This window comes from Podarcis muralis, chromosome 3 (genome assembly GCF_964188315.1).
Source record: "Podarcis muralis chromosome 3, rPodMur119.hap1.1, whole genome shotgun sequence".
Taxonomy (NCBI): domain Eukaryota; kingdom Metazoa; phylum Chordata; class Lepidosauria; order Squamata; family Lacertidae; genus Podarcis; species Podarcis muralis.
The window spans coordinates 117,968,961-118,041,049 of NC_135657.1; positions in this window are offsets into that span (position 1 = coordinate 117,968,961).

Sequence of the window (72,089 nt, forward strand, 5' to 3'; positions counted from 1 at the left end):
GGGTTGGGGCTCCTGTAGTCTCCTGAATTCCCCACACTGTATGTTGCTGCCACTTACCAAGAGAGTGAAAGGGGCCAAGCGGGGGGGGGGGCGGGCTCCACACAGTGTGGGAGCAGCGGCAGGCTCCTCGCTGTGGAAGCCAGAAGGAGCCATGTGACAACACAGCAAGACTATAGCAACTTGGAGCGGGGCTTTCATAGCATCATAGAATTGAAGAGTTGGAAGGGACCCCGAGGGTCATCCAAACCCCTAAAATGCAGGAATATGTGGCTGCCCCTGTTCTGTGGAACAGCATGCCTGTTGAGATATGACAGTGGCCCACTATCTGCACTTTTTGGAAACAAGTGGAGGCATTTTTGTTTCAAGAGGGTTTTTCAGGTTGGTGCAAAGGCCCTTGCCTGTTTATTCTGTATTGCTTTAAAACTGGTAACTGGAGAACCCCCCAGGGGCAGAAGACTCAGAGCCCAGGGATTGGTAATGGATTGATGACGAGTGGTCAGGGGGAGAAGAGGGAGCAGAGGCAACAGGGGTTGGTGAGCAGGGAGAGGCGATGGAAGAGAGGAAGGGCATCAGGAGGCAGAGTGGAGGCAGGCTTCTGAAGAAGCCAGGGAGTCTCCCCCTCCTGCTGTGACCAGCTCATAACATTTTTCATAATACAGTGGTACCTTGGTTTACGAACTTAATCCGTTCCGGAAGTCCATTCTTAAACCAAAACTGTTCTTAAACCGAGGCGCGCTTTCCCTAATGAGGCCTCCTGCCGCCGGTGCCCTTCCACCGTTCAGATTCCGTTCTTAGACCAAGGTAAAGTTCGCAAACCAGGACACTATTTCCAGTTTTGCAGAGTTTGTAAACCAAATCATTCTTAAACCAGGCTGTTCTTAAACCGAGGTACAGCTGTATGCTGAACACACATCTCTCTACCCTAGCCTTTGACACGCCCCCCCCTCTCTTTTCTTATGATTATTTTAATTGATTTTAATATTGTATTTTTTAATCTTGTTTCTTAACCTTGCATTTTTATACTGCTGTAGCCCACCCTGGGACCTTATGGCCCTAATGGGCAGGTAAGAATACAACAACAACAACCAGTTTATTGTAACGGGTGGCTCCTTTTTAGACTACCCCCCCACCCAAAGAATAGCTTTCACATTGACAACTAAACATTACAAAAGTTCAGCATAAACTATTTACACGTGTGTGGAGGCACTATACTCTAGGGAATTAGTTTCATGTCCCCAAACAAAGAAATGTAATAATAGGCCTACATTATTTGGTACATTTAATTGGTTTGTAGCCTAGCTGGAATTAACTATCCCTTGCTGTCATTAAGAAACGTGAGAGTAAAAAGTGGGTCACATACTCGGCTTTAACTGCTCATAAATAATTTCCTTTGAAACACTGTCCTTATAAACTCTGCCTTTAAACACTTAAGTCTGCCGCAGCTATTAACAGCAGGTGGGGAAAGGCGCTACTTTTACAAGGTTCAGAGGCAGGAATAGCAATCATTTGTACAGGATACTTTTTCAGCATGACAATGAAAGGTAACTAAATAAGACACAACATTATCAGTCCAATGAAATCAGGCATTCTTCTGTAAACAAACATTACATAAATGTTCTATGCCACAATTCCATAGCTTTATATGCCGTGTGTGTGTGTGTGTGTGTGTGTGCAATGCAAGCTGTAAATGAAGCTTACTTTTTAAAAGAGAGCAGGGATGGATTTTAGGTGGAGAGGCTGTCAGAGAAATTGAAGGAGAGATGAACACAAGGTCCAGATCCGGCAATATCTTCTTCCTAGTCTTCTCTCTATGTATGGTTGGGGTCCAGAGGTTCAGGACCATACAGAACTCAGAGCCAGAATTGGACAGGATCTCCGTATCAGAGGAGGTCACACAACATACAAAGGGAATCAGAGACTCCTGAGGGAAGCCCCATATCACCCTCCTAGAATACACCAAACCCAAAGACCCTGCAGATTTATTTATTATACTTCTACAATGCCTACCAACCAAGTTGTTTGGATGGTTTAGAAAAATAAATGAAAAACAGAAATACAGACTCAACAAAACAAAACACAGAGACCAGCATACACCCAAATGTTGCATGAAACCAGACCAGCATAAAATCAGGATTTATTTATTTTTAAGCAGCAAAGGAGAACAGGAGAACAGCTTTTAGTGCTCAGCTCTAAAAATGTACTGTAATTAAAAGGGCTGGGATAATAAAAATGCCTTTAACTGGCATTGAAAAGACCATAATGTAGGCAACAGGGAAGCGTCTCTGGGGAGGGCATTCCATAACTCAGTGCCACCACCAAGAAGACCCTCTAATAGGGGCTTAACACCTCCTGAATGGATTCACCTCCGCCCTGTGGCAAACACCCCAGGATCTGAAGAGCACAGTGAGTCTGCACCAAAGTTTAAACCAACCACTGCAGTCCACACTCAACAGGACAAGACATTCCATTTCAGAACTGGACTTGTGAGGAGGCATCCCTACTAAGTGTCACCAAAGCCCCTGTAGTGAACTGGAAAGGTGAGCTTGATTGACTAGGATTGACTGGTCAGCTGTGTATTTCAGGAGCAGGGGAGGAATTTGTCTAGGCTGCTTTTTGCATTGGATTGACCTGACCTGATTTCCCCAAACTTGCTTGCAGACCAGACTGCAACACAGTATGATTATGCACATCTCTGAATTTTGCGATGCAGTTTTGGTGCATGAAAAGTCTGCGTAAATTTTATAAATTTTAAATTTATTGTTGTACATTGTTTTAATTGTTTGTTTTCCTTCTGTGACTGTACCCCCAAGTGTGTTTTATAAGCTGGTCTCCAGCCGTAATAAATTATCTATCTATCTATAAAATATATATCATACATAAAAGTAGCATATGAAATGGATAGTTGTAGATTCCCCATGATGATGGTTATAATGGGGAAAATCAAAGCTTTATTTTATATACCGAATGGCTCAGAATCTATAACACAGACTGAAGCAGAGAGAGCACAGATCCATTTTTTCTTTTTCGGAAAAATAATAATACAGATACCAGGTGAAACTTGAGGCCTGTGCACACCCCTCTTGGTTACTTTCATCAGTGTAGCCCATGCCAGCAGCCTGTTAGGTACGTTGTCAGACATTCCAAAAGGATGTTTTAATAAGAAATATATAGGTTGAGCACATCACCCTTTTCAACAGACAAAAGACAATTTTCCAAAAAAGCTGCCTCAGCTGTACTTAACATCATGGGCTGGCATGTCTTTCAGCAAAAAGAAGCTGAACAGCCAGACACAGCCATGAGCCTCATGCAGGGAGTAGTCAATTTGTCCAGTAATGTTCATCTTGCACTCTTAACAGTTTTATTTGTTGATCATTTCAGATGTTAATGGTTAATGGGCCCCATTGGTATTGGGATATTTATGTCTGATAGCACAGCACAATTTACATTAATAAGACTCATTAATTTTCAGATGGTTCCTACCACTCAAAAGGGGAAAGTGTGAGACACAAGCCTTTGTAACGTGATTCCTCTTGCCTGGTGCGTCATAGACCCACTAAGTACATTTCTACACAACAATCAATGCCCTCTTCCTGTTGTTATTGATTATTTGTTTCCTTGCCAAAAGGCGGACCATTTTCCCTTGGAAGAAAGAACTTCTTTCCACACATTATGATTTTTCTTCTTCCTGAGCTCCATTTGTCATTTTGCAAGAAAAACCACTGGAAGACTTTTTAGTTTTATGCTTCTATTTCCTACATCCTCTTTGTCTCTGATTGTGGCGATCAGAGAAAGTGGGATGTGAAAATTATGTCCAGCATTAAAAGGGAGAGCTATAAGAGAAACAACAGTCCTTCTTTTGAACATGATACAAATGACTCAGCCCTTCAGTCATGTCCAATTTTTATAACAGGAAATAGAAAACTAATTACTGGCTATTTTGGTCTTTCTAAATCTCTTCTTTTTTATTGGTAGGACAATGAACAGTTACTCTATATAGGAAGAGAGGCCTCAAAGCAAATAATTTATTGGGTCTGATTTCCATAATGGCCTTTCAGGCCACAGACTGGTGGGCGCTGACTGCTAACACAGCTGTCCTGACCTGGCATCAAAATATTTTTTTGCTTTTCTCTACAAATCTAGTTCAGCGTTTTATTCCTTTATGTCCATTGATGAAACTGGAACTGAATTTATATGCATAAATCAAATGGGCGAGCACTGCTAAATTAACAGAAAGTACTAAACTAATAATATACGGCAAGGATTTAAGAATACTGGAGAGTTTTGTACAAATTTATTTTGGGAATAAATTAAAACTAATCCCTGAGCTAGATATATCTAAAGCAAAACAAAATCTCTAAATGGCTCAGTTTTGGTTTCTTATATGAAATTGCCTATTGGTGGATGGATCTCTGCATTCCCCCCCCCCCCTGTCTGCAATCTGAATTAGTTTTAGACTGAAATCAAAGTATGCCAAGCCATACTTTGAAAGGAGGTGGGTATTTCTAGCCATGCTTAATTTATAGAATGAGATGCATTTGGACTCCTAGCCAGTCGTGTACTGAGGATGATTCCAAAGTAGGGTTGGAGGATCTGTCTGTTTTGGTTCCCACTGTTTCTCATTTTTCCAGTCTTAAATTCAGTTCTCCACATTTCCCACCAATTTTTGCTTTATTTTTTAAAAAAATGAAATGAAAAAGAAAAAGAAAATCCACCAGCATTTAAGCGTGAATTTCTCCTAATAAACATATTTTATGTGCATTTTTATAAATGTACACGTTTTTGCAAGCAATTTCTATAATAAAATGCATTTAGTAAGCTACTTTCATGAATGATTTCATTTCTAGGCAAACTGTCCTCTAATATATGCCTGTTTATAAACATTGTTTGGTTGGAGAACTCCATCAAAAAATTCAGATAACCATGAATTTTGAAGGATAGTTTGTGTTTCAGTCCACTTATCATTTCAGAAAGTACATTCAGAAAACGGATAGATTCTACTTTAAATGTGCATGGAATTGAATTTCTCCTCCATCCTTACCTGGAAGTCACACTATTGACCCCGAAGACCCTCCTCTTAAGTTATTGACATGCAGACCATGGATGGGAAAACTTTCAGAGTGAGGAGTGCCAAAAGAGTACCAAAAGAAAGGTGTTGGGGTGTGTTTGGCACAATCCAGTATTGAGTAAGGCCCTGTTACACATCCTAAACTCACACTCACAATCTGTCACACGCAAAGCTATTTTCCATGGAAACAGAGGCATATATTTGATTTTTAGTAATTCCACTCAAGTTTCAACATTATGTGCAAAAATGCACATAAAATATGTTTATTAGGAGAAATTCACGCTAAAGTGCTGATGGATTTTCTTTTTCCTTCTCATTTCTCCATAGACTTTTATGAAGTTTGTCTTTTTTAAAAAACAGCTCTTCAGCACCCTTTATCTGTCCTGACTGTGCAAAAGGCAAAAAGAAATCAATAATGTCAGCAGAAGAATGCAAACAAGATCAGCGCACAGCTGAACTGAAAGCTCTACCTTACAGCTATTCAAAACCTCAAACTTCAAAATGCAACTGTATCCTGAAAACAGCATGTATACAACCGGAAAATGCATTGACACTTTGGGCATATTAGTAAGAAATAGAAGCCTACTTCTAGGCTAAGACATTTTCCTTCAGATTTAGTCAAGAAAAGGACAGTCACAATTCTCTGATACAATTTGTATTTTGGGTATTTGGTGAGAGGAAACTCTACTAATTCAAATCATATAATACTGATTATCAGTCATAGATATTAACCCACCATATCATAAATAAGGCGCAATGCAAGAAATAATTTGCTCGATTTGAATTTGTCCTCCCAAGTATTTTGCCACTATCACAATTTGGGAATGTGAGGCCCTATCAAAATATGGCAGGAAGTAGTCCTATCCATATGACAGCAGACATTTGTCATGTATGTTCTAGCTGAGATTCCTGCATTTCAGGGGGTTGGACTAATTGGCCCTTGGGACCCCTTCCAGTTCCAGAATTCTATTATTCTTTAGTGGACTGATAAGAGATAACTTGATCTGTAGCAGGTAAAATGGGCTGTGGCCTGGGAAGGCGTGAATGATGTCAAAGCCTGGATTACAAATAAGCCTTCACCTTCTGCTGCGGTTTCCCTCTTTCCCTTCCTCCTCCTTCACAGCTATTTATATTGTGTTGCTGTCAACTGGGTTATTGCAATTCTTGTACTACCAGGACTCTTCCTTTGTCATCTTCAGAATGTTTTTGGCTCATGGGCAGATTGGCAGAGACAAAGGCAGGAGAACGTAAGAAGAGCCTGGCTGCTGGATCAGGCCAAAGGCCCATCTAGCCTGGCATCCTGTTCCCATGGTGGCCAACCAGATGCTGGCTGTAGAAAACAAAACACCTTTATAGCATCATCTCTGGATCAGGAAAAACTTGTTTAAATGTGGGGGGAAGCTTGTCACTTGAATGACAATGTCAGGTGGACAATGTGATGCACTGAGTCCTCTTTAAATTGCTGGGTGTACATATCCTTGGGGAGCAGAATCAGGGCTGGATTATGACCATTAGAGGCCCTAATCACTTAAAAGATTTGGGTGCCCCTATCCATATCAGCGGGTGGCGCTGTGGGTAAAACCTCAGCGCCTAGGACTTGCTGATCGTCAGGTCGCCGGTTCGAATCCCCGCGGCGGGGTGCGCTCCCGTTGCTCGGTCCCAGGGCCTGCCAACCTAGCAGTTCGAAAGCACCTCCGGGTGCAAGTAGATAAATAGGGACCGCTTACTAGCGGGAAGGTAAACGGCGTTCCGTGTGCTGCGCTGGCTCGCCAGATGCAGCTTGTCACGCTGGCCACGTGACCCGGAAGTGTCTTCGGACAGCGCTGGCTCCCGGCCTCTAGAGTAAGATGAGCGCACAACCCTAGAGCCTGTCAAGACTGGCCCATAAGGGCAGGGGTACCTTTACCTTTACCTTTTTATCCATATCTAATGCAAATAGAGACAATTAAAAACTGTAAAATATTATCTTCTACAATTATTTTATAAAGTTCATCATGACAGAATCTTTCTTTACATGTTTTGTTGCACTGAACTTATGACATATATATTGTGGGAGCCTTTGTTTTTGTGGAACCTGGTTCAGTTGCACCATATGGCCCATGGTCAATCTGACAATCGAAAATTTCTGTGGTGCCTCCCTTCTCTTGATGCCCTAAGCACATGCTTATTTTGCTTAATGGTTATTCCAGCCCTGAGCAGAATGCAGAGGGAACCATTGCCTGCATCTAACTCTTGGTCTCTGGTGTCATTAAAAGAAATGAAAATGAAAAAAAGGACTTTTTTCAGAGTAAGGCGGGAAAGGGTTTGAGCACTGTGCTGACTTTTTACTTCAAATGCAAATGCAAGGCTGGAATTACTGAAACAGAGAGCCATTTACAGTAATTCTCTCAACACTGTATGCATTTATTTTAGACATATGCATCATTTTAACCAGAGTTAGCACCAAATTCACCTAAAATAAAATTCCATGATGAATTTAAAGGTTCTCAAAACTACCTATGAATGTTGAAATAAGTAAGGAGTTTGGATAAGACTAGCAGAGTTTTCAGACAGGATAGGTGAGTGCTACCATAGTTGCTAGTAAATTTCTTAAGAAGTGATATCCAAGGACAATTTTGGAGATTCCTGCTTGGGCAGACATCTGCGAAATCTCCAGAAAAGCAAGAGTGTTTTGACAAGAAGAGCAAGATGTCTCTAAAGGGATCAGCGTTTAGCAATGCTACCTAGGGAACCTACTGCTACTTTCTTTACCAGGCCCCTGACTTGCATCGGCATATGGAGGTGAACACAGCCCAGCTAAGACGGAACCCCAACTATCTCTGCAAAAGCCAGCAGATTTGCAAAGCCTTCATTTTTAGCAAAAGTGCTGCTGTCAGTAAGCCTGACTTACTAAAGGAAAGCGGGAGGGAGCGTGCCCAGCAGTAAAATTATAGCAGATGCTATAATTGTATGTGATTGAATTACAAAGGGAGGGGAGGACTCTATAGCATTTTTTTTCTGAAGTGGGAAATGAATTACACAACAGACCTTGCAATTGAAAAGTCAAGTGGATGTACACACACACACACACACACACACAGGCACTCACACACAGACACAAAGTCAGCTATCAAGTCTAAACTAGGCATGATGGCAAGTATCCAGAAAAAAAGGTATGCCTGGTGCCAAACTTGTGTAAGAATAATGATTTAATAATCAGCCCCATTGCTTTAACGGCCCTTTTTTTTTATAAACCACTTTCCCCTTTATTGTAACTAATCTCATTAAATAGGGTTCATTGTTTCTCTCTCACTGTCAGACAACAGGCTCTTTCAAGAAGAACTGTGCCATGGATTGGATTGCTCAACAGGATTTGAAAGAAGCAATAGCAACATCCTGATAAAAGGTTGGATTGAATATCTTTTGCCATTGGAGGGGAAACGGAGGGCTTCCCATGTTTGTCATTTTGTGTGCCATTTGGGGCTGCCTCTCAGTAAACCTTCTGTGAAATCTTATGAGAGTCTGAGATTTTTGGAAGGTGAGTAACAGAAGTGATTGATGTGAATGTGTGTGATGATATAAACTTTGTGGCAGAATGACAAAAGGGTAGCTCAGTCACCAGGGCTAATGTGAGGAAGGATGTGGTGACGGCAGAGGCCAGCAGGTAAACTGCCTAACAGCCAGATCCGGTGTTCCTTGTATTCAGTGGGAAGGCTGTAGCAGACTATTCAGGGTAGGGGCTAATGTGGTGATATTTTTTTTTTTTGGTATAGTCATTGGTTATACGAAGCTTTTTGACACATCACAGATTATGAATACCTGAAATTCAGCTTCCTTCACTGCTTTGTGGCCTCAGTACCCCTTAAGGTTACCAGGCCCTAATGTTGCTGTGACGGTGTTGCTACAAGAGACAGAATTGCTAAATCAGCCTCTTCCACCCTGGGCCCTTCATCTGTTCTGAGCATTGCCTGTCATGACTTGAGGCTGAAGGGGGGCTGTGGCATGGAGGGCACCACATTGGGGAAGACTGTCTTATTTTCAGGAATTAGCAATCCTATGCCACTTTAGAATCCTGGCCAGCAACCTCCAGTCCTCTAAACCTTTGATTTGCCCTGTTTCTAATACTGCAGAGCCCTTCCTTAGGCCAGCTCCCATGTGCCATTTTGACAAAGACTTCTTATCTTTCCACTATGTCTGGTTTTAATCTGAGACAATGTGACAACTTTTCTTTCCCTCACAGCAGTTGGACTGCAGTCTGTTGAGTTCCTTCGGCCACTGAGCATTCTGTACTACCTCACCACTACAGGCTCAGTATAGAAGTGGCTCACCTAATGGGGGACGAACCACAATACTACCTTCTCAGCATCGGTGTTGCTGCTGCTTAGTAGATGGGGAGCGGTGAGGTGATGGGAAGGTTAGGGTTGTGTGGGTGCACCATCAGAAGTGATGGATTGGTTCTGCTGATGTACCCTTACACCTGAGATATGTCGGATACAATATGGATAGAAATACTTGATTGATAGCCTCTGTAGGTTGATTTTGAAATGTAATGTGAACTTTGATGCTGTTTTGAGAAAAAACAGATATTGAAACTGTGGTTCATCAGTCAGTGGAAAACTTCAGAAATATGGATTGATCTTGACAAATCATGTTATCATGGCTCCATCTTGGCCAAAAGGAGATTTTGCAACCATGTTAGAATGGTAATTGAAATCTGTCCTTTCTTGAGTCTTCATCAATACTTCTGGCCTCTTATATTCATATACAGTGGTACCTCGGGTTAAGAACTTAATTCGTTCTGGAGGTCCGTTCTTAGCCTGAAACTGTTCTTAACCTGAAGCACCACTTTAGCTAATGGGGCCTCCTGCTGCTGTGCCGCTGCCGCACAATTTCTGTTCTCATCCTGAAGCAAAGTTCTTAACTCGAGGTACTATTTCTGGGTTAGTGGAGTCTGTAACCTGAAGTGTCTGCAATCTGAGGTACCACTGTAGAAATAAATGCCTATATAATGTAGGGTTGCCATGCGTCCAGAATTTCCTGGACAGAATACTGTAGTCAGAAGCAGTTCCCAGGTGGAATTTGCTAAAAATGTCTGGGAACAAACCATGTTGGCACTGTCGTGTTTGGCGATTTTCCTCAAAAATTTCTTTTCCCTCCCTGCAAATAATAACTTTTATTTTAGAGCTTCTTAAATCAGCACAGGTTGTTTGAATCAAGTATATTAGATGGGTTTGGATTATTTGATTGAAATGTTTCATGGGCCACCCGAGTCCCAGGCCCCAATCCAGGCTTACAAGCAATATGATAAGTTTCTTGCCATACTCCACACCATCCAAAGCCAATTCAAGTAAAAGCTATTATCTTACACATGATGTCACTACTGTGCCATAAAGGTATATTGCAAATATATTAGGAACTATACCATGAATACTTTCGGAATTACACTAACAACATATAGCCTTCTCCTATGTCAGTGGTATTGTAAGTAAGAAGAATGTGAGTTTATATAATCATAGCACAAGCTATTTCGAAGTATTGCTGAGCTGTTGTGGACTCACATATCCAAGGTTGGGTTTGTAGTAACCATTGGGTGTGATCTACATTATTGTTACAAGAGGTCAATGGTTTTCAAACTGTGGGTCTCTTGGGAGTTGATCAGGAGTTCCTCAGTGAGAAGATGACAATATTCCTTCAAAAGCAGCTTGTCCATGAATACTATTTTTTCCCCAACAATGCCAACTGCAAGGCAATAATGTGGTCCAAGAGGTCTGGCCACCATTCTCCACAAACTGGCTATCTGCTCTGGGGCAGCCTTCCAGATGTTTTGGACTACAACTCCCATCAGATCCAGCCAGCACAGCTGGAGCTGATGGAAGATGTTGTTCAAAATGGCTGGAGTTTGGCAGGGGCTGCTGCAGAATATGCTGCAGAACACTGAACAATACACAAGTGTTCCTTGGCAGACTGCTCAATGTGGAAAGGGTTCCCAGAAGGTAGAAAACTGAAAGATCGCACAGTGTATATAACAATCAGTGGAGGTATTTGGGCTTTCAAATTTCAGCAGCGCCCTGTGCGACACCAAAATTTGGCGTGTGCGCTCTCGCTCTCTGACACACACACACACACCTCTCACCTTCCATTCTAAGTCATTGTTGTGACATCCCTCGTGGTGCCCTCTTGGCTCAGTGCTTAGTGCGGGTGAACTGGTCGTGCTCCCTTAAATCTGTCTCTGTAGCAATAAAGCACCACCCTCCTTGATATTTGTCACTTCCCTTTGGAATCCAAGTGGTCTGATTCTGAAAGCTACTGAAAGGTGAGAAAGGAAGAACCACAGATAAATGGAGAAAACAGAGTGAATCGCAGATGAAGCTCTTGTAACAACAGGAAAAAACCACAGACTTTAAGCGGCTTAAAAATAACTGTCTTGTTACATCACAAGAGCTTTATCCTTTCAGGTATTAAACCAAAGGGCAACAAGGGATCAGCTCTTTTTATATCCGCAAATATCTTAAAATTCAGCTTAATGGATCAAAAGGAAACATGCAACAAATCCTATTTCGAGGGTGCAAATTCTTTCCAGAATGACTAAAACTCTAGAACCTGTTTTAAAATATTTATTTGAATATGTGCTTCCTCATCTTTGTCCAATCTGTTTTCACGACTGCAACGGGCTGGGCAGAGTATTTGGGTTTGTTTTAAATGTGCTGCCTACTTTTAATATTTGGGGTTGTTTTAAAATTTAAGGTTTTAAGCGCCACCCAATCCTTATCCCTGCTCCTGCCAAGCTATGCCCCCCAGTAAAAGCAGGATTCCTCCCTACCTTGGTGGCCATTCTGCAGCCAAATACCAAGTTCAGCACTGCCCCTGCTCCAGAGATTTTTTGCATGGATGAGGGTACAGGCCCAGGATTTTTCTAATAACTTTTTTTTTTAATGTCATTGAGCCTACAGTATTATGATTTCTAGCCATGGTGAAAAAAGTTGGAAACATAGGCGAATGTTCATACGTTATTAATTATTTTGGTACACTGCTATAATAAACCACTCTTGATTATTGTACTCTTCTGGGCATATGAACAATGCCAGAATGTCAGTTTTACATTAAAAGGATGCAGTTTGTGAACACTAAGTACTGAAATAAAATGTGTGTTTAATTAAGACTTTAATCTTTCCTGAGCTCAATTAAAAAATAAAAAGGTTGGGGGGGAATTGCATCCCTATAGGGGCCGATAATACTTTCCTAAAATGATTCCTATTCTTATGATGTTTATTAGTAAACATCCGTTTGGGTGAGTAATTAACTAGAATGTTTGGAGATTATTTTACTTCTGCTAATTGTGCTCTCAAGTCTAGATGATCATTAAACCAACAATGCAATCTATTTATTCTGCTGAGCCAAGAAATTAAACGGGCTTCTTATTCCATCAATACTGAGATAAACAGGACAAGAGTACCACTCAAGCTTAAGGTTAGTACTTAACATTTGTCTGAATTTTCCTCAACGGTCTGTCTGTTTGTTGGCCTAAGGATATAAAGTAATAGACACAATTCTAGGAAGGAAATGAAGGCTTATGTTGAGTCCACTTTGCAAATTCTGTAGCATAGTTCTTGGCATCTTTTATCATTCCCACTCTCCCTCTGATGTCTCTTCTCTTCACTTTCTGGGGGCATGATCCACCCTGTCATTGAAGCATATGCAGTGGTACCTTGGTTCTCGAACAGCCTAGTTCACGAACAATTTAGAACCCGAACGTCACAAACCTGGAAGTGAGCGTTCCGATTCTCGAAATTTTTTTTGGAAGTCGAATGTGTCCTGAGCTTCCATTTTTATTGCTGTGCTTCTGTTTTTAGAGAGATTGCACTGATAGGGCTGGTGAGGAGAAGCGTCCAGGCAGCGCTTTGCAGCCCGGCCGCTTTGGTGAGAGAGTTTTAGAATGTTTTGGTTTTGAAACAGACTTCTGGAATGGATTAAGTTCGAGAACCGAGGTACCACTGTCATAGGGTCAGCATCCCTCAAATGAAAATAGGGACATTCTTTCAAGTAGATAAATAGGTACCGCTCTGGCAGGAAGGTAAACGGCATTTCCGTGCACTGCTCTGGTTCACCAGAAGCAGCTTAGTCATGCTGGCCACATGACCCGGAAGCTGTATGCCGGCTCCCTTGGCCAATAAAGCGAGATGAGCGCCGCAACCCCAGAGTCAGTCACGACTGGACCTAATGGTCAGGGGTCTCTTTACCTTTACCTATGGGGTTGCGGCACTCATCTCACTTCAGGCCGCTATATACGCATATACACATAAACATACGCTATATACATATATACGTCTGCCACCTTGGGCCAATTACAACCTCTCCAGCTAACATTCCTCACAGAATTGTGGTAAAGAAAAAGTGTGTGAGGGAAAGGATCATGTACAACACCTTCAACAAATAAATGGAATGAAATAAAATTTTAGCTGGAAGCTAACTTGAGTCCCTGTCAGGAAAAAGTTCAGGATATAGCAATGACAACCATGAAAACTGAGAATGATCAGGAACATATCAAGAGAGTAAATTCTATTGAACGCAGTGGGTCTTACCTGTGAGTGAGAATGCTTAGGATTGAGGTGTAAAGGCTGCAGTCTTTACTCAGTTACCCGGGAGTAAGCTCCATTGAATACAATGGGACTTGCTTCTGAGTAGACATGTAAAGGCTTGCAGTGTAAGGCTCAATTTACAATAAAGGAATAAACACTCCACGTGTTTCCTAAAAAATTGCTGGCTGCTGAACTATTGCATTTAAAGAATAGGAAAGGCTTCATATGTCAGCTTCACCATTTCCTTCTTTTGGTGCAAGTCCACACACACACACACACACACACACACACACACAAACGTACAGAGCAAAGGCTCCTGTTTCCAAAAACAACAGGAGGGAGAGCTCTGATCTTGGCACTGCTTTTAATTGTTCTCTGAGATGTGGAGGGGAAGAAAAAGGAAAAAGAAGAAGATAAAGGGTATTCCCTTTCCTACACACCCAAACACCCCAAGGCATGACGCTGCAACTCCTTCGCTGCTCACTGGGCTGCTGTACATCTTCTTTGGCGATCACTCATAGCCGAATAAGTCTGTCTTCCATAAACACGGTTTTAACTATGAGTCCATAAGTGACTGTGGAGGCCAATTCTTGATCCACACGTCCTTCCACAGTGGGGACATTGGTTTCCGGGCAGGAGTTGATCACGGTGTGGATTTGCCAAGTGGGCCTTCCTCCTGGCACGTTTCTTCCTTGCGTCCTGAGTTTGAGTGTCTTCAAAGCCCAAAGCCACCTTTGGTCAAGGCTGTTCTCCAACTGGAGCACTCGCAGGCTAGTGTTTCCCAGTTGTCAGTGTTTATACTACATTTTTTAAGATTTGCCTTGAGACAGTCTTTAAACCTCTTTTGTTGACCACCAGCATTACACTTTCCATTTTTAAGTTTGGAGTAGAGTAGTTGCTTTGGAAGACAATCACCAGGCATCCACACAACATGACCAGTCCAACAAGTTGATGTTGAAGAATCATTGCTTTGACACTGGTGATATTTGCTTCTTCCAGTACAAAGATATTAGTTCGCCTGTCTTCCCAAGGGATGTGTAAAATTTTTCAGAGACACCGTTGATGGAATCTTTCGAGGAGTTGGAGATGGCGTTTATAAGTGGTTCATGTTTCACAAGCATATAGTAAGGCTAGTAGTACAATAGCTTCATAATCAAGCATTATGTTTTCCCTGCAAATGTCCCGGTCCTCAAACACTCTGCACTTCAATCAGGAGAAAGCTGCACTTGCAGAGCTCAGGCAGTGCTGCATTTCAGCATCAATGTTGGCCCTCATGGAAAGATAACTGCCTAGGTAGGAGAAGTGATCAACATTTTCCAACGTTACACCATTGAGTTGGATTTGTGGCACTGCAGAGGGGTTATTTTGTACTTGTTGGTGCAGCACTTTGGTTTTTTGACGTTGAGTGATAGGCCAAGCTTTTCATAAGCTTCTGCAAAGATATTTAGGATGGTTTGGAGGTCATCCTCTGAGTGTGCTCACAATATGTTGACATTTTCCCTGAAGAAATGCCAGGTGCCCAAGATGAGCAGCTAAATCTCTCCCCTCCTCGACTCAACAGGGACTGTCGGCTGGCTCAGCTTTTTAGACTGATGCCCTGCTCCTAAACACACTTATGCAGAAAGAAGTAATAATAAGGAACCAAGGCTTACCCAGCTTTGAGGTGCCCTGCTGGGCTCTGGCAGGATCCTAGAGGCCTCCCACCTCCTCCTCAAAGCTGGGCAACCACTAGGTTTTGGGAAGGAGGCCAGAGGACTCTAGGAGCCTGTCAGAGCACACATGCCTCCTTCCCAAAGCCTACTGGGCTACCTTCAACCAATCTGGGACTCTGCAGGAAAACGTAAGAAGCCAGGATGCCTTATGAGGTTTGGGGGATGTCCCGGCATTTTCAGGACAGTTGGAGACTATGGCATACAACTCAACAAAATTCTATAGCTCCCTACAAAAACACATAACCACAAGCTCAGTTCACACACACCTGAAGTGTCACAGCCAGGACCAACCCAAAACATTTTGGCACCTAAGGCGAAGCAAAAAATGGCACCTCGCCCCTCCAGGGAAGATGCCAGAGGGAAGACCTACTATCGGGAACAGGGGGAAATAAAGGTCTACAATGGGAACAAGCGGGTGAATGAAGATCTACATCAGGAACGAGGTAGGGAATCAAAGCAACATTACCTGGTAGCTGAATTGGGAATCATCCCTAGGGGTGAGAGGAGACCGGCAGCACCTCCTATTTGCCAAGAGGCCACTTTAGAGGTGGCATACGGGGGCTGCCAAGAGGCGGCACATCCAGCCTCCCAAGAATGCACCATAGCTGTTCCTGATACTGTGGCAGCAATGGGCAATGCATTCCTTGGAGGCCAGATCTGGTGCCGCTGTGGATTCCACCACCTGAGGTGGTTGGCTCACCTTGCCTCATGGGTGGACCAGCCCAGGACACAGCCATGATTGAAAATAGGAGGACTATGCCAACTACCCTCCTCCCGGGCATCTTCTTGCCCAGGTACAAGCTATTCAAACCCAGAGCTTGGCTGGGTCATGTACCCAAGAACTTAGTTCTTCTAGTTTCACAAAACTCCTCTTCCAGAAAATTGCCTCACTAATTTCCACTGATCTAATGGATCTCCATATTTCTTTCCTCCAAACATTATGTTCCTTGGTATTCTTCCATTTTTGAGTGTTTTCTACTCTATTACCATCCTTTGAGCAGACTGCTAACCCTTCGTGATTTTAATTCACATGACTACTTCAAGATAATAAAGATCTTTTTTTATGACCAATATTTATGTCCCACTTTGCTAGCTAAGATTTTCAAGGCAGCTAAACAGCAATCCAATAAAAATACAATAAGAATCATGATTTCAAAATTAGAGCATTAAAATTAATAGTCCTACTTACTTAAACAAAATAAGAATAAAATAGCAGCAATCTGATTTCAAATTGCAATTTTAAAATCAGTACCTTAAAAAGCCCATTGCAATAAAAATGGGCTTTCTGCCCATTTAAAGCACACCAGCAGTGGGGGTTACCAGACTTTGCTCAGATGTTCCAGCTTCCAAGTACCATAGTTTAAACAGCACCACCGTGAACTCGTCCCAGAAACAAATTTGATAGCCAGTGTAGTAGATAAAAAAAATCAAGGTAATATGGTTTGTAGTTTCCAGTTAGATCTGGCAGCAACTTTTCAACCAACTGTCATTTATATTCAAGGTCAACTCCACACAGAGAGTACTTTTCAATAATCTAATAGCAGTTATAATACTCTAATCAATAAGTGACCATAATGAAATATATGAAATATCGAATGAACCAGCAAATACAACTATAAAACCAGCAAACACCTTACCTCTGCAGCAAGTTAGAATTCCTATAGACAAAACGTATGAAACCTTGTAATTGCTGGAAAGGTAACCCACAAGATTGTGTGATAAAGAACTAGTAGAAGACTTTTTGCAATTGGGTGAGACTTACTTTCTTAAGTTTCAAACAACAACCTGCATGACTCCTTATCTAAATTATGTGTTAGTTTAATATGCCTATGTAAAATTGTTATTGTATAAGCATCACTCTGCATTCTTGTGATGGGGGCAGAAGATTTTTGTTTTTTGTTTATCAAGGTTGATAAAAATGTTTTGTGTGTATTGCTTAGAGTTGTAAAACTGCACATGTTTAGAGCATTTGTTGCTTGTTGTTGGGCAGCTCGTAGCCCCAGCTGGAGAGCTGGTGAGGAGGAGGAGGAGAGGCTCTGATGCGCAGGTTCTGAGGGGTGGGGCAGAGGGCAGGGCCACCCAAGGCAGAAAGAAAAGGGGAGCAGAGCAGAGCACAAGGAACCTTCACTTTTTTAATTAAAAATGCTTTGTGCGTCCATGTCTCATCTTGCCCCTTTCTAAAATTTATTTATTGGTATATGTTTTTATTTTTCTAAAATAAAATAAAATAAAATAAAATCAGGATTAAGGGGTTTTCTCAAGATGGTGGAGGATGAGTGTGCTGTGTCCTGTTGGTGGGGACACAGTGGTGGAGGCACTCACCTGTCTTCTGATAGGAAATGCTCTGCGAAGGAGGAGTACAAAAATGTGAGGGTCAAGGAGGGTCAGTTTTGGGGAGTGAGAAATACTGGAGGGTATGCAAAATGTGTTGAGCAATTTACCATTTTGTCAAACGTTTCCACATTTTTTCAGTACCATTTGGAGGTTTGTCTCCCCTCCACCCGGTAGTAATACTGCATGAATTGTATCCTAAAGTTCACCAAGAAAATCTGGGTTCCACCAGCTTCAAAGCTTGGTACCTATCCCTATCAGTTGTCACATGAAATCTGTCTGTTCTGTGGAACTTCTCCCCTCCCTTCAAATCAGCATAATGGATAACAAACAACAGAGAAAGAGGAAAAATGCAAAGGAGAGGCCAGCAGGGAGATGCTGACAGCAGGAAGAGCGGTGGCAGTAACTATTAGAACATAGAAAGGTGATTTCATTCACATATGTCAAAGAGAATTCAGATACTTCTGACAATGAGCAGGCCGCAGAAAGTTCAACTGCTGTATTCCACCTGTTAGGAGATGAGTTTCAGTTTATGTGTCAGCATTTACATTTTCATCACAAGAGAATTTTTAATTTAAGTGCTATCCAACTTTGTCCTGACTTTAAAGAAACAGATGTGCTGGGTCCCAGTCTTAAACAGAAGACCAGTTTGTGTGTGTGTGTGTGTGTGTGTGTGTGTGCACGCGCCATTGTTTTTAATGAATGTATTTTTAAAAGGTATATCCCACTTTTTCTTAACAAAGAGCCTAACATCAAACATTTTAAAGAAGCATTTATTAATTAAACAATACAATAAAAGAAAACAGCAAAAATATTAAAAACCATTAGTGACTAAAAGGTCTCAACCCAGCCATTAACCTCTCCCAAAGGTTTAACAGACTCAGATCAAGCAATGGAGTTAAACAGGGGCACTTCAAAGCAAAGGCATCATAACTAGCAAGACGCTGCAATTCCTACTTTCCCACTCGCTGCATCCATCCCCTAGAATTCATCTAGTGGCTGAAGCAATTGTGAAAACAATTGGTTATCTTGCATTGCTGTGGGGGGTGGGGTGAGGAGGAGACTTCCGGTGCTCACCTTGGACAGCAGCTCTTTCCAAATAGTATAATTATCTCTTCGTTTGAGTCAAGTCCATACCCAATACCTTGTGCATGGTTTGTTTTGTGCCTGTAAACTTCTCTTTTGCCAGTTGTGTCACATATGAAAGCAGGACAGTGGTGAGCAACTAGGGAAGGGGCATTTTCAGTGTGCTTACATGATGACTCTTTTAGGTGCCGTCAATCTCTGTTGCTGGTTTTATTCCGTGCTGGGTTTTAGTTTCCTATGGTATTTTACATTTTTACTTTTTACTTGTGAGCCACCCAGAGGACTCTTGTCATTAGGTGATATATAAATATTGGAAATGAACGAGTAAAAATAATTTATCTGTCGGAGAAAGGCCTCTGATGTTGATCGTAATGCATGGGAGAGAACAAATGGGTAGAAGCCTGCATGGGGACCAGGCGGGATGATCATATTTATTGCTGAGTGTTTTGTATACACAGGATGTATTTGGGGAGCAGGGTTGCTGCAAGAACTATCTTAGTGACTGAGGGGGTGGGTGAGGATGGGAGAGGGAGCCATCAGAGGGTAGACATTTTTCTCTGGGCTTTAATCTGAAGGATATTATGACCTCTCCTCTTTTAACGGGGAGGAGCTTGTAGTCTTGCCTTTTTTGTTAACTTTGTTTTTAGTCTTTTAGCTGAATCACCAGGTTCTTGGGTTTATATTGTTGCCTTCAATTGGGTGTTAATGTAAAACACTTTGAGTTACCTTTGTGAGAAAAATTAGTCACAAATAAAAGTTCATAACAATAAAATAAAAATACATTTTGGGAAGAAATAGTGAGGAGGTCTTTTCGGAGCTGCACCCCTGGTTATGGGATGCTCTCCCAGAGAATCTTAACTTAAGGTTACCAGATGTCACCAGATTTACAAATCTGTCCCCATACAAAATCCATTAAAGTTGAAAAGTTTCCCCAGATTCATTGAAAAAAATCTGGTAACCTTGTCTTAACTGGATCAACATGAAGATCTCTCTAGCACCAAATGAAGACCTCTTTGCTCTTTCAAGGTTTTGCTTAATTATGCTTTGGTTGCATTTTAAACAGGGCTCAAATTTGCTTTTCCCCCTTTGCTGGTTTTGGGCTTTTTATTGATTATATTCAGGTGTGTGTTTCTTCTGGTTTTCTGTTGTGTTTTACGTTGTTTGCATCAGTATTGTTTTAATACTATTGAATTGTGTTGTTTTATTTATCTTTTTTTATAAATATTTTTATTGGTTTTTAACATACAAAATTATAAAACATACCACACAATTTGTCACAAATACATTCTTAGTGCACTTCCATAAGCACCTCTAATAATCCTCCGTCTTAGAATCATAGAATCAGCATAGAGTTGGAAGAGACCACAAGGGCCATCGAGTCCAACCCCCTGCCAAGCAGGAAACACCATCAGAGCACTCCTGACATATGGTTGTCAAGCCTCTGCTTAAAGACCTCTTAATCACTTCTTATGCATTTCCTAACTTAATATTGCCTTTACATCTCTTAACATATCATCTCTCCTTCTCCAGTTTTACAATATTTCTAATATTATTCCTCACAGAACTTCTTGCAAACCTACAAATGTTGTCTGGTCATCACAAATACTTTTCAAATAATCCGTAAATTTACTCCAGTCTTTAGTAAATTTCTGGTCCCACCGGTTTTGGATCCTTCCCGTTAGTTTGTCAAGTTCCGCATAGTCCATTAATTTCATCCTCCATTCTTCCATCGTTGGTAATTCTTCTTGCCTCCATTTTTGGGCCAATAGTATTCTTGTTGCTGTTACTGCATATAGAAAAAGCTTGCATTCCTTTCTATTTATTTCATTTCCAACAATACCCAAGAGAAATGCTTCTGGTTTCTTTTTAAATGTATATTTCAACATTTTTTTCAACTCGTTATATATCATCTCCCAGAAACATTTCACCTTTTTACATTCCCACCACATGTGATAAAATGTTCCCTCTTGTTTTATTTATCTTATGCTGCTTACACTATTTTTTGTGCTGGTACTGCTTCTATATTGATTTAAGTTGGTTGTTGATGGTATTTTTATTTTGTTGATTTTATCATATAAATCCTGTGTGTAAAACAACAGTTTTTGGACCAGTATCATGTTACTTTTGAAGAGTGACCCCAGACATTACAGTATTTTTTTTTAAGCAAAACACACAGAGACACAATGAGAAGCCAAGAGGAAAGAGTTAATATTTCTCTTCTTGAGCTGCTAGACCTCTGTTTAGGATTATCCCCTGGCTGTTGTGCTTTTAAAAAATGCTGAGGCAATAAACAGACAACTGAACAGCATTCTATGCTGTTCAATCCTAACAGAGTAAAGGGATTTTATTTGAACGATTGGTCAGTCCTATCAGAGATCAGCTCCTTGTGGACCTGTTCTAATACTGTAGCTTGGGAAATTGTTTAGGGGAGTTGTTACTGTAATGGATATCATCATCATCATCATCATCATCATCTTTATTTTAGGTCTTCTTATGACATGTGGAAATTATTTGGTTGTGTACTTTTTGCTGTTTTATTTATTGTTTATGACTATTTTTGTTATGTTTGTAATTATGTGGTATTTAATTTGTTGTAACCCACCTTGAGCATATTTAGTATGTTGTAACCCACCTTGGAAAGGCGGCATACAAATAAAATGACTGATTGATTGAATTATCTGAGCTCTGCCTTCTGCTCAGAGACTGCTGAACCCTCTAGACCTTTAAAGATAAGTCTTTGCAAGATTTTGTGCAGCAGCTTCTGGGTTGAGCTCCCCTGAACACGGCATTTCTAGGAAGTACTTGACAGATCATTTTTCATCAATAGGAAAATTTAACACCCTCTCCTTAATTCCCCGCCCCCAATTTCTTGCAATTAAAAAAATTTTAATTTCTTTTTTTAAAATGCAGGAAAAAGACTGCACTCCACATATGTGACTGACTGTCAATATGTCAACTCTGTCAATATGTCTGCATATTTTGGGCCACTGAAAAAATACAAAGGAAAGACAGTATAAAGAATTTGCAAACAAAACAGACTTACTCTCTGCTAGGCAAAGTAACTTGCATGTGCACAGTGGCACTTGTTTCCCTGAGGTAATTTGGCAATAGTCCTGGAATAATTGGTAGGCTTTATGTCATGGGAAAGTCTTCAATCCAGAGTGGCAAAAAGCCTTGATCTCTGTATGCTCCAAGCTAAGAATAATTTACTAGCACAAACATGGTAGGCTTGTGGTTCTGGCATTTGGAGGGACTACTATGCAGTCAAGCTTATAATATGTGTTGGCCATTGCCCCAGTCCGTTGGACATGATTGAGCAAATTTCTCCTTTTGTCTCTTTGTGTGTTCAGATCCAGAGACCTCCCTCCTAAATAAAGACACATTTGACTCAAATTTTAGTTTTAGTTTTTGGCAGAATTTAGGCCACAACTTAATTGATTACAGAAAAGTGAGTGGTTGCATAGGCTCAGGTTCGACTAGCTCCCTGCACCCTTGCAGGTAGCGCTGACCCAGAGCTCTATCATAGGTCAGCCAAGGGTGAACACCTGAGGAAGGTGAAAAGCCAGGGAACAGATTCTGTTCACTCCCCAGATGCCCCCCTGGACTCAGGCACGGGCACAACCCCTTTTCGGGGGTTGACCAAACCGAGCTGAGTCCCTGGATTCCTTTACCGGAATACCCTTCACATAGGGATGGTGAAACCGTTCTCCCATCCCTATCACATGAACCAGTGCCTATCCGCAACCTTACAAGTTGTAACGATTTGCTACCCGGCAGGCGCAACCCAAATGGCAACAGCCAATCAGCCAAGTGGGGAAAATTCCTGCCATGCTCCTGTCTCAATGACAGACGACACACGACGGCATAGCAAAGTCAATCGCAAAATGCCCTAAAATTAGGGAGAGGTGGGCGGGTGTTCCGATGCACGAGCTGAAAGAGGAAGCTCTGGGTCATGTGATTAGGTATATATAGGTCCCTCGGTCCATTTAGACTGCAACCCCATTGGCCAGATTGAAACCCAGCATCGAGGGACCTACCAATCGGGCGTTGTGGCTATCCAAAGGACCCACCCACAACCAAGAGGTCAGTCTCCAGATCTCACCGCAACACGTGCCCTCTTTTAGGGAGGACACGATTTCACAAAAATAAATGGTTAGAAGTGCCCAGCAGAAAACTAACATTTGCTCATCTTTAGGGTGCCACAAGACGCTTTGCTGTTTTTGCTGCAGCACACTAACATGGCTGCCTGCATGAAAAGGGAGAAAAGCGGTCTCAACCTGCCTTTTGTGGTGCATTTTCAAAGGGTCTTTAAGGGAAGTAGATAACACCATCCCCCTACTGTGTAAACCCCGTCTCAAAACAACAAGACATTGTTTTTCAGGAGGTGCTCTGTACAACAGAGGTAGGTTTACTCATTTGAAAAACTCTCGCAGAAACTCCCCTCCCCCAGTTCCAATGGACAGCTTGCGGTTCCTGGGAGAAGGGAGGGGAATAACTTTATTTTATTTCATTTTATTTTAAATGGCATTGTAGAGCTGTTTTGTTAAGCCTCTGCGGCTTAAGCAAAGACAGAATTTATGATGTGCCCAGGAGCAACTGAACGGATGCTTGAAAACATTAATATTATTATTTATATCACTATTTAGTTAGCTGTGCTGGAAGGTATTAATATTACCATCACCATTATTACTGTGAAACAAATGCTGTGAAACATTGGCAATGATGGGGTGGGCGGGTGTTGAATAAGGATGCTAAATATTCCCCCCCCCCCCGACAATAAAACCTATAAATCAAAGGAGGAAAATATCCTTTTTCAAGTAATAACCGCCCTCAAATATACCACAAGACTGAAAGGAAGGTAATTAACATGGCTCTTGTGCTAGTGCATTCATTTGCATTTATGCACATCCCCTTTCCTAGTGCCCTTTATTTATCTCAGACTTGCTTTATCTGGGAGCTTTCATCGTGGCTGTTGTTTATTCATGTTGCAGTTCTCCACTGAAAAACAAGCACATACCATCAACTTCCAACTGGCCAACATGGATGCTCAGGATCACATGGGGATCAAAGCGAGATGAGGACAACAGGGGTTTCATTAAAATGTTGAGTTCTGCGCCTGAGGAAAGAGCAGTGAGGACGGGGTTGAGGAGCGGGGGGAAATATCATCTGGCCCAAACAAGTTTTAACTGGGGGGAAAAAATCTGAGTGAACCACCTGTGGTCTCCTTGGAAACTGGCATGCAACCCCTCCAGCCACCTTTTAATGAAACCCCAGAGCCCCTTTATTAATTTATTAAAGAATCTATTTTCTGAAGATTCATAAACCACACATAACTCATACTCTGACACATCTCTGCTATGCTAATAGTGCTCGCCACTATGAATAATTAATTCTTTAATTAGTAATAATTAGATGCTGTTGTATAGGTCAGGCCACCGGACTGACAGCACGCTGTTGTTCAAATGTCACTGAGGGTCGCAGGGCAGGTCCTTAAACTGGAACGGCATGTATCATTTCTGCTTTATTCAAGCCCATCTGATGCACTGGCGGGCTCCTTTTAGGGAGAGAAGATTAGTAGAAAACACCGACTAGAATGCACTGTATATGAAAACCTGGAGGACCATAGGAGTTTGGGAGCTTGACAGGTTATAGCACCAGATCTGAATATGTATGATGCAGAATATGAATGTTACAAGGCGTCTGCCCACCCCCCCTCTATGCCTAATTTACAGAGCAGTGCTCTGGCAAACAGGAAGGACAACATATACAATAGATACCTGGTCTTCTTCCATATGCAGAGGCTTGAAAAGTGATGGGCAACAGCAAGATCTTGATCACTTTATGATGCAGCAAAGTTAGCCCAAGCTGATTTACCTATGTCAGTTTTGCGTGGTTTTGAATGCGTCTTAACTTGATGATGTATGTTCCTTGTCAGTGTTGATTCTGGGAGAGTTTCCCTTTGATAAATAGCAGCATTCTCAGCACAAATTTGACATGGTAAAATCACTTTGTGGTGACATTTCCATGTAAGGTATGACTGTAATTGAACATCCGGATGGGTATAAAAATAAAGCTGCTTTTATCTTGTACTAATTAGTACTTTGTGGTGAAGTGGTTGAGACTGTTGGGCTGGAACTGGGAAGACTTAAGTTCGACCTCCTTTCAGCCATGAGAACCACTGACTCCCTCGTCTGTGCATTGTGTCACAGACGCAGCCTCTTGGTCACTACATTACATTAGCTCTCATTTGCGTGTTGAGGTCCCCAATCCACCCCCCAAAATAACTCACAACGGACACGTAATTTTTTGTTTAAGATTTTTGGCATAATTTTGGCCACAACTTTATTTAAATACAAAACCGTGAGTGGTTGTTTAGGCATTGGTTAAGACTATCTGTCCCCCCGCCCGGGGACAGAACTGACTTCCGGACACCACCGAATGCCAGTGTGGGAAAACAAGTCGGGGAAGAATTGGAGCTGAGTCACAGACCCTCAATTCTCACCCGCCTGCTCCCCGAAGGCTTGCCGGCCCTAGTCCCATTCCAGGGATTGGACGAAAAGATGGCAAGCCCCAGGATTCCTTTAACGGAATTCCCTTTCCGCAGCAACCATGGAGGGGCAGGCCCAGCCTATCCTAACCCCTCCTCCACCAGATTTATAACCAATGCCTAACCACAACCTTACAAGTTGTGACGATCTGCTACGCAGTAGGCAAAAACCACCCAGCCAGCCAATTTGCCAGGTGGAAAAATTCCTAACAGGCCCCTGTTCAAAGGCAGACGACCCCATGACAGGCATAGCAAGGTCAATGCAACAACCCCTTACTCTAGGGCGGGTGGGCGGGTGATCCGTTGCACGCAGCAAAAGAGAAAGTACAAGGCTGCGTGCAGAGTATTTAAACCTTTTACCCCTCCCACCAAAATTGCAACATAACTTTCCCCCCAGCAACTCAGCAATCCAATCACTGCCCCCTGGCCATCTTGGAGAACTTACCCAGCAACAAAGGGGGTGGCTCAGTAGACCCCACCGCAACATGTGCTCTCCCTGAAGGAGAACACGCTTTATAAGAAAAGGGAACCACAATATGTTCCGGGGATTTCTCACCCTGTTGTGATAGTTCCCTCTGAAAATGGAAACTTACATCAACTGTAATGCACATTTTCAGGTACACATTTTGATAGTGACTTTGTCCTATTGCCCCATTGGGGAATGCAATGCTTCAACAAAAATATATGACTGATTAACTGTACGTTTGTCAGTTCTTCCTTTTATGTTAGCATCCTGAACTGCTAACAAGTGACTTGAGGAGGCAAAACAAATCCAGAATATCTTTTCTTGTTGAAAGATTAGAAAAATCCCCTTTTGTTAAAGGAATGAAAGATGGGGGGGGGGGGGAGACTAAACAACAAAGATGAAGAAGTGAACTAGCAGCAATTTTGCTCCCAGTAGGGAGAAGGAGAAAACAAATCCTATCATCAGAAATCTCTTTGCATTGTGTATCTTGATATTTTGGAGGAAAACAGTTGAGGGAGATGATACGCAAACATTATTTGCTGATGACTATAGAACAAGGTCAAGTAAGATATTATGCTAAGGCTTTTTGAGATCTACATCAAGAAATGTTCTCCACTCAGAAAGAGAAACAAACATGAAGGCAATGGACAATATTGCCACATATCTTTTCATATGCAATGCAGGAAAGAAATTATTTTTTGCTTTGAATATGCCAATGTATTGCCCTCAAAGAAATGCACCAGTTAATGAAACACTGAACAGATTGTCAAAGCAGAGGTTGAGCTCCTGAGGCAAACATCACTTATGCATATTGTCCACCAAGTCATTTCTTTCCATCTCCCCGACAAATGCACAGGATTAACTAAATAAAGGTGTAGTGAACCTGAAAGTTGCCATATTGGATACATTTGGAACCCGCTCATTGGTGTGGGAGGAGAGGAGGATAAATTTGCTTGCATTAATTGGATATAGCCCAACAAGCTAGAAATTTCAAAAGGTGGAGAATCATTTACAGAAGTACTGTGGGGGTTAGTGATATTGGATAGTTTAGTCTAGAAGATGTACTATTGTTCGCCTGACCCAAAATTCCCAGAGCAACATTGAGATGGAGAATGAAATAAAGGCAGTAGCCAAAGGAGGAAATAATGGAGTAATGAGTGACCACTTAACCCTCACATAGAATAGGTGTGTGTGTGTGTTTTCCAGTCATGACAAAGTGGTAGAATGTCATTTAGATACCCTAAATGAACACGCCCTAGAACAGTTGGTCATGAAGCTAACCAGATGGGCAGCAACCCCTGGATTGAATATTAAGCAGCTCTCACAACCTGGTGTGAGATGTGTTGTTGAACCAATTAAAAATAATGACCATAGTGCTATCAAATTCAGCCAAGAGGCTACGCTACTGGAAGTTCTTGCCCATAGGTTGCTGGTGGGGTAATGTGAGGTGGGGTCTGCAGAGGCCCCAGTGCAGTGTCCTGGGCCCAGGAAATCCTTTGGCACCCTTGAGGTATACTGTTGGAGGTAGTAGGCACCAGTTGCTATGGATCACAAGTAGGGAGAGTACTGCTGCACTCCAGTTCCACAGGAATCTGGTTGGCCACCGTGAGAAAAGAACGCAGGATTAGATGGGCTCTTCTTAACCCTTTTAAGACTTACTTAAATTATGCTTGGCTGAAAATTTGTTAGTGCGTGAAACAGAGTAAAAAAGATAGGGTGCAATTTAACTGCCATCTGATTTGAAGGAGGTGTCTATGCTGTCTAGAAGATTTGGAGTGTGGCTGGCTTTTAGTACACTTTCTCCCCTTGTACCTACCAACCTTTTAAATCTTGCCATTTTTTGCAAGTACGATGACATGTGCTCTGTTGGATTTTGAAGCCAGAAAATGACATTTTAAAACTCTGTTTTTTCACCTGAGAAGTACACTGTACAATGGAGGGTTTAGAAACCTGTTTGATGAGAGCTTTATATACAAGAAAATTTGTTTGGATCTCCCTTTTCACTTTGAGACATATAAAGCATTCCTTTATTGTTTTGCTTTTAATTTTAGCTTTGAGTCCTTCTCTCTTTTCTTCTATAAAGAGTATGTAGATGCCATGTAAATATTATGCTAATTGAATCCACAGTCAATTAATGTGTACTATTATATTCACTAATACCTGATAGGCAATGTCACATCAACCCTCCAAGTTTTATTTGATCTTTGTCAGAGGCAGTAAGGCTGTCCCTCCCACCTGTATTTCCTCTGTTGACCATCTTTTTCAACATATCAATATATCAAAGGGGGTGGGATCAGTGAAACATCTTTGTGGTTTGTGCAGAGATGCAAAACTCTGGGCACCAGTAATCACTGGCACCTAAAACAACTGGTTTGTGCCTGATATCTGGTCATTCTTCTTACTTGGCTACTAGAAAATGTTTCTAGTGCCTAAGCTTTGGGAACATGTTTGCAGCTCTCTATTTTGACATGATCTAATAAAACCTATATCATCCCGATTCCTGCCACATTGCCAAAGCAGCAAGATAAAGGGGGGCATATTATTAAACAAATAAAGCCCCTTGCTTTTCATTGAAAATTATCTTTTCATCTAAAGAAAACTCTGCATTTTTTTAAAAAAAATATTATGGAAAGCCAGTCAGCATACTTAACGCATTGTTGAGATGTCACAAAACTTTCTGGTTTCTTTAAAAACCAGGAAGGTAAGGCAGGTTGTCTGATGTGTCCAATAGCTACACACTCTCTCTCTCTCTCTCTCTCTCTCTCTCTCTCTCTCTCTCTCTCTCTCTCTCTCTCTTATCCCTTTCAGTTTGCCTTGGAAAAATATGTGCAAAAATGCTAGTTGTAATTTGTAATTTATATTTTATGAACAGATTCAAAATCACATTCCAACTTACTTTCTGTACATAGCTGTCAACGTTTCCCTTTTTTTAAAGGGAAATTCCCTTATTCCGAATAGGATTCCTCGCAAGAAAAGGGAAACATTGACAGCTATGTTTCTGTATCTGCTTCACATTGGTGTATATGTCCCGTCCTGCTCCATTCAAAGAACACTATAGGAGTTTTGCTTGTTCCTAAACAAACATACATGAAATTACTTTGAAAGCAACTGCGGTGCCATTAAAGACCAAACAAGATGTGGCACAGGATATATGAGGTTCACCCATGTGTTTGCTTTGGAGATTGGGGAAATGGCAGCCTGGGAGAGGATGTTTCGGCTAATAATAATAATAATAATTTATTATTTATACTCCGCCCATGTCATTTCCCTGATCCAAATCTGCCCACCTCCCAACAGGGCTGCCATTAGTTTCACAGTGAGTGGTAGGGAAGAGTATTCGCCTCTTTTGGCCCTTAGTCAAGAGAACTTCACCATTCAGCAAGACTGTTGAATGTAGCTCATAGAACTACAGTATATCTTGCCGGTGTAAATCATCTCTTATGATTCTCATGGTGGTTAGCATGCTCTTCACCAGCTATATATAGATTTAAAAACAAATAAAAATAAAAATTTAACAACCGCCATAAACTAGGCCACCTAATAAGATGGCATTCTCATGGAGGGCTGCTCATGTTGAAAGCAAAGGACACATATATTCAGCTTATCTAAGTGACTTCCTCTTCTGCCTGATTTATTGCCACAGCAGAAAACTTCCCTGCACATTCTGCAGACTCTGAGCATGTGCCCTTGCCAGTGCATGTGAGGTCACTGATACTGTCAAGGGCAATTTTTGTCAGTTATTGAAATGAGAACTAATTTGACCTAATCTAACTTGACAGACAAAATAGTTCATCGGTGAAATAAGCCAACTCCAGAAGCTGGTGCTAAAGATGAGGAGGGAGGATGCATTAACATGTACATTGTAACCCTAGACATGTCTGCTCAGAAGCAAGTCCTGCTGAGTTCAGTGGGACATACCCTAGAAGATTATTATGATATATAGGGTCACAGCTCTAGTCTGTATGCAGGATTTTAAAATATGGGGATGGGGTGGGTTGTTAAGTACATTTCCTTCTCTCTCCCTTTTTGATTATAGATTTTAGGTCTGGAATCTGTGGTACCCTAGCAAAGTCAATATTGTTGTCAGCCAGAACATCTTGCTGTTAACTGGAAGGGCGATAACTCAGTAGTATAGCACATGCAATAGGTCCTGGGTTCAGTCTCTGGCATTTGCAGGTTGTTGTTGTTGTTTAGTCGTTTAGTTGTGTCCGTCTCTTCGTGACCCCATGGACCAGAGCACGCCAGGCACTCCTGTCCTCCACTGCCTCCCGCAGTTTGGTCAAACTCATGCTGGTAGCTTTGAGAACACTATCCAACCATCTCGTCCTCTGTCATTCCCTTCTCCTTGTGCCCTCCATCTTTCCCAGCATCAGGGTCTTTTCCAGGGAGTCTTCTCTTCTCATGAGGGGGCCAAAGTATTGGAGCCTCAGCTTCAGGATCTGTCCTTCCAGTGAGCACTCAGGGCTGATTTCCTTCAGAATGGATACGTTTGATCTTCTTGCAGTCCATGGGACTCTCAAGAGTCTCCTCCAGCACCATAATTCAAAAGCATCAATTCTTCGGCGATCAGCCTTCTTTATGGTCCAGCTTTCACTTCCACTTCCAAAGATTCCTGCCCGAGACCCTGAAGAGCCACTGCCAGTCAGTCTAGACAAAATTGGGATAGATGGTCTGACTCAGTATAAGGCAGCTTTTAGACTGAGCCTGATCACCTTGCAAACCTGTATGGCATGGAATGCCTAACCTATGATCCTCCAGTTGGTGTTGTAAGTCCCAACAGCACCAGCAAGCATGGTAACTGGCCTGGGATTATGTGTGCTGCAGTTCTGCAACAACTGGGTGTATGGGGTGTTAGGGGAGGGTTAGTACCTCTGGTGGGGGACACGCCGTGCTCTTTCTGGGGTAGTCTGTCTGCCTTTGGTCCCCACCCTGCGCTCAGCCACCCCTGCTATATAGGTGTTGTGAGCATTCTTCCCAAATACAAAACCTCGTGAGATGATGTTCCTCACTTCCTCTCTCCCCCTCATTTTCCACATCCCCTTCACAATCCATATTGGGAGCCTGCCCTTATTTCCTTCCATTCTCATTCTATCACACTTAATGGGCTTCAGCTAATGTTTAAGTTAGAGATGGGGGCAAAATTCAACTTAGTTCACATTTAAAGGCAAATCTACCTAATCCATACTTTATGCAACAAAGTGTGAACTGAAGCAGTCTTCAAAATTCACAGTTCTCTCAATTTTGTAGTGCTCCAGCAAATTATTGTGCTACAGTGTGCATATTAGAGTGAGAATGACCTAGAAAATGCATTATATCAGGGGGAGAATGGTGTTCCAAGAATGTGCATATTAGAAGTTCACATTTAAATTTTTGTGAGGAATTTTTTTTAAAAAAAAGACAGTCGCAAGCCGGGTGCAAGTAGATAAATAGGTACCTCTCTGGCGGGAAGGTAAACGGCATTTCTGTGCGCTGCTCTGACTCTCTGGAAGCGGCTTAGTCATACTGGCCACATGACCCAGAAGCTGTACGCCGGCTCCCTCGGCCAGTAAAGTGAGATGAGCGCCGCAACCCCAGAGTCGGCCACGACTGGACCTAATGGTCAGGGGTCCCCTTACCTTTACCTAGTTTCAGTACATATTAGTAAAACAATCTGGAAATGATCACTATACAAAAGCGCAGTCTGTGAGGATGTTTGGGTGAATGTTTACATGTACACATGTTCAGGTGTGCCACCTTGCCCCCACATTAGAGGGGACCTGGGGTCGCTTGATGTCACCATGTCATACGGTGTGCTCGTGGTGTGCACACATACTGCGGGGCATGTGGACACGTCGTGTGGACACCCCACAGCACGCACACATGACATGAGCATGTGCCACAGCTTGTGCACGTGGCTGCCACAGATGGAGCAAGCTTGTTTTCTCCTGCTCTGGAGGGTAGACCCCAAACCAATGGATTCAAGTTACAAGAAAAGCGATTCTGATTCAACATCAGGAAGAACTTTTTGAACAGAGGTTGGATGGTCATCTATCATGGATGCTTTAGCTGAGACACCTGCATTGCAGGGCGTTGGACTAGATGACCCTCGGGGTCCCTTCCAACTATTTAATTCTATGATTCTATTATTACAACAGATCTTCAAATGCTATCTTTTTTTTTTAAGGCTTAATTAACCAACTAAATAAATAGACACTAAAATAATTAGGCAAATGTTTTTGAACAGATGCTTGATTTGGCATCTAGCCTATTATCTGACCTAGCAGTGAACTTACTAGGGATGTGAAGAAGTAAGTTGGATGGAATTGCTCCCACATTTTAACATTAAGAAATGTCTAGATCAAGTAAACAGTGCAGGACTGAGCTGATAAATGTGAGATGCTGTTGACAAGATTATGTTTTGTCATGCCATCATCCTGGGTTATTATTTTTAATCTACTCCTGTGTATGCTGCATTGTATATGCTATTTTATGTTGTCTTTTTTATCATGTCAGCAGATTTGTGTATTACACATTAGATCCATTCTCCTTCCTCTTTGGTAGGATATAATTCACAAAAGCAGTGTGATAATCAGATCACAAGCTCTGATGCCTCTAGTATACAATTAGATGCACCTCTCTCTCTCTCTCTCTCTCTCTCTCTCTCTCTCTCTCTCTCTCTCTCTCTCTCTCTCTCCTGTTCTTTCTTACTCATCTGTCTGTGATAACTGACCATATAAAGTGAAAGAGGTTAAAATAATCTCACCCCAATCACTGCTGAGTGAGTTGGATTTTCTGTACTCTCTTTGCGCTCATCTATCTCACCTGTGAGGAATGAAGATGTTCTGTAAAGGGCGAGTGCTGCATGCCATGCTCTTGAGTTATGGGTCATGAAAGAAACAGAGCACTTGCCCTTGGGACATGAGCTATCCCACATGTAATATATTTTCCAAAAGTGCAGTGTGCTCATAATTTCTGGATGTCTGTAAACTCAGAATTATTGCTACTGCTTCAGTTTGGTTCAGGATTTCTAAGCAAACTCATAATGTCTCTGTAAAATATCCATCTCGCTGACTGTATCCATGGCTCCATCTCATGCTCTAGGCGCTTCTGCCATAGGTCACATGAGCAGTTAATCACATAAATAACCAAACAGCTGCTAATAAAATACCTCTCCGTGGTCCTTGGATGCCCTCCATTACCATAGCACCTGTATGCCCCACAACCCTTAATGGAGCTCTCTTTTCAACTGCCCCATGAGGTAGAAAAATGCTGTCATCGCAATTTGAAGGTAGTGACCTGAGGGACAGGAAGGTTAAATGACTTCCACCAAATACACCCAGGTAGCTTCTACTGACGCATGGACTTGAAACTAGTGTAGAAAATGGAATCCAAATCCTAAAAGGAATGAATACTATTGTATCACTTTTAAGGGAACTCCAGAGAAATAATCCATTAAAATAAATAAATGGTTGCCTTCACATGTCCAGCTGCACAGCATTTTCTTCCACCATGTGAACCCTACCATTATGGAGGTCCAAGCTGGATGCTCCAAGCTTAGACCGCATGGCTTTAGCAATCCATCTTTGTGTTTCTATACAAATAATTTAGAAACATTTACCATTTTGAAGCTCAGTTAAACTGCCTGTCTTTGCCTGCTGCGTTATGGAAAAGCCCATGAATCTAACCTTTGAAGAGTTTGTAAGTAAACAATTTTTAACTTGTCAAATATGTGTCTTTCTATGCTAAGGGAAGTGGGGAGCTTTGGAAACAACTTAGAAGGGGATAACAGCCTATATTCCCACCCTTTACTTTGCTGCATGTTTTATGATTTTAAATCTTGGCTGTACCTCCCTTCCAAAGAATACTATCCCCAAACTTGGATCTAGGTATCCAGGGAATCCCCCTTTTCCCTTTAACCAAACCAAATACAAAATATGAACAGTGAGTACAGACAGCAACTCAGAAACAAATCAGAATTTTAAGACATGCAAAGATACAGATAAAAAGTGATGGTCACGCACACCCCTACAATATACAGGACTGTTTTCTCTGGTGGTTGGATCCTATAATTTTACAGAGAAACATGGTGTCAATTCATGTGTTAAAATGGGCTTTGATATGCTCATGTGAGTGGCTTTCCTGTGTGAGCAGTGTGCCATCAGAGAAGCACACTGAAGGCAAATAAGCAATCTCTGTAATTAGGTCACTTTGGGGCAGTGAAAATTCCTGCTCATGGAAGCAGCTGTATCCTCCATCAGTCTACTTCTCCAGCATCATGCTATTCAGGACTCCTCTAGACAGCCTGTTTATGGAGCATGCATCCCGATTAGCTTGCATAAAGTTCATGCAGGAGCTAAATCATATAGTTGGATTATATAATCCATGAGCAAATGTTCTGATTTGCTCGTGGGGTGATTGCATGTTCATTCATCCCACAATATTCAATGCATTTCCTTGTTACTTTCCAAACTGCAAGAAGTCCAGCTCTTTTTTAGAGTGGATTAGTTGTGCTAGGGTGATGGGACTGTTTAATCCACTTTAACTGCCAAATTTAAAGTCCCAGCATGCACTTGAATCCCTCCTGTGGAATTCTGGAGGCATCCTTGGGTAAGTGGACCACTTGTGTGAGCAGTTATTTACACATATCTATATATACTAATACAAATTTGAGGCTTTCCATTCTCAGGCTTATGTAGCCCAAACCGTACAGAAGTGCCCTGTTCAAAAGCACTAATTTTAAAAGGAAAGTTGCTAATAGAACCTATTACTTTTGAAATTCTTTTTTTAAAAGTGAGAAGTAATAGTCAAATATTTCATTTGCTTATAAGCTAAGTTGCAGGGGGCAGGGTTGAATTAATAAAAAAATAAATAAAGGAAAGCTACGGTAATTTATAAACTGTGGTGGTACCCCTCTTTCTTCCAGCATTCTTCCTCTACTAATGATTAAGAGTAAAGCCTATTGTCAGGGTTGCTTCAAGATCCTAGCTCACAGAGGATCACGCTAGCCAACGGTCATTAAGTAAAAGTCTTTATTGAGTTACAGTTTCCATTCTCAAGCTGCTGCGTGCAACCCTACGTCTAGTAGCTAGATCGGCGAAGCTCCGTCTGAATCTCCGCCCCTCGTACACCAACTTAATATCCTAGCCCTGCTCCACCTTTTCCGCCTGACTGTTCTTCTCTGGGTCCCTCTGCCCCCCTGGGTCTCTTCCTTCCGGGATTCTTCGGACGCTGACCCCCCGGACTCTCCTGTCTCTTTGCGCCGGGCTTTAGGACCCGGCTCTCTTTCCGGGCTGCCTACTGCGCCTCCTTCCTGTGCATTTGAACTTGGCGCGCGCGCCCAACCTTCCACCTTCCGTCTAACCGTCTCTTCGCTCCCAGATGGAGGTGTGGCCACCCCTGACTCGTGCCCTCCCTCCTGCTGTGAGCTGCCAGCGCTTGCCCCCTGGCTCCTTTCCTCTTCCCTGTTCTCTGGCGGTGACGCTGGACCCGATCTCCAACTGCTCTCCTCTGATTCCCCTCTGGCTCTATCTCCCTGGGGTGCCCCCCTAAACTCCCCCCTTGCCTTGGCCACTGGTGCTCCTTTCTGTGAATCCTCCGACTCACTGGAGAGACTCGGAGATCTCGGGTCGTCGTCATCGCTCATCCTTTCTTCTGCCTCCTCCCCTTCGCTCTCTGTTTCCTTCCTTGCCCTTGCCTCTGCTCCTGAACCCCTGACATCCATCCCCCCCTCGAAGCCCCCCACTCCCCCTTCCCCTCCTTCCGGTGCTGGAGCTGGGTGCTGCTGCGTCAAGGAGACGAATGTCGGGTACCGTTCGGTTCCCGTAGCGGGCCTCCCTCCGAAGTCTTCCGGTTCTTCCTCCCTTCTCTCGTCGACGACGGTCACCTCTGCTTCCATCTCTGTGCCGCCGTGCTCGAAACCTGGATCGTCCCCGAAAATGTCCATGTCCGTCTCTCCCTCGCTTCCTCCCGGCGGCGTTGCTCGGCCTGGACCTTCTTGCCACTTCCTGCGCCACTGTTCCTCTGGTTTGTCATCCCACCAATACGAGGGTTCTGAGGCAGATCCCGAGGGCGACCCCTCCGGGGAACGGACGTCTCGTATCGGGTCCTCGTCCGAGTCGAACCCCCGGAACGTGCTGCCCGAAAGCGTGGGTGTGAAAAGCCAGTCGTCGAAAAAGTCTGCTGGCATCGGTCTATGTGGGAAGAGGGCATGAAACTCGTCTTTGAGCAGAGGTTCGTCCAAGGCGTAGTCCGGCACCCAACTGTTCGCACTGGCCGGGGTGCCCTCCCTGGCGAGAAAGTATTCTACCCCTTCTTCCCCCCATCTGGAATCCAAAATCTCTGTGACTTCGTTGATGCGCTCCTTCTGTGCCACTCCTGCGTGCCCTGTTCTGTCTCTGGCCGGACTCTGCGCCGTTCCGGGTTCCTGAAACCTGTGCGGTGCCTTGTAGGGAGTGAGCACCGATCTGTGGAATACCGGATGCATTCTGGAACCCTCCGGAAGCGCCAGCCTGAAGGCCACCGGGTTGACCTTCTCTTCGACTTGATAGGGCCCCAGTTGCTTATGCCCTAGTTTCTTCTTGGCCAACGACCTGGCCGGCACTGCGTGGGCTGCTAACCAGACCCAGTCCCCCACGTGTAGCTCTTCGCCAACCCTTCTGCGTTTGTCCGCTTGTACCTTGTATGCGTGCTTGGCCAGCTCCAGGTGGCGCCTCAGCTGATCGTGGACTTCCTGCAGTTCCGACGCGAACGCATCTGCCGTCTGCGGCTCCCCTTCCCCCAGCCTTTCCAGTCCCGGGAAGGTTCTGGGGTGCCTCCCGTTGTTGGCGAAGAACGGTGTGACCCCCGTGGACACGTGCTTCGTGTTGTTGTAAGCGAACTCGGCGAGCGGCAGGTAATCCACCCATGTCGCAGGCTGTTGATTTGCATAACACCTCAAGTACTGCTGCATGATGGCATTGACCCGCTCTGCTTGCCCGTTGGTTTGCGGGTGTCTCGCCGACGCCAGGTTGATCTTGACATTCAGGAAGCCCATCAGCCGCTGCCAGAAATTTGAGATGAACTGCCGCCCCCGGTCGGACAGAATAGACCGTGGCAGACCGTGAACCTTGAACACGTGGTCTATGAACAGTTTGGCGGTTTGTTCCGCCGTGGCCACCTTCGCACACGGAATGAAATGTGCCATCTTGGAGAACAAGTCCACCACCACCAGCACTGCCGTCTTGCCCCTCGAGCTGGGCAGATCCGTGACAAAGTCCAGGGCCACCCTCTCCCAAGGTTCGGCCGGAGTTTGCAGCGGTTCCAACAGTCCGGCCGGCGGTCTAAGCACTGGCTTCGCCCTCTGGCAGGTGTCACACCTCGCCACGTAGTCCGCGACCTCCCTTCTCATTCCAGGCCACCAGAAATCCCTGGCTACTAGTTCCACCGTCTTCTCCTTGCCGAAGTGCCCTGCAGTGGGCGCGTCGTGCATCTGCTGCAGCACCTTGGCGCGAAGTTCGTCTCCCGGCACGTAGATGGCCCCTTTACGGATGAGCAATCCATCTCTTAGCTGGAAACCGTCGGCCGCTGCTTTGCCCCTTTGCACCTCTGAGATCTTTGCTTGCGCGAAGGAGTCCCCCTGCAACGCTCGTCGCACCGCCTCCAGATCCACGGTTGCCGCGGCGCACGCCCACACTGTTGGTGCGAAGATGTGCATGGCGGCCGCTGGCGTTGCTTCCTCCAGATACTGTGGTTTGCGGGAGAGAGCGTCCGCCATGATGTTGGTGTCCCCCGGGACATACTCTATTCGGAAGTCGAAGTTCGCAAAGAACTCAGCCCAACGTATCTGCCTTTGGTTCAGGAACTGTGCCGTGCGCCAGTGCTCTAGGTTCTTGTGGTCCGTGCAAACCTGCACCGTGTGCTTGGCTCCGATCAGAAAGTGCCTCCACGCCTTGAACGCTGCATGAATGGCCAGCAACCCCCTGTCCCATATGGTGTAGTTCTGCTCGGACTTGCTGAGCTTCCTGGAGTAAAACGCTCCCGGTCGCCACACCCCCTGCGGGTCTTTCTGCAGCAGGACCGCCCCCACGGCTCTGTCCGAGGCGTCAGTCTCCACCCTCATCGGCTTGCTGGGGTTGACATGAAGCAGCTGCTCTTCCGACGCGAAGAGACGCTTGAGTGCCTGAAAGGACTGTTCCGCCTGCTCTGTCCAAATGAACTTCTTTTTCTTGGAGCTAAGCGTGTCGGTGATGGCCGCCGTCTGCATAGCGAAGCCCTTGATAAACTTGCGATAGAAGTTCGCAAAGCCGACAAACCGTTGGACCTCCTTCCGGTTGCGCGGGCTCTTCCAATCCAACACCGCTCGAACCTTGGCGCTGTCCATGGCGAGCCCCTTGTCAGACAGCTTGTAGCCCAGAAAATCCACCTCCGTCACGTCAAATTGGCACTTCTCCAGCTTGGCGTAGAGCCTATGGTGCTTCAGCCTGTTCAGTACTTCCTTGACGTGTTTGTCATGCTCCTGTTGCGACTCCGAAAAGATCAGGATGTCATCTAAGAAACAGACGCACGTCTTGTAGAGAAGTCCCGCCAACACGTGATGCATGAATGCTTGAAAAACGTGGGAGCCATTTTGCAATCCAAAAGGCATAACTCTATATTCGTAGGTCCCCAGTGGCGTGAACATGGCTGTTTTCCACTCGTCTCCCTCCCGCATGCGAATGAGGTTGTACGCACCTCGCAGATCCAATTTGGTGAACACTCTGCCCTTCCGCACCTTTGCGAGGAGGTCGTCAATTCGGGGCATGGGGAAGTCCGACGGCTTAGTCACACTGTTCAAGATCCTGTAATCCACTACGAGCCTCTTTTGGGGCGTATCCCGCTTCTTAACGAAGAACACCGGGCTGCCTCCCACCGCCTTGGACTCTCGGATGAAACCGCGCTCCAAATTATGATCTATGAACTCCTTGAGTTCTTGCAGCTCGTCCTCTGACATGGAATACAGTTTCCCCTTAGGCAGCGCCGCCCCTGGCAGCAGGTCAATCTTGCAGTCATATGGCCTGTGAGGGGGTAGCCTGTCTGCCTCCTTCTCGCAGAAAACTTCCAAAAATTCTGCGTACTTGTGGGGAATCGCTTGCAGCGTGCCTAGCAGTAGCTGTGACTCCTCTTCCTCTCCTTCCTGCCTGGGCACGATGCAGTGTTCAGCACAAAAGGAAGAGCCGAAGGTCAGCTGCCTCTGGTACCAAGCCAGCGTTGGGCTGTGTTTGTCCAGCCAACTCATGCCCAACACAATGGGCATATCCGACAATTGAGTGACGTTGAAGCTGATGACTTCTTGGTGATTCCCAAGTCGCATCACCATCGGTGGCGTCTGCTGCACCACTTGCCCTCCTAGCAGCTCCCTGCCATCCACCGTGACCACCTGCAGGGGCAGTGTGGCCGGCAGCAACTGTATAGCATGCTGGTTGACAAAGTCCTGCCCCATAAAGTCCGCATTGCTGCCTGAGTCAATGGTGATTGGCACGTCCATGGTGATGCCATTGGGCAGCTGGAGCGACGCGGTGAGCCTCACCACTGGTTTGGGCGGGAGGGGGTTCACGGGCTGTAAAATCTCTGGGGACTGCATCATTAATACGTCTGGCTGGGCCCCAGTGCCTCTTCCTCCAGCCAGACAGCGTCGTTTCCCTGCTGTGGTTCTCCTTGCTGCGTTGCTGCAGTCGCCATTGCTGAGGCTGCAGTGAGCTTGTGGAGCCTCTGGGGACACTCTTTCGCCATATGCCCTGGCTCCTCACAGACGTAACACTTCCTGTTCCCTCTAGGAGGCTTCGCTTTCACTGCTGCTGGTGCTAGGGCTCTGGTTGCTGACTGAGCCCTGGCACCTCCAACCTCCATCGGTTCAGCTCCTCCCCCTGGCGGAGGCGTGGATTGCGTACGTGCTGCTTCTCTGGGAAAGAAGGAGGAGCCCCTGGTTGGTTCGCGCCCTCCACGCCCTTCGTCCCTGCTCCACGGACGTCCTTCCAGCCGTACCCCCACTGCCAGCGCCCTCTGCACGACCTCCTGGGTGGTCCGGGGTCTCTCCCCCCTCGCAATCTCATCTTTTACAGAGCTGTTTAGTCCCTCCCAGAAAAGGTCTCTTACAGGGGTCGCATCTCTGTCCCATTCTAGGGCACTGGCCAAGGCGAAAAAGCGGGCATGGTACTGCCGTACGCTGGCCCTTCCCTGCTTCAGTCCATGAATCTGTTGCCGAGCAAGATCCACGTCAATGCTTGATAAAAAACACGCATCCATCGCTTTAATAAAGGCATTCGCATTTTGGAGCGCCGGATCGTTATCCCTCCATAAATTGCGCAGCCATGCTCTGGCATCCCCATGCAAATAAGACATGATGAACCCCACTTTCTCTTGCTCATCTCTAAAATCTTTACTCAGCAGTTGCAGTGCACACAGTACGTCTGCTTTAAAATTGGGATACTGTTGCAGGTTCCCATCGAAGTGAGAGACCAGACCGCCTGTGCGTCTCCCCAACCCAATCCCCTCTGGTTTGGGTGTCTGTTGCCCTTGCTTCGTAAGCACTTCCAACCTGACCTGGAGATCCCTGTAGGCGGCAGCTGCGTCCTCCTCTCTCTTCCTGGATGCGAGAGCCTCGGCATTCAGCTGTGACACTGCTTCTCTGAGTTCCGCTATCTGCTGTTCAGCCGTCATGTCGGCTGCCGTTCGTGAGCTCACTAGTAGGCACCTGCTTCTCTCCTCTCCTCGAGGCTGTAGATGCCCACAATACAGGAGACGGAGCTTACTGTCAGGGTTGCTTCAAGATCCTAGCTCACAGAGGATCACGCTAGCCAACGGTCATTAAGTAAAAGTCTTTATTGAGTTACAGTTTCCATTCTCAAGCTGCTGCGTGCAACCCTACGTCTAGTAGCTAGATCGGCGAAGCTCCGTCTGAATCTCCGCCCCTCGTACACCAACTTAATATCCTAGCCCTGCTCCACCTTTTCCGCCTGACTGTTCTTCTCTGGGTCCCTCTGCCCCCCTGGGTCTCTTCCTTCCGGGATTCTTCGGACGCTGACCCCCCGGACTCTCCTGTCTCTTTGCGCCGGGCTTTAGGACCCGGCTCTCTTTCCGGGCTGCCTACTGCGCCTCCTTCCTGTGCATTTGAACTTGGCGCGCGCGCCCAACCTTCCACCTTCCGTCTAACCGTCTCTTCGCTCCCAGATGGAGGTGTGGCCACCCCTGACTCGTGCCCTCCCTCCTGCTGTGAGCTGCCAGCGCTTGCCCCCTGGCTCCTTTCCTCTTCCCTGTTCTCTGGCGGTGACGCTGGACCCGATCTCCAACTGCTCTCCTCTGATTCCCCTCTGGCTCTATCTCCCTGGGGTGCCCCCCTAAACTCCCCCCTTGCCTTGGCCACTGGTGCTCCTTTCTGTGAATCCTCCGACTCACTGGAGAGACTCGGAGATCTCGGGTCGTCGTCATCGCTCATCCTTTCTTCTGCCTCCTCCCCTTCGCTCTCTGTTTCCTTCCTTGCCCTTGCCTCTGCTCCTGAACCCCTGACACCTATGCTCTCATTAAGTACCCATCAAAACTGGGAAAGAGAAGAGAGTTTCTGAAATATTTACCATGGCTACAGTGTTATTAGCCCAATTCTGAAACAGGAATGTGATAACTGAACATGTCTCAATGAGAGGAAGAGCCTCACTACAGTGAGATCATTTCCAGAGGGTAAATTCCAGCTTGCTTATATTTTATAATACAACATAGAGGAGATGTACATTCTGTTGCTAAAAGGGAAAAGCATATGTCCTTTACAGAAGGAAAGAAAAATAAGGAAATAGTGGAAGGTAAACTATACAAATGTATTCTTCCTTTACCTTTTAAAAGATTACATGGTGTTCAGTAATATTATTACAGTAATTATTATGAGTTTAAGGTGGCTAGAAACAGTAAGCGAAAACGATGTGTTCGAAGTGTCTTAAAAATCATTTGCAATAATAGTAGTACACAGGCAGGACAATCCAAGTGCCCCTTAGACCAGACCATGACTTCATCAGCAGCATTGACCTCCTTCCACCCACAGGAGCCGGTGTAAAGCCATGAAATGGGGGCATTCCCAGGGCAAAGCTGAGCCAGCCCAGGACCTGCTGAATCCCTGGCTGGTCTCACGGCTGTTGCATGTTGCCATTCACTCCCATCTGGATCATCCTGCCACATCTTCTGCTGCGGTAGCTGTGAATGTCAGGGCAGTGTTTGCTCTGCCCCTCCACAAAGCACGACTGGTAGCAGCAAGGAGTTTGGCTTGCACCCAAAAGTAGCTAAAAAGCACTAAGGACAAAGTGGGGTGTTGTGTTTCCACCTTTTGCTGGGGCAGCAGGCTGGGGATACGGATGTTTGGAATTGAGTTCTTCTGAAAAAGGGATCAGAGGGGCAACTCATGAAACCCACATACGCCTGATGACCTCCAGCATGGCAAGCTGGTGGCAGAAATATTGCCCATTTCCTGTGCCAGAGGAGGCATAGGAGCCAACTCTTAGGGGCCGAGGTCCCTTTGACCCCACAAATAAAATAATTGAGAGGGTCAGACCTCCCCAAAGTTGATGGGCATTGCCATTCAGATGGTGTTTGTGTGCCCATCATGTGATTGATTATGAGGGATGGTGCATATCTGAGGTCCTCCCAAATATTTTAGTCAAGTTGGCACCCCTGCTAGCAGGAGCTTGCAAAGCGGGAGCCTATTGCACCCTGGCAATATTCCTAGGATGTCACTTTGCATGCAACAGGCACCAAAGAAAGCACCACTTACTCAATGGAGCAAGGACCAAGAACATGGATAATAGGGAGGCCAGGAATTAAATATCTCATGGGTCTGGAGGCCACATGTTCAAATAATATTAATATGTGTCTCATGATCTTACAGGTGAGTTCTGGCTCCATTCCAAGCCAGCACCCAGAAATCTGTCCTCAATGGGGCAAAATTTGGTGGCATTCCTAGTTGTTAGTGAGAAAATCTTTGTTTTCCTAATATTTCCCTGTTGTGCACAATCAGCCAAACTCCTTGCCTGACTTTCTGAAAAAGTGGGGTTTTAATTCCACTTCACTCCAGATCAGGGAGCATAGAGGGTGAGCAATGGGACCTGGGAATAAAAGGGTTCAGGGCTGCAGGAGTGGTAGACTTTCCTACTCTTCTGTTACCCTAAAGGCAGGTTTCCTGAGTTCCAGCCTGAATCTAGTCTCAGTTGGTCACATCCAAATAAGTCATGCAGAGGCTCAGCATAGATAGTTTGGGATTTTGCCCACACTTTCTGCTCCAGAATAATTTGGGCCGTGTCTGTTTCAGGTTGAAGACATACACAATGGTTGCGTACACACAAAGCATATTTGAAGCATATTTCCCCTCAAAGCTTAAAGTGCTTTAAAGCTGTAGTGTTGGTGAAAAATATGTTCAACTTTTACTTCTGAAAAGGATATACCTTTCATCAATCTCAAGTTCCACTTGCTAGAATCTTAAGATGTGCATCAGTAAAAAATTACATGGCGATACCAGCTCGGCCCCTGACACTGCTCCTGAGAGCCCTTGTCAAGAGCAGCTACAGCTGTCTGAATTATTTGAAGGTGAAAATGTATCCACCTACTCTTGACTGCACATTGTTTGGAGCAGAATATGTGCATGTCATACAAGGGTGAAAAGAAACCCAGAGGAAAGTATTCTCTTATAGCAGAACATCTTAGCAGCATTTCTTATGACAAATGTCTGACAGTTTCTTTCATGTTCACTGCTCTTTGATTTTCTATTTTTATTTATTTATCTTTAGTGCCCTCTGGTTTGGTCTTAGCCTTTTCCCTGTCAGTTGGCTGCTTCCTACCCTCATATAACATGCATCTTAGTTTTACCCTTCAGCTTTGGTGTCAACTGTATGGATGGGCACAAGAGTCTAGTGTGTGAAGACTGCAGGACACGGCAAACACCTGAAGATAAAACTACAGAAATGAGTGCTCCTCTCTCTAAATAGGAAGTGAAGCACAGAGCTGACGGCTACCAGCTTTTCAGTTGGCAAGCATGGCTGCACCTTTAATTGCAACTTGATATGCAGATATTAACATTAGATCAAGTTTATGCTGTGAAGATCAGGACAGGTCACTCTTATAGCAGCAAGATCTAGACACAGATGCAATATGAGAGAGTCTAGGCTTCCAGCCCTACATATGTTTAACAGGTAAAGGTACCCCTGCCCGAACGGGCCAGTCGTGACCGACTCTGCGGTTGCGTGCTCATCTCGCTTAAGAGGCTGGGAGCCAGCGCTGTCCGGAGACACTTCCGGGTCACGTGGCCAGCGTGACGAAGCTGCTCTAGCGAGCCAGCACCAGCGCAGTGCACAGAAACGCCGTTTACCTTCCCGCTATAAAGCGGTACCTATTTATCTACTTTATCTACTTATTTATCTTTATCTACTTTATCTACCTATTTATCTACTTTATCTAGGACGCGGGTGGCGCTGTGGGTAAAACCTCAGTGCCTAGGACTTGCCGATCGCATGGTCGGCGGTTCGAATCCCCGCAGCGGGGTGCGCTCCCGTCATTCGGTCCCAGCGCCTGCCAACCTAGCAGTTCGAAAGCACCCCCGGGTGCAAGTAGATAAATAGGGACCACTTACCAGCGGGAAGGTAAACGGCGTTTCGTGTGCTGTGCTGGCTCGCCAGATGCAGCTTGTCATGCTGGCCACATGACCTGGAAGTGTCTGCGGACAGCGCTGGCTCCCAGCCTATAGAGTGAGATGAGCGCACAACCCTAGAGTCTGGCAAGACTGGCCCGTACGGGCAGGGGTACCTTTACCTATTTATCTACTTGCACAAAAGACATGAATTGGAAGATCCAAACATATTTCTGAAATGTAGAAATGTTATCATCAAATCTCTGACAAGATCGAAAGTTCCATTGGCTGACATTCTGAGCTTTCCTTTATAATATAAAAATGGCAAATATATGAGTTTGACCAAACAGCGGGAGGCAGTGGAAGACAGAAGTGCCTGGCATGCTTTGGTCCATGGGGTCACGAAGAGTCGGACATGACTAAATGACTAAACAACAACAACAGTCGGGTTAAGAACTTAATTCGTTCTGGAGGTCCGTTCTTAACCTGAAACTGTTCTTAACCTGAGGTACCACTTTAGCTAATGGGGCCTCCTGCTGATGCCGCGTGATTTCTGTTCTCATCCTGAAGCAAAGTTCTTAACCTGAGATAATATTTCTGGGTTAGCAGAGTCTGTAACCTGAAGTGTCTGTAACCTGAAGCGTCTCTAACCCGAGGTTCCACTGTAATTAGAATGCATTGGCCTGTACCAGCCTGCCCATACTTGGAGATCAGCTTGTGAGTCTGCCTGTGAGAGCAATTCGACGGGGAGGCGAGGGAGAGGGCTTTCTCAGCAGCAAACTCATGTCAGCAAAACTCTGCTCCAGTTGAACTACATAAGGCCTCATCACGACAGGCCTTTAAATGAACCCATCTGTTTACAACCACCTTCTTTTAAACGAGGGATGCATGTGAGTTACAGTATATATATGTTGGTATTGCGGTTTATAATTATTTATCTGATTTTATTATCTTGTGGGCTGAATGCTGTTCTTCCTGCCGCCTTTGGTATTTGTGATTTTAAAAAATATTATTGAGTTTATACTGTGAATTTATAGATTGGACACCACCTTCGTAGTGTTTGATCCTAAATGGCATTTCTACAAATATTTTAATGAATAAACACAGCATACCACAGAAGAAGGAGAGCCTTCAGCAGCACTTAAGTGATGGGGGTCAGCTTAAATAGTGATTCTCCTTTCATGAAGTGTGATGCTGTTATCTTCATTTGTGAAATGTTTTTTGGGTGTGTAATGCCCTGCTAGATAGAACCCCACATTCTGTTTCCAGCAGTGGCGTGGGAGATGCCTCTTGGAGCAAACAAATTACCAAGGGGATCATCAGCGATTGGCTGTTTTCTAACACAATGCAGACCTATAGTTTTTGCATTATTTAAAAAGCTATTGCTGTAGCTGCTGCTGCTGTTAAAATTTTTATATCACCCTTCATCTGAAAACCACAAGGTGGTTTACAGCGTAACACAAAAAACATAACACAATAGGCAAAAAAAACAAACAAAAAAACAAGAGCACCCCCATAGTTTAAAAGGCCATAGCTTGTTTAATCAGCCCAAGGCCTGTGAGAATAGAAATGTTTTTGCTTGGTGCCTAAAGATAATGAAGGTGCCAGGGGAGCTGCCCTGGGGAGAGGATTCCACAAATGCTCCTTCTTGTGTTGCCACCCTCTGGGCGTCTCATGAAGAGAGCGCACAAAGAAGGGCCTCAGATGATGATCACAGGGTCTGGGTTGGTTCATATGGGGTCAGCAGTGGACGAAGCCTCTCGGGCACCTTGGGTGGAGTGCCCAGGGGCGGGGCAAACCACCCATAGTGGTTTGCCCCCGTGCGCTCGGTGGCGTCCTGTCCCATGCCGTCCCTATGGGTGCCACACACTCTGTGCCATACCTATGGGCGGTGCACCCTGACCCTATATGGACCCTATAGAGGCGCCCATAGGGACGGGGCACATGGTGGCCATACGGTACGGGGTGCGGCACCCATAGGGATGGGGCATGCAGTGGGGCCTCAGCCGCCCTACAACTGGGGGGGGGGAGGCAGTGGGCAGACAGCGCGGAGCTTGCGGGCGCTGAGACGTGTGGCTCACACGCGTTGCAGGCCCTGCGGTGACGAGTGCCACCTGCCATTTTGTCTTCCCATGTCTGGGTGGCACCCGGGGTGGACCGCACCCCCCTTTGTATGCCCCTGTATGGGGTCTGCCTGTGGTCCTTGAGGTGCTATGGTCCTGCACTGTTTAAGGCTTTATAGGTCAAAACCAACATTTTGAACTGGCACTGGAAACTGATTGGCAGCCAGTGCAGCCAGGCCAGGACTGGCAATATATGCTCAGATTGCCTTGAGCAACGTGCCTACAGAATTCTGCAGCAGCTGGAGTTTCCAAACTGACCACAGAAGCAGCCCCATGTGTAATGCATTGCATTTCTTTTCATTATGAGTTTAAGGCTGCGATCCTATACCCACTTACTGGAAGTCCCAGTGAACTCAGGGAGCATGGGCGTAGCCAGGACGTTTGTTGGGGGGCAGGACTTGGGGGGGGGGGCAGAATTGACACGGTTGGTCACTTAGTTAAGTATTTCTATTGTTTTACTTGATCGGGGGGGGGGGGCAGCTGCCCCCCCGCCCTCCTTGGCTATAACCATGTCAGGGAGACATCCTTTGGAGCAGATATGCATAGGATGGCACTGTAAGGCAATGAGTGCCTCAGCTAGCTTAGTTTTTTCAGATGCACTTTTTTATTTAAGGAAAAAATGTGCAGCTGATAAAAGCCTAGTCAGCATGTACAAAAGACAGGTAAGAAATCAGAAATTTGAACCAAATGTTGAAAAACCTCGCTTTAGCTTTTCTACCTTTATCAAAGCCTGATTCTTTGTGTACAAAGCAATTTTACTTGGGAGAAAGTTCCATTGAGCACGGTTGGCCTTGCTTCCAAGTAAATTTGCATAGAATTTGGCTGCATACAACCTCTTCCAAGATGGCATTTTATTTTTTCACTCTGAAAAGCAAAAGGTACTGATCTCAATCTCTGTGCGTGCAAGTGTCATACTATTAATCAAATAGCCCCATCAGCTTAAAGGGGAGGGGAGCTTCTTAAAAAGAAGAAGTTAAAACCAGGTCAAGTCAGTCTGGATGTTCAAAATGTCAGCAAATTGCATGCTTGAAAAGCTACAAAAAGATATTAGGTTTTTGAAATCTGAGAGGGAATCCATACAGACAGAAAATTTACAAACACTTTTCCTTTCTAAGCTCACCAAAAAAAGGAATCCTCTGGGTGCGACAGAAGTGCTTTGAGAACAGAAGGATCAAACACCCAAAGAGCAAAAAGTATTCTTTATCAGTGACATTGAAGAACTAAACAGAGTGAAAGGTGGAGGAGCTAATTCATTACGACTGAATAAAAAAGCAATTTAAGGGCCACACGTGTAGACTACGTGTGCTCAGAAAGTGAAAAGCTAGCATGCTGAGCCATTGGAAGGAGCTGCTAGATATCTCTATGGGAGCAACACACCGGCCTCCCATAGAAGATCAGGGCCAAGTGCAGTCTGGTGCACAGACACAAGATACTGTGAAGCATTAAGAGCATGAACCTGGTACTCCGAGGTCAAAACTCTGCCACTGGGGCTGATGGCCACAGCAGGAAAATGCAAGCAGTTCCAGCTAGGACACTTGTGGAACAGCACAGAATCCTCCAGGCTTAGGATACACCATTTTATATAAAGCTCAGAGATCTGTGGTGATAAGTGTGAGCAACAATTCACCGAGGGATACCCCCAGATTCCCCTCTGAAAAGCGAGGTTGTGCTTGACCACCACCAGTGATCATCAGGTCCCTGAAAATTGTACTCAGGTTGTGTTCATATATATGAATTAAAATATGCAAACTAGAGTGGTTCTCCTCCATAACAATAGACACTGAACAATGTCCTTGTCCCTCAGAAGGGCAGTCTTTGTGCCTTTGTCCACACTGGGGAATACTGAATATCATGTTGGGCATTGCCATGACAAACCAAACATTTATGCCACTTACCTGTCTCTTAAGGGTGACTGTTGCCTGGCCAGGGCAAGAATCGTGACAAATCTTAATCTCCTGACCTATTTCACATGTTCTTCCCAACACCTTTTTTACCCTTCTTACTTAAGAATATCCAGAGGAAGCCTATCACTTTGAACACAGTTACAATTTCAGGTTTGAATTTCAGTGAGTGCTTTGTGGCAATATCAGAGAAGGGTTGTTGCCAGTTGTCTGTTATTCTGTTGCTAATCCTAGCCTGGCCAGGTGTATGGCCTGCAGGTAAGGCGTGGGAAGCTGCTGAATACCAGATCTCTTTGTTGCGCATTATCTTGTTAGTTAAGCTGTCATAAAAGTTTTCTGTGTGTGTGTGTGTGTTCGTGTGTGCTCACATGAAAGGCAGAGTTTAATCGAGTTACACTTTTGCTTACTTTTCCACATAGGTCTTTTGCAAAAGAACCCTAGAGAAGGCCAGGTAACATTGAGCAAAAGTTTTGTATGCAATTTATGTTAGTTAAATTTGTAGAGCAAATGAAGGCCTTAAGCTACCTGTAACCCATTTGAAAAGCAGTCATTAAAACAGGTGGAATGACGGTTGGGTCTATTGTAGCCACTCTTAGACTCATTTTACCTTGGTTTGAGCTCTCCAACCTAGGATCACCGATCATTGTTTATTTTAAAGACAGATGGAAATGCCTCCTTTGAATGACTAATACACACGACAAGATCACAGCCAGATATCTATTGAACATCTGCACGGCCTCCCGAGAGGTCCTGGGTTGTGGCCACGTCCCTGTCTTGTATATTTAAAGCAGGATTATTTCATCCTTGTAGGCACTGGAATGACTCACTGGAGATATTATGCGGTATGTTCTGGGATAAAAACAAACTAAATCTATGAACCCATTTTTGGGATTGTATCATTGAAATGAATGGATCTTATGTCTGAAGGCTTCACCCAGAACAAAAAAGCTGGCTAGCACCCCTGTAGCTATGGCTCTGCCTGGCGGTTACTAGGTAACCTAGGTTACTAGGCAACCGTCTCTCTACCCTCACTCACAGGGTTCTTGTGGAGAAAATGGAGGGAGGGTGGCATAGGAAGCTGTCCTATACAGAGTTAGGCCATTGGTCCATCTTTGTTGTTGTTTAGTCGTTTAGTCGTGTTGGACTCGATGGCCCTTGTGGTCTCTTCCAACTCTATGATTCTATGACTCCTCAATACCCCATGGGCCAGAGCACGCCAGGCACTCCTGTCTTCCACTGCCTCCCGCAGTTTGGTCAAACTCATGTTTGTTGCTTCGAGAACACTGTCCATCCATCTCATCCTCTGTCGTCCCCTTCTCCTTGTGCCCTCCATCTTTCCCAACATCAGGGTCTTTTCCAGGGAGCCTTCTCTTCTCATGAGGTGGCCAAAGTATTGGAGCCTCAGCTTCAGGATCTGTCCTTCCAGTGAGAACTCAGGGCTGATTTCCTTCAGAATGGATACGTTTGATCTTCTTGCAGTCCATGGGACTCTCAAGAGTCTCCTCCAGCACCATAATTAAAAAATTGGTCCATCTAGCTCAGCATTATTAATACTGACTAGCAGTGGTTCTCCAGTATTTCAGGTTGACTTTCTCAACCCTACTTAGTCACACAAGGGACCTTTTGCATGCGATACATGGCCTCTACCACTAACTACAACCTTTCCCATATATGCCATGCCATTTTGAGACCCTTGAAGAAAAAGTGGTAAAGGTGACTATGGGGTAAAGGCGACTATGGGGTGCATCGCTCATCTCGCTTTCAGGCTGAGGGAGCCGGCGTTTGTCTGCAGACAGATTTTCCAGCTCATGTGGCCAGCATGACTAAACTACTTTTGGCACTATGAGACACCGTGATGAGTGCCAGACTGCAGAGAAATGCTGTTTACCTTCCCATTGCAGCGGTACCTATTTATCTACTTGCACTGGTGTGCTTTCTAACTGCTAGGTTGGCAGAAGCTGGGACAGAGCAATGGGAAGTCACCCCGTCAAGCGGATTCGAACAGCTGACTTTCTGATTGGCAAGCCCAAGAGGCTCAGTGGTTTAGACCACAGCACCACCTGCGTCTTTATTCACACCTAAGTGATAACCTAGGTGACATCTAAGTAGCCAGCGCCCACCTTCTTAGAGGGCTGAGTATTTTTGCATTATGCCACCCGAGGGGCAAAGCCTTGATCTATTGCAGCACTGCACAATTCAACAAATGAAGCAGCTAACTTTTCTGAGTTAGCCAGAGCACTGTGTTATTTTAGGAGATATTTCATGTAGGGCTAGTTTTTGCAGAACACTAGGACAAGACAGCCAGTGTATGGGAAACAGGCTGTTTTCATAAGCAGAGATATACCAGCCGAGGAGTTTCTACTCTGTCACAAATGTTCTGCAAAATGCAGCATTCTCCCACTTTCGTATCAGGAGATTGCCATATATTTTACATAAAGTAACAATATGATAAGAGGTGCCTCAATGCTCATGAATAGCATCTCTGAGGAACCTGCTAGCACAAGAGCAGCGCTACTGGTGTGGAACTGTTTGCAATTTCTCTAGCTTGAATGGGTAGCGGCTATGCAATCTGCTGTATGAGTCACGAGAGCTTTGATTGAGGGATGAGCACACCTGGGAACTTGGGAACATCTGGTAGAAGGGCTCACTTTTTAAAAAAACCATCCGATGACTTGGGAGCAGCATCTGTGTAGAGTGCAACACATGGCTAGTTTGGAGTAGGAAAGTAGGCAGAATTTGATCAGATCTAGGAATTTGATCAGATCTAGGTGAAGGTGGGCTGTAAAAGCAGGAATACAGAACTAAGTTATAAAAAGAAGAGCAATGGGCTGGATGAGTAGCATTGAAAGGTATGGTATCTGAGGTGACAAGCAAGTTCAGTTTGTGGCTGCTCCCTCCTATCATTCACACAGTACTACAGTTCCCAGAGTTCCCTGGGAAAGATCTGATCACAGACCCTCTGAGTGTCCCTATTTTCCAGGGGCGTCCCTGATTTAGAGAAGCTGTCCTGGTTTCTGATTTGATCCAGGAATATCCCACTTTTCCTTAGGATGTCTCTATTTTCATTGGAGAAATGACAGAGGGTATGGAGTTATCCAACCCCTGAGCCGTCTGAAGGCAATCCTGTATAGGGAAGGGTTTTTAAATGTTTCTTAGTTTTCGATTTTATGAATTATGTGGAAATTGTCTTCCATTTGGTTGTGTATTTTCTGATATGAATTATGTGGAAATTGTCTTCCATTTGGTTGTGTGTTTTATTTATTGTTTATGACTTTTGTTATGTTGGTAATTATGTAAATCTTGTGATGCTGTATGCCGCCTTGAGCATTGTGTGGGGTAAAAAGGTAAAGGGTAAAGGTCGTGACTGACTCTGAGGTTGCGGCGCTCATCTCGCTTTATTGGCCGAGGGAGCCGGCGTACAGCTTCCAAGTCATGTGGCCAACATGACTAAGCCGCTTCTGGCGAACCAAAGCAGTGCACAATACGATACGATATCTTTATTGTCATTGTCCCTTGTGGAACAATGAAATTGAAAAACTACATAAAACTACATAGAACTACCACAAAACTACATAAAAACTACATAAAACATTCAAAAACCCCTAAAAACTCTAAAACCCCATTTTAAGATACACTATACTACAGAGAGTAGTATACGAAGGTAAACGCCGTTTACCTTCCTGCTGGAGTGGTACCTATTTATCTACTTGCACTTTGACGTGCTTTCAAACTGCTAGGTTGGCAGGAGCAGGGACCAAGCAACGGGAGCTCACCCCGTTGTGGGGATTCGAACCGCCGACCTTCTGATTGGGAAGTCCTAGGCTCTGTGGTTTAACCCACAGTGCCACCCGTGTATAAATAGTATAATTATCATTATGGAATGGGACGGCCCTATTTTCATTGGAGAAATGTTGAAAGGCATATGATCATTAATAAATGCCTTTAATGGACAGTCAGGCAGTTTGAACTCTCATGTGGTGAACTAAATGATACTTGAGAAAAATTCTTTTATATTGAAAAAGTCACTACTCACAAACCTCTTATGTTTTTCATCCTGTCACAAGTCACATTTAAATATTGCCCTTGTTAATCTGAAACAGTGTGAAACGTGGAACTACTTAAACTGCCCTAGACCCAAAACCGGCCTCTGCCTTCCAGCAACGAGATATGAAAGGAAGTAGGGAGAGGATGTTGGCAGGCTGCCTTGCTAACGTTGGATGGTGTTGTGGCATTACCAGGAAGGGAGAATAATCTGACCAGGGCACAGAAGGGGGTGAAGGCTGGGAGTGGTGAATGAGCTACTTCTCTGGGGTAGCTGCTTTCCGCCCCCCCCCTTCCCCTCCACTTTTTAAAGGCTAGCTGCCTTGGCAACCCTGAACCAGGCTTTGCTAGACTTCTGCGTTCTGGACTTCATCCTAAACTAGTTCCATTCATGATACGAATTATGCCTGACCATTACCTCTGCAGCAGCATGCAATGGGAATGTGGTGGTCGGGGTGCCATCTTGAATAAAATATTCTGCAGGTAAGCCCCACCCTGCATAATCAATCGCATGACACAGTGAACACACACCATTTGAATGGGAATGCCCATCAACTTTGTGGAGCCTGGCCCCCTCAAATATGTTATTGTGGGGGCTGAAGCCCCCATGGCTCCTAGGAGTTGGCTCCTGTGGTGGTGGTGGTACTGCAGAGGTGTTGTGGGTGTGTCGCATGTTTGGATGCTCAGCTGCATTAAAACTCCTATGTGAGCTGGGGTGTTGTTGTTTTGGGGGGGAAATATTAAATATAGGAAGCGTTTTAAAATAAGTTACCTCTACCTACAGATGGACATTATAGCTCACTTGATGTCTTCTTCTACTGCCTCATTCGCTTCTGGCGAACCAGAGCAGCGCACGGAAACGCCATTTACCTTCCCACCAGAGCGGTACCTATTTATCTACTTGCACTTTGACGTGCTTTCGAACTGCTAGGTTAGCAGGAGCAGGGACCAAGCAATGGGAGCTCACCCCATCACGGGGATTCGAACCGCCGACCTTCTGATCGGCAAGCCCAAGAGGCTCAGTGGTTTAGACCACAGCGCCACTTGCGTCCCACTTCCTAAACTGACATCCTAATCAGCAGGTCCAGACCCAAACTTTGTGCTTAGAACACTGGACATGTGGGTGCAGAAGTATTTCGGTCTTTATAGTCTCAAGGCTTTCATTGTTATTTACATCCCATTTGATCAGCTCTTTGAAGACAAGTATATCCATGCGCGTGCGCACAAAACCCACACTCGTCCTTCCTGCATGCCACTGGGAAGAATTCATGCCTGACCTCAGATTTGATAGTCAGTACATATGAGCAAGAATCACTACGGCTAGAGATCTAAACTGACAGTGAAAAGACTGACAAACACATTTAAAACGCACCGCTCTTCTGAAATGTGTCTGTGGGAAAATGGCACTTTCTTAACTCAGCAGACCAGCTGCCTGCATACGTTTGATCATATCTGCTTATTTTAGTGAAAAGACCGTCCAAAAAAAGTTGGATTTCATTACTGTCAACCCTGCTACACCAGCTTCCTTTTTTTGGCAAACACATCCACTTATTTGTTTGTCAGTAAAGCAAAACGACTGCACCTTGTCCCTATTGTACTAGGTGCTGTGCTGAACAAAGGAGTGACACGGGGCTTAATCTGAGTCTTTGCAGTCGGCATTAGATATTAAAGGCAGGGTGAAAGGAAAGGGCAAGAACTGAGAATGGTGAATGGCAGAGGATCTGATATAAGTGCCAGTGAAGCTCTGGCAGCATCTTTTTTTAAAAAAGAAAAGGGAGTGGGCTTTGCTGTGGGATTTGGAAGGAGAGAGTAAAGGAACTTGATGCACAGAGATGAGGAAGTTGCTGGTGAATATAATAATAACAACAACCACCACCACCACAACAACAATAACAATAATTTATTTATACCCCACCCATCTGGCTGGGCTTCCTCAGCCACCCTGGGTGGCTTCCAAAAAAATATTAAAATGCTGTAATACATCAAACATTAAAAGCTTTCCTAAACAGGGCTGCCTCCAGATGTCTTCTAAAAGTCTGGTAGTTGTTGTTCTCTTTGACATCTGGTGGGAGGACATTCCACAGGGAGGGCGCCACTACGGAGAAGGCCCTCTGCCTGGTTCCCTGTAACTTGGCTTCTCGCAGTGAGGGAACCGCCAGAAGGCCCTTGGCGCTGGACCTCAGTGTCCGGGTAGAACGATGGGGGTGGAGATGCTCCTTCAGATATACTGGACCGAGGCCATTTAGGGCTTTAAAGGTCAGCACCAACACTTTGAATTGTGCTCGGAAACGTACTAGGAGCCAATGTAGGTCTTTCAAGACTGGTGTTATATGGTCTCTCCCAGTCACCAGTCTGGCTGCCACGTTCTGGATTAGTTGTAGTTTCCGGGTCACTTTCAAAGGTAGCCCCACGTAGAGCGCATTGCAGTAGTCCAAGCAGGAGATAACCAGAGCATGCACCACTCTGGCAAGACAGTGTGCAGGCAGATAGGGTCTCAGCCTACGTACCAGATGGAGCTGATAAACAGCTGCCTTGGACACAGATTTGACCTGCGCCTCCATGGACAGCTGTGAGTCCAAAATGACTCCCAGGCTGCGCACCTGGTCCTTCAGGGGCACAGTTACCCCATTCAGGACCAGGGAATCCTCCACACCTGCCTACCTCCTGTCCTCCCAAAACAGTACTTTTGTCTTGTCAGGATTCAACCTCAATCTGTTAGCTGCCATTCATTCTCCAACCGCCTCCAGGCACTGATTTAACATTATTTTAACTCACAAGTACAGATTTGAGGTTTTTTAAAAGTGTCTGTGGAGACAGAAGTGGTGGCTTGGTAAATATAATGGAAATTTGACTCTTGGAAAAGGAGAGTTGTACATGGTTGTGTCTACATTTGCGTATTGCACACTTTTCAGTGGTCATATCATAGGAAGGTGTGAACTGGCTCTATTGGTAAGTATTGTGTCTGAAGTGAAGAGAAGAACAAAGTGGCACATGGACACATGAATAAAAATCCCCAAGTCTGAGCAAAGACCTGGCAGTCCTTACTGCAGCAGAACCATGCAGGCTTTGACGGCTGTGGGAGTTGCTCAGTTCCTCAGCAAAATCTCCCCGAAGGTCAACCTACTGGAGATGTTTTATGCACAGTGTGTCTTCCTAAACACAATGCTCAGACCCATTATGTTGAGAATGGAGAAAGTGTTCACTGGCATATGAAGTTGGAACATCGCATTCGAATGTGTTCCGTAATAAAAGAGGGCACCTGGTTAAATAGTGGAAGCCCAATTTAAGTGGCAAATCCTAAATTGAATATATAGCAATTACTGACAGTTAATACCAGCCCTACTAATAAAACTGTAATTAGATCTCATGTGGAGCTATAAAATGAATGTGTTAAAGATTGAACCAACTGCTTACTGGATGTCTGATGGACAACTTGTGCTGATTGCTCAGTTGAAGAGGCCATATAATTTCACACTGTACTGAAATTATTGGCCTTGGGTGGCACAAGTATCAGCGCAAACAAATAATTCAACAGAATACAAAAGTGGAGAGAAAAGGTGTTGAAGCTGGCCAGTGTAGGAACTGGTACAGATGAGCGGATTTCTGCAGTTCCATTCTGTAATTGTTCTACCATTGTGATATGCTTTTGGTTCCATTATACAGTGGTACCTTAGGTTACATACGCTTCAGGTTACAGACTCCACTAACCCAGAAATAGTACCTCGGGTTAAGAACTTTGCTTCAGGATGAGAACAGAAATTGTGCTCCGGCGGCGCGGTAGCAGCAGGAGGCCCCATTAGCTAAAGTGGTGTTTCAGGTTAAGAACAGTTTCAGGTTAAGAATGGACCTCCGGAACGAATTAAGTACTTAACCCGAGGTACCACTGTACTTCAATTCCAGTAGCACTTCAAGATTTCAGAATGTGATCAAATAGATTTTAAACGTACAATGAAAATTGAGGGGATTGGTACGTAGATAAAAAGAAATGTCTAAAAATCCTGCAAGTCCCCCACCTTTAAGTGCAGTTTCACTACTATGCTAAATGCTTTTAATTTTATTCTATTAAAATTCTATTATGCTAAATGCTTTTAAACAAAAATGAGGTGATTTTTGTAAGAGAATTCATTGGTGTGTTTTACACAAAAATGAGTAAAAATCCTACTCACCCACCTCTGTGTGATATGAATACCAAGGATGCAAATTGGAATGACTTACTTGTAAAACTTAGAATGAAAAAATGATAAAACTCTACTCCTTGGTCACAAACAACCCCAAAATGGTTAAAGCTGAAAATATTGTCTCAAGTTTAAAGGAGGCAGCTTTTGAAGGCTTTAAAATGAATATGTTGAGTTTGTTCTAGAGTTCATTTTGTATGTTCCCCTCTCATTGATATGAAACTGCACATCTGCCAGAATATAAGTGTATTTTATTGGTGGAAAAAGGATTCAGAGGTTGTAGTAAAAAAATTATCCACAATTCTATGTCTCATTATCAGAGGAAAGTGTAGTAGATGTAGCCAAATTTTCAAATAAAAACTTACTCTGAGTTAGTATGTAGTTCATGTTTTCAAATCCTTTTCTTTCTCAGGAGGCACCACATATCGAGTAACTGTCCTGTTCTTTGCTCAGGTATGGCTGGTACAATATTATATATAAAATATATTTTCACTTATGTAAATGAATGTCGCTCTGGACTTCAAAGGAGGAATGCAGCCTAAGCAAGGGAGCCATTTAAATTACTCTTGCTTCTGACATTCTCATGATATTTCCTTCTTGAAACATTTTAATTCTCTCACACCGAGCCAAATTAAATCTCAGGATATTTTTACTCTTTTGCACAAAACCATCTTCTGCAATCTCACCAAACTCTGTGATATCAACTTGCATACCAAGGCCTGGTAAGCATATTGATTTATACCCAATGGCTTAGCAGAAAATGCTTCTGCTCCAATAAACTGGAGAATCTGATTTTTGCTGTCCCCACACCCCCTGCAATCCCCAATACCATGTTTCATTCTGTTCTGGAGGATCCCACAATGGGGGGCGGGGGGCGGGGGACATGCTGCCAGTAGGAGAAACCTGTGAAAATTAAGCGCCCTGGCCACTACATGAATGCAGCAACATCATTTGATACAGCCCACTGTGCATAAATGCAGCAGGGGCACAACTTCAAGATTTCGAGACCCAGAATGCAGCATGACTTCAGGTGAAAAACAGAAGCACAAAAATGACGATTTATGCAGTTTTAACCCTACAAACCTTTGAGGCAGGTGACTCACAAGCTAAAACACATGCAACTTTCTGGACTGCATTTTCTATTAAGAAATCTCTGAACTATAGAATAGAATAGAATAGAATAGAATAGAATAGAATAGAATAGATTCTTTATTGTCATTACACAAGTGCAACATTGCACAAGTGCAACGAAATTGGATGCCATCCCTTAAAAACAACAAAAGCAAAACAACAACAACAACCAAACAAACCACATTCCAGCCACACCCACACCAACACCCATCAAACTCCCAGGTCACACTATCGAGTTACAGCATTCAAAAAGGCCACAGCTCTTGGATAGAAACTGTTTTTCAGTCTATTTGTCCTTGACTTGATGTTTCTATATCTCCTGCCAGAAGGCAGTAGTGCAAACAGACTGTGTCCCGGGTGAGATGAATCCTGCAGGATGTTGTTTGCTTTCCTAAGACAACGGGAACCGTACAGTTCTTCCAAAGATGGGAGAGGATGACCAATAATCCTTTGGGCTGTGGTTATGACCTTCTGGAGCACCTTCCTCTCCCTAGCTGTACAACTGGAGAACCAAGCACAAATACAGTATGTAAGAATGCTCTCTATGGAGCCTCGGTAGAAGGACACCAGCAGTCTCTCACTCAGATTGTTCTTCTTCAAAAGTCTGAGGAAATAAATTCTCTGCTGGGCCTTCTTCACCAGAGCAGTGGTATTTGCGCTCCAAGTCATGCCCTGATCGATAGTTACTCCCAAAAACCTGAATTCCGCCACCCTCTCCACCCGTTCCCCGTTGATATACAAGGGCTGAATGTCCGCCTTTTTTTTCCTGTAATCCACCACCAATTCCTTGGTCTTAGCCGTATTAAGAGCCAGATTGTTCTCTCCACACCAAACACAGAGCCGCTCCACCTCGTCCCGATAGGCGGACTCATCCCCTCCTGAAATGAGCCCTACCACCGTAGTGTCATCAGCAAACTTGATGATTTTGTTGCTGGAATAGATGGCTGTACAGTCATACGTATAGAGAGCATAGAGCAGGGGACTCAACACACAACCCTGTGGTGAGCCGGTGTTAAGGCTAAGGGCTGTGGACATATGTGACCCTACTCTAACCCTCTGAGAACGTTCTGACAAAAAATCCAAAACCCAGAGACAGGTGGAGTTGGAGAGTCCAATCGCCTCTAGCTTGGACACCAGTCTATGGGGGAGGATAGTGTTAAAAGCAGAGCTAAAATCCACAAACAGCAGCCTCACATAACTCCCCGGCTGCTCCAGATGGGACAGAGCAGCATGGAGAGTGGTGGTGATAGCGTCTTCTGTGGATCTATTTGCCCTGTATGCAAACTGGTAGTTGTCAAAAGTTGATGGAAGACAGGAAATAATGTGACGGCGCACCAGTTTCTCAAAACACTTCATGATGATTGGAGTCAGTGCAACTGGTCTGTAGTCATTCAAACTACTGATTGTGGATTTTTTAGGCAGAGGGACAATAGTTGACGACTTCAGGCAGGGTGGGACAATAGACTGGTGTAAGGACTTATTGAAGATCTTAGTAAAGACCCTCGCCAGCTGATCCGCACAGCCCTTCAACACCTTTCCAGTGATGCCATCAGGTCCAGCCGCCTTCCTCGGATTCGCCATCCTCAATACCTGTCTCACCTCATGCTCCTCTACCGTGAATGAGGGGCCCCTATGGGCTGGTGGCTGTAATACCGGCGTCTCAGGTGGCTCCCTCTCGAAGCGAGCAAAGAAGAGGTTAAGCTCCTCCGCCAGCAAAGGGTCACCGTCGACAGCACCAAGGTTAGGTTTGTAGTTGGTAACATGCTGAATCCCCATGCACCACATGCAAAATAGCAGCACCACATGCAAAACCAGCTGGGTTCCAATGGTGTCACTGGATTTTCGGCAAGTAAGCACGTAAGTAAATATATCTCAAACATATATCCTGCAGCATAGCCAATAAGGCACTTGTGACAGCTTAGTTTTTAAAAAAGTTAAAATCATAGAATAAAAATTACTTACAACCTACCTAAAACAAAACACAGAATCATAAATCGGACTCCCATAAATGCTCTTTCTTCCAGTGATACAGCCATTCTTCACCTTCAGCTGCAGTTTCTACAACTTGCCATAGCTGCTACTCAAATAATATGCCCTATTACAGAACGTATATTCTTGCTAGCCTGCATTTTAGATTTGCTTTAACATTCTTAAGAAACTAGGTGTTATTTTAACCTTTAAAAAAACACCTAGATGAGGTGTTGGGCACCGTGTAGCAGCAGGGTTGATCGATGAACAGTGGAGAATCAAAAGGCTGCTCTCATAAGCCCTCCAGTGTTGGAGAGGCTAAGAGAAATCTGTTGAGATTCCTTTTCCCAATCCCTCTTCTAGCTCCACCTGGCAATAAAAATGTCCATGAATCAAAATGTAATACACATTTGTTTGATGGAGATCCCTGTAGAAGTGCTGCAGAACAGCCCCACTCTCTGCTCTCTCTCTCTCTCTTTCTCGTGTGTGTAGAAAGAATGAAATATGAAATAAAGCACCATGATAATTCTCAAAACAATCACAGCTAAAATTTTGTGTCTTGATTGCTAAAACATTTCGCTGTGATTCAGTTGTGTTTCTGGTGAAGTAAACTGTTGAGCAAGCACCTTCTTTATAAGAAAAGAAAAGCACTATTTGTACTAAAAACAATTGCAAACAAAGGTATTCTGAGCCTCCTGAATGCTCAGAAAGCATGTTTAATGTCTCCCTCGTGATATACTGAAGTGTAACAAAGGCTTCACCCCTTGCAGAGATAGCTCTCCTTGACCAACAGTGAACTTCACCAGCACAGCAGAGGCACTTTGGGGAACAAAGTGGCCTATCTCTCAGTGGTTGAGCATCAACTTTGTATGCAGGAGGTCTCAGATTCTATCTTGGGCATCTCCAGGTGTGTGCCCTGTCTGAAACCCCAGAGAGCTGATTCCAGACAGTGTATGCCACAAGTTGCCAACATGGCACCTGTGGGCACACACCTGCCATAGAAACCTTACCTTGTGCCTTCAGAGTCCCTTCCCACTGTGGTCATCAGGTTTGAGTAGGCTGTGCATTGTGTTGCATCTGCAGTAGTGCTGCTAAGTCCCTTCTGCTTGCACAATGGAACTTTCTCCCTTTCCTGACCCTGGTGTCCCTCTTCAGGAAAGGGGGGTGGTGAGGACTCTGCGGCAGAAGGAGAGGGAAATGCAGGGTCGGACCCAGGAGTGCGCTGAGGTGAGCCAATGGAGCCAATGCCTGCCCCACCCACCCCGGCCTGAGGATGTGGCTCTGCCATCTCCTAACATGGATATCACAGCAGGAGGTTACTGGAGAAGGTTGGGGGCCACTAAGAGGTGCCACGGACAACTAGGCTGCACCTGCTGCTGTTGCTACTTCAGAAGAGCTCAGTTCCAGCTTGTTCCTTGTTGGAGCAATGTCAGAGCTCTGTGTTCTCCAGAGCACATCCTGAGCCCTGCCAAACCCTTCTGCCGGAACCTTGTTCCACCTTGTCTTGTCTTATATGACAGGGGGCCTTGCTGCACTACCATTCTCCTCCCCACTAAATCATTTGGGGCAAGTTAGGAGAGGGTGTAGCGGGCAGGGGAGGAGAGGTGGGAAAGTCCCATTGTGTAAGCATCAAAACTTTGTGCATCAGCACAAAGGATGAGGGCATTGGAATGAGGGCATTGGAAACACAGCCCCTGCTCTTCCTTTGCTGCTGCTCTCAGAGTATCCCCTTTGCTGCCTTTAACAGGGATAAGTCACGCTGTGCATTCTGCAGCCGCCGACTCTGGCCTTTCAAATTTTAGTGGTGCCCTGTGCGACACCAAAATTTGGTGCCCCTGACTCACACCTTCCATTGAGCATCATTGTCATGATGCCCACCACAGCACCCTCTCAGCCAGAGTCGTCTTTCCCATACGGCTTAGTGGTGCGTTGCCCCAGGGCGCCAGCCTGTCAGGGTTGCCCCAGTGAGTGGGGGAGCTGCGCAGCTTTGCCGGCAGCCTCCCCTTTCCCTGCATGCCCATCAGCTGTGCCCCGTCAACCATATGTGCAGCTTCCTTCCTAAGCCTCCGCGGGACGAGAGCGATCCCTGCAGAGGCTTAGGATGGAAGCTGTGCCCCGCCAACTATATGGCTGGCGGGTGCACAGCTTCCCTCCCAAGCCTCTGGCGGGATTCCTCTCCCACAGCGGCATGGGGGAGAGTTGCGCACCCCCCCCCCCCATGGCTGGCAGTGCGCAGCTTCTCCCCCCATCTGCGGTAATTTGGGGACGCTGAGTGGATATTTGCACCCCGGCGCTGCATCTGCTAAAGACGGCCCTGCTCTCAGCTCAGCACCCAGTGCAGGCAAACTGGTCTCACTCCTTTAAATCCACCTCTGCATTCTGGAGCCATGTGAAAGAAGCATATAGTTTCTACACAAAATGAAGGATACTGATTGACCCAGGGTCAGAGACGTGTGTGCCCAGCTGGCATGTTCATTGGTACTGGAGAACACATAGTGCGACTGCCTTATGCCATCTTTCAATGTGCAAGGGGTTCGAGCAAACCCCCCTAGCGTATTGCTCTGTTGCGGCTCCAAAATGGTTGCATTTATTTTCACAGCATTTTGATTTGATTTTATATGGCATATAGTCGGATTAGCTAGATGTGATTTTTTAATGTTGATATTACCGTATTTTTCGCTCTATAACACGAACCCGACCATAACACGCACATAGTTTTTAGAGGAGGAAAATCCGTAGGCATGCCACCCATAGGCATTCCCTCCATAACACGCACAGACATTTCCCCTTACTTTTTAGGAGGAAAAAAGTGAGTGTTGTGGTGCAAAAATTACGGTATATTATGGCAATGTTTCTTATATTTTATTACACACACACGCACATGCACAAACTAGGGGGTGTATGTGGGAGCCAAATAACAAGGGAAATTGGGGTGATTCAGAGGTCTTTCATCGCTCCAAGTCAAAGTGTGTTAATAACCCCTTGAGTGGGATCAGCCGCCTTGCATTGCTCTGTTGTTTCTAAACTTAAATTTTCGTATATGTTTCTCTGATTTCATAAGCTTTACAATAAGACTGTCCAAAAAGTTGCTCATGGAGCATAGAAGAGCTCTGGATAGCTTTATGTTAAATCACAACAGCTGAAGATATTTTTAAGTTATGGGGAAACGGATATAGCTATTTTTTAGATACCCCATTATACTGAATGAGGAAAACGGAGTTTCATTTTATACAGAGTGGCATAGAATCCAAAGCACAGATCAAAGGACAGAGAACACAGAGCGACTCAGAAACAGATTAGAATTTTTTTGCCTTCTATCACTGTGCCATTGAGAGCGTGCTCACTTATGGCTTATGTGTGTGGTACGGAAGCTGTACTACCCAGGACAGGAGGGGGTTGTGCAGAGTTGTTAAGGCAGCAGAGAGCATTGTTGGCTGCCCACTCTCCACCTTAGAGCAGATTTATGCCACAAGGTGCCATAGGAAGGCACTGGACATAGTAAAAGATCCATCGCATCCTGGTCACTGTCTCTTCGAGCTCCTGCCGTCGGGACAGAGATACAGGACGATGAAGACAAGAACGAGCCGTCTTAAGAACAGCTTCTTCTCCAGAGCGATCTCGGCCCTGAATGGGAAGCCTGGACTTTGAAAGTCATCTAATCTTCCTTGCTGTACTATACTGTATTGTTTTAATTAGGGTTTTTATGGAGCAGTCAAGTAATTTCGTTGTCCCCGAGAGGGGGTAATGACAATAAAGATATTATTATTATTATTATTATTATTATTATTATTATTATTATTATTATTATTAAAAATGCACATCTACAGATGCAAGGTCCATGCATATCCCCAGTGTGCATGCACACAGACATTTGTACCTAAATGAACAATTGGCCAGGGCGCTAGTATAGTTGAAGTCCTTACACTGATGACTGAAATGAGAGAGGTTGTGCTGGTGAAATGCAACAGAGGCATTCTGAATAAGTTGGTAGCTCATGTATATCACTGCTGAGAAAGATGCACTAGCAGCCAAGACATGGCAAATGTGTGAGTAAGCAAACCGACACATCTTCATTGTGCAGGAAGCTGTGCAGTGTTCTCTGGCATGAAGTGACTGAGCTGATATGAATCATCATCATATATATATATATATATAAAATGGTGACTGCAGTCATCTGTCAAGGTTCCTTACCAACATCCATGAAGTAAATGTCACAGGTGAATAGCAGCTTGCTCTGCCTATGTTAATCTGACAATGAAAGCATGGCTCTGTATTTTGGCAGCACATCAAGTTCATTGAAAACAAGGGGTTTAATTCCTCCTTGGTTTGGGCATGCTGCCCAAGCATCAGTGGATCTCAAACCTTTGTCTCTGGGTCACACTTTCAGAATAAAAATTTGCTCGCGCCACACCAAATCTCTTATGGATAAGAAGTACATTGGAAAACAGAACACGACTACTTTATCGTATGATCCTGCATAGGAGCCAGATCCTAGGGGCTGTGGGGGCCTTGGCCCCCACAATAAAATATTTGAGGGGGTCGGAGCCCCACAAAGATGATGGGCATTCCCATTTAAATGGTGTGTGTGCACTGTGTCATGTGATTTATTATGCAGGGCGGGGCTTACCTGGGTCCCCACAATATTTTGTTCAAGTTGGCACCCCTGTGATCATGGGACATCGAGAAAGTATAAAACAATGTAACTACATAAGAATCATTCCCAAAATGTAATTATTAACAAGCCTTTCATAACATGTACAAACTCAATGAGTGGTGTGAGCCTCCTTTTGACAGATAATCTCATTTATATTAGGTCGAATTTGAGACAAACAATGATAATCTCATCTCCTCAGCCCAAAGAAGCCTTTCTCTTTTCTGATCTTTCATATTTGTCATACTTGAAAATCGCAGTTCACAACAATATGTCATGGAGAACTGTAGAAGAATAGCCAGTGCTATTTTCCAGCACTCTGTTCGAATGGCGATTCCGGATCTCAACTAAGATTGTCCTCAGTATCAGTTGATGCTCTTACTCTCATTTTGAAAAGCTATCTATCCATATTCTGCAAATAAATAAGTAAATATTTTGGTACTATTCTATAGTATTCTATACTATATTGCACTGAAATGTTTAAGTGTTTCATTGATTGTCCTTGAATGTTCCCACCACACTTGCCATCCTCTCCTGCCACACACTGTGGCTCGCCACACCCTTTGAGAACCACTGCTATACATCTTAATTTCTGCTTGTCATTAAAACTCAACTCTAAGTGATGTACACTGTGAGAAAGGTCCTAGTTTTTGCAAGATTCCAGCCAGGGCCGGCTCTAGGATGAGGCAGTGAGGCAGCTGCCTCAGGCAAGTGATATCGAGAGGCGGGGAGGGGACAGAGCTGTGAGTGCCATGTGGCCCGTCCTGCCCTCAAGCACAGTGGAAGATACTTTCCTTTCACCTGTATTGGAGTAAGATTCAACTGCAAATCCAACTAACCTCTGTATGTGCCTTTGGGGAGGGGACCATATTGTCCTTCACCTCAGCATACTTGTCCTGATTTCAGCAAACTTACAGGGTTTCCCTTCTACATGGGTGGTGGTCTTTAGTACGAGGGCGACTGGGAATGACCCTTGTGCGCATAAAGCAGGGATGGGGAAGCTGTGGTTCTCCAGATGCTGCTGGACTACAACTCCCATCATCCATGACCATCCGCCATGCTGGCAGGATCTTCTCAAAGCTGTAGTCCAGCAACTTCTGGAGGGCCAGAAGGATCACCATTGCTGGCCTAGAGTGTTATCTGACTCACAAAACAGGCAGTTCCTGTGTCCTCAGAGTTCCATGCCACTACACATTGAAACCACTTGCTCTGTAGATGTCCCTTTGTCCTCACACATATCTGAGGACCTGGCTTGTGTCTGTGGAGAGAGATGGATAGACTACATGGATAAATTATAGATATTTGCATCAGCCGCAGCCATTGCAATGTATTTACAAAACATAAAAGCAACTGAAACACACACAATTGTCAAATTAAATTAAAAATTATACAAATTAAAACACAGAAAGCACCACAACTGTCTTTATTTTAATGGCATCTGCAATGAAATACACACACACACACACACACACACACACACATATATATATATACAGGGCACATTCTTTTCTACAATCCCATTACCTTTTTGAGAAAAGTGTCCTTATTAAATTGTTCAAAAAAGAAAAGAAAAATCAGAACTGAACTCTGGAACAAAGTATCTGAAACAGTAAAATGTCCTTAAAGGCCAATTAGAAATTGCAATACTGGGAGTTTTACTACATGTAACTCCACTGTAATTATCAATCAATGGATTCAGTTGAAAAAACCCCTCAAATTCACAGCTGGGGAAAAAGATACTAATTATTTCCTGTTAATTAAGACTGTGCTGGGACTCAGGCTTACCATCCTTCAAGTAAAGGATTGACACATCAATGCTAATATAATGCTCAAGGTCCTTTTCAAAGGCTTTATTTCTAATGTTAATAAATTGGTGTCACATTATTTTAAGTGTCTTAAGCAATCATGCCATTATCTGTCATTTAAACACGGCATGTCTGTATAAACACAGAGGGTGATATAATAACATCGCCAGGGACAAAAATTGGGATGATTCAATTTGCTTCCGAAAACATGAAATTTGAATCATTTGTCTTTTGACAGGTTTGTTGGAAGACCACATCAAAGGTAAAGACTGTTCATAAAGTATTAGTTTGTTCACTTGACTTCAATATAATTTTTTTCAGTGATGTCTAGTGAACAATGTAGAGCTCTGAGTTGATGTTTTATTCAACAATAACATCTTTTTAGTGCCTTGTACGAGTTGTACTTTTATTTATGTCAAGGCCATTTTATATGGCCAACAGTGGCTTAATCTTACAAATGGGTAATTGGCAACAGGTTTTTTTAATGGATTGGGGTAAATCTGGATTAAACAGGCTGTCTCTTAATGCCAACACCATCATGTGGACGCTGCCCAAAACTGCATGAGCAGCAGAAGAGAAGACTCCCTGGAAAAGACCCTGATGTTGGGAAAGATGGAGGGCACAAGGAGAAGGGGACGACAGAGGACGAGATGGTTGGACAGTGTTCTCAAAGCTACCAGCATGAGTTTGACCAAACTGCGGGAGGCAGTGGAAGACAGGAGTGCCTGGCGTGCTCTGGTCCAGGGGGTCACGAAGAGTCGGACATGACTAAATGACTAAACAACAACAACAAGCAGCAATCATACAGAGGGCATTCTTCAAGAAGTACCTCCAAATTGGCCAGCATAAAATGTGGCGTGGCCATTCAGCTGTGGGAGAAAGGAAGGAATTGTTCCTGGTCAATGAAACCCAGTAAGCAGTGCAAAATTTAGGAAAAACAGTGCAATACAAAATGTTTTGCTTTATTGCTATATACAATCAAGTCTTAGAACCCAACAAAATGTTTACAATAGATTTTCATGATAAAATATCCTTATATAGAGACTTGAGAATGATAAATTGATTCACTGATACATGCACATTGAATAAATGTGCATGGGCACATGTTGAAAATAGTCACCCATTGCTCACATGCTCAGTGTCCTTAACGTGAGATGGCCTGCTACACATGGCCTGCTATGCCATGTGGCTGGACATGCACAGCCTAACAACACCAGAACAAAGGGTAAATTGTGTTCCCCTTTATGGAGGCAGAAGGGCAGTTTGGTTGGGGGCTGGCTGGCCGGCCTAAGCATTTCCTGTAGTGCTTAGTTCCATTGGACTGGCAGTGCTTGGACAGCAAAGGGAAGGGATCTAGAGTGTTCTGACATAAGCTGCTTCCCGTGTTTCATGACACTGTAAATGGTCCCTTATTTTAAGAGAATGTCCATCTGGAAACCCTAAAGGGAAAAGAGGTTATCGCTCTGAAAGAGGCAGCAGGGCCTTTGGGCATCATTAGAGTGCGTGAAACTACAGTCTACCTGGGCCACATCTTTTAAGAGCAGGAGCTGTCATTTCACTGCCCACTGAAAACCTATTTATCTGCCATGGAGAATGAAAATGAGTTCTTTTTCGTGTGCAAATGCCGGTGGCAGATTTGCCTGGCCTAACTTTCACAATTTAACAAACTTTTGTCATTTCCCCCACAGCCAATTTAGCATATTCTAATCTGTTCCTCCCTCCTCACACACAACACACACACAAACACCAGCTCCCACCACCATTCCTGTTTACTATCTCTTTCCAAATAAACATAATATTTTTTAGCAATGACAGGTGATTACCAGTCTCTCACTCAGCCCTGGTAATTCATTTGTGCCTTCCAGCAGTCATGAGTCATGGGTCTTTTACACTTGTCAAGGAAACCTAATCCTTACCCTTCATGGGCCAGATATCCTAAAGATGGCTGAACATGTAATTGCCTTGAAGTGTAAAATATTCCCCACATTATTTATTATGCTATTGTCAGCTAGTACCTCTATAGTTAAGGTTGTGTCAGCATTTTCATTATAAACCTATATTTCCAGCTGTAAAAAAACCTGCTTGAAGGTAGAGCTGGTTCTTGATCAAAATTAGGGACTGCTTACTGGGAGGGATAAGGGGTGCCGTGAGGCCAGGCCAGCTTAGAAATGTGGAAGCTTTCTGTGTTGTGGTGGTTTCTTTACACTTTTTTATTCCAGGCTTTATGTGAATACTGTGATCCAAGCACAAAGCATTGCAGTGCTGGCACATGAAATACCACACCACAGCTTTCCCAAGCATTGTTCTTATCTGGATTTCTGTTCATTGCACTGAAGCAGTAGTTCACCTAAGATGAGGTATAGGAAAGCTACCTGCCTTGGATGCAGCCTAAACAACAGTGTGACAAAGGCCCTGGCTCTAAATAATGTGAACTATTGAATACTTTATTTTCAGGACAGAGTGATTGTGTTATGCTTGCAGTCTGGCTACTCCAGCTTCTGAGCTGGAGAGGTCTAGTCAGAAAAGAAGTGGGAAATGTGCAGAAAAGAGCAACCATGAGATCTAGCCAGAAGTTGCTGCTGCTGCTGCCAACACCATACATCTCCAGGGCAGACAGGGGGGTCAGGCAGGGTATCCTTGGGTTGCTGTCCCATGGGATTCTGCGACCTCAGGTGGCTGTTTCAGTCTGCCGGGTGGGCGGGCTGGCCCTGGGCATGATCAAAGTTTACAGAATTATGTCTGATGTTGAGAAAGTAGCTAGATACCTTCATCCAATATTAGCAGCAGACTCAGGAAAAGGCAAAAAGGGGGGGGGGTACATCTCCACTTAATTTATGGAAATTTTCTGCCAGTAAGTGTGGTGATGGCTTAGATGGTTTTTAAAGGGGGGTTAAGACAAATTTATTTATGTATTATTTGTGCATTATTTTATTTTCTATTTTGATTAATTGCTGGAGGTTGATTCTACTAGCTATGCTCAGTATGTGGCACCTCCAGGTACATAGACTGGATGCCCTGGAATACTTATTGCTCGAGGGAAAGCAGCTGGGGAGGAGGAGGAGGAGGAGGAGAAGAAGAAGAAGAAGAGGAGGAGGAGTAGGAGTTTGGATTTGATATCCCGCTTTATCACTACCCTAAGGTGTCTCAAAGTGACTCACAATCTCCTTTCCCTTCCTCCCCCACAACAAACACTCTGTGAGGTTGAGTGAGGCTGAGTGACTTCAGAGAAGTGTGACTAGCCCAAGGTCACCCAGCAGCTGCATGCGGGGAAGCGAACCCGGTTCACCAGATTACAAGTCTACTGCTCATAACCACTACACCACACCGGCTCTCACAAGCCTTGCCTCCATGATAGGATTGTGGTTGTGGGCTGCCAGGAGGCATCTCGGTGATTTTGAGGATGAAGGACCAAAGGTGAGTCTATTCTTTGATTCAACAGCACTCTTCTTAAGTGTTCTTATTTATCTTTGGTAGTGGCATAGCTAATGCCTAGCAACCACATGGGAGACTCTTCTGGTCCCCAGCAGTAGATGGCATGGTCTTCCCTCCAGAAACAGGGGCTGGGAGGACCCAAGTAATTGAGTATATGGAAATGGCGGAGATGACTGGCAGAATCCGAGACCAGGGAGAAGAGTCGGTGGAAGAAGATTGGAGGAAATTTAAAATTTATTTACAGAAGTATTATAAAATGTATGAATGCTGATGACATTGAAATGAAATGAAGGGGTTCTAGTAACAAGATAGATTAAAATTGGAAGTTATAAAGTAAAAGGATAAAATAAGTAAGGACAATGATATGAATTTGCTGAAAGAACTGTTAAAAAGGGATACAAAAAAGGGAGGCGTGAGGAAGTCAGGAAAGTAAGTTAATCAAAAGATAAGAAATTGGGAAAGAGTGATTGGTGTTTTTATATTTGATATTCTTGTGTGTGTACTGAGTTTCCTTTTTTCTTCTTCTTACTTTTTTCTTTTTGTCTATGCTAGGCTAATTGTTTGTATTTGTGTATTGTGAGATTTTGTGCTGTTATTGTGTTTTATGGTTTGTTTATGTGTTTTAAAACTTAATAAAATATCATTAAAAAAAAAGAAAACAGAAACAGGGGCTGGGAGGAGTTTCAGATGGTTTCAGTGGTCAGCTGATGGTAATGATGCTGGCCAGTGCCGCTGTCAAGACAAGACTTTAGGGCAGAAGTTCAGGTTCCCACTCAGCAGTGGTTGGCAAGGTATCGTGACTTACCTGACCTCCCATCACCAGCATCACTATGACTTACTGGGAGGGAGAGGAGCAATGAAGCAGCAAGTCTGGCACAGTGAAAACACACAGATGGGAGCACCAGATTGGTTCTGCCATTGTGTCTGCACCACACGGATCTAGCTGCCGCCTCCTCCCTCGTGCTCCACCTGCAGCAAGACCACGGCAGGGAGGTCAGGTAAGTGCTCCCACCCTGCCAACCGCTGTTAGTCCCACACAGCAGAATGAGGTGAGAGGTGGGCAAACACAACAGGGTTACCATGCAACATTTTAACAGAAGTGAAGGCAAACACATTCCTATTTAAAGATGGAGACCCCAGGAAGATAATTAAGTCCAGGGTCAAAAATTGCCTAACCCCATCACTGATGCCAATCCACAGAAGCAGACTTTTCCTTCATCTGTGTGACTGCTGTGAAAATATTATTGGCATCCATCTGATTTGAGAGACAATGGAGTATGTCTCTGGGGGTGAAGTCAAACCGCTGGAGGTTCACAGCACCTTCTGTGGCTGCAGAGACCAGTGACTCCTGTGTTGTTTTGCTGCATGAGCAGAACCAAAGTGACCTCTCCTGTATGGAGGACCTGAGCTACCCAGATGACAAGACCCTCCTCTCGGCCTTGCTTTCATAAATTATATCTTAACCCTCCAAAGTGATTTTTTTCTAAGGAAAAATAATTCAGGAAATATTGCCATGAGCTTTCACACTGCTCAGGCAAAAGCAGAGATCTCACTCTCCCTACATTCCATAACAGTCTAAATGTGTGACCATGGGACCAAGTAGTCACTTATCAAACTTCTTGGTTGCAATTGGGAAGGAGGAAAAGATGGCAGCAGTGTCTTGGCAGGTGACTTCTTCAGAACTGGAAGTTGCTCAAGGCTGGATGCTTGTTAGGTTGTGATGGATTCTTGTCCCAGCTGTATAATTGCTCTTGATATTTTGAAAATAAATAAATTGTGCCAAACAGTGAAATGATTGAATTGTTTGTCCAGTGTCACTTGCATAGACCAAGATGATGCTGAAAGAGACAAGGACTTTGGGCTAATTTTATCCTCCCACATGTCAGATTGATTGTATGTTCAGTAGCTGAAAGGGCAGAGGGTGTTCATCTACATGGCATCGCACACAGGAGCCAGCCCACCCTTACCCCAGTGGCAAATTTTTGAATGTCATCATGGGTTTCTGCCTGCCCTCAATGCAGGCACCTTTTTTCTTTCTGTTTTATAGGAATGCTTAAGTAAAAGTGGCGGGGGGGGGGCATTGCATGCAAAATGACTTGTATTTTTACCACCTGGAAGGGCACTGTAAAGTTTTTCCTGATCCACAACAGCCCAAGTGGATTTTCATCTCAGTAGCATCATATAGCTACAGCTGATTAAAATGGTACCAACATTTACAATTTGCTACTAATGGTAAAAATTTTTTTAAAGAGGAACAAATCAGTGACCACAGTCTTTTATTCATTTATTCCTATCATCCGAGGCACAATCACTGCTAACTGAAAACTTCCCCCATATATCTGTCCTTCGTATAATTGCACAATTTGAGTACAGCTTCCGTACTTTCTTCCTGCATAAAATACCGCTGTGCTTTAGCTGATGCAAAATGTGATTTGCTGTTTTGTTGCTGATGACGGTTACCTAAAACCTTGTGGGATCCTCAGGTGTGTTAGTGGCTGTACTCACCTCCCA